This window comes from Oryx dammah, unplaced genomic scaffold, assembly GCF_014754425.2.
Source record: "Oryx dammah isolate SB20612 unplaced genomic scaffold, SCBI_Odam_1.1 HiC_scaffold_5, whole genome shotgun sequence".
NCBI lineage: Eukaryota > Metazoa > Chordata > Mammalia > Artiodactyla > Bovidae > Oryx > Oryx dammah.
This window is the reverse complement of record NW_024070189.1, coordinates 56,928,763-57,000,851: the sequence shown is the minus strand read 5'-3', so window position 1 is coordinate 57,000,851 and position 72,089 is coordinate 56,928,763. Positions and strand designations below refer to the sequence as shown.

At 39.4% G+C, this 72,089-nt stretch overlaps 1 protein-coding gene and 1 long non-coding RNA gene across 2 annotated transcripts; one reads left to right on the top strand and one right to left on the bottom strand.

Annotated features, from left to right (window-relative positions):
* The first annotated feature begins 16,345 nt into the window (after window positions 1-16,345).
* NDFIP1 (Nedd4 family interacting protein 1) lies at window positions 16,346-67,282 on the top strand. Its single transcript, XM_040239833.1, has 8 exons — window positions 16,346-16,646; window positions 44,102-44,189; window positions 49,727-49,857; window positions 53,629-53,716; window positions 54,669-54,793; window positions 57,007-57,073; window positions 60,200-60,305; window positions 66,241-67,282. The coding sequence occupies exons 1-7, from the start codon at window positions 16,584-16,586 to the stop codon at window positions 60,301-60,303; spliced, it is 666 nt and encodes a 221-aa protein (XP_040095767.1). The 5' UTR covers window positions 16,346-16,583; the 3' UTR covers window positions 60,304-60,305; window positions 66,241-67,282.
* LOC120863527 lies at window positions 34,341-41,416 on the bottom strand. Its single transcript, XR_005721019.1, has 3 exons — window positions 41,335-41,416; window positions 36,688-36,689; window positions 34,341-34,353 (listed from the first exon to the last, which is right to left on the bottom strand). It is a non-coding gene; the product is annotated as an uncharacterized LOC120863527 (long non-coding RNA).
* Window positions 67,283-72,089: the final 4,807 nt, after the last annotated feature.

The window sequence follows — 72,089 nt, the reverse complement described above, 5'->3', positions numbered from 1 at the left end:
CCACACTCCCAATGTAGGGTGCTGGGGTTTGATCCCTGGTCAGGGAACTAGATCCCACATGCTGCTACTAAAGATCCCACATGCCACAGCTAAAATCTGGTGCAACCAAATAAATAAATGTTAAAAAGAAAGAAAAAGAAATCTCAACCCCAGAAGAAACCAAGATTAGTATTTTGGTAAACATCTTCCCAGACATCCCTCTTCGCAGATTCACATATTAGATGCGTGTTTAAATACATGTGTGGGAACAGACCATGTTTTCCTATAGACATAAACTGTCCCAGTTGATCATTCCAACAACCTCTAGTCAAAGCTATGGTTTTTCCAGTAGTCATGTGTGGATGTGAGAGTTGGACCATAAAGAAAGCTGAGCACTGAAAAATTGATGCTTTTGAACTGTGGTGTTGGAGAAGACTCTTGAGAGTCCCTTGGACTTCAAGGAGATCCAACCAGTCCATCCTAAAGGAAAGTCCTGAATATTCATTGGAAGGACTAGAGCTGAAGCTCCAATACTTTGGCCACCTGATGTGAAGAACTAACTCATTGGAAAAGATCCTGATGCTGGAAAAGACTGAAGGCAGGAGGAGAAGGGGACGAGAGGGGATGGGATGGTTGGATGGCATCACTGACTCAATGGATATAACAACTCCTTGAGCAAGCTCCAGGAGTTGGTGATGGACAGGGAAGTCTGGTGTGCTGCAGTCCACGGAGTCGCAGAGTCAGACTGAACGGAACTGAATTGATGGGTTGGGTATTATTATCTCCATTTCATAGGCTTAGGATATTTAGGTGACATGCCCCAGGACACACAGTTAGCAAGTGGTAAAATAAGGCTAGTTTCAGTTTTACCTGAACCAACCACCCCAAATCCCTGGCAGATTTAGAATTGGACAAAGCAGAAGTCTCTTTGCCTGAAGAATTTTTAAAATATAGATAGATGGCTTCCCTGGTGGCTCAGAGGTTAAAACATCTGCCTGGAATGCTGGAGACCCGGGTTCGATCCCTGGGTCGGGAAGATCCCCTGAAGAGGGAAATGGCAACCCACTCCAGTACTCTTGCCTGGAGAATCCCATGGAAGGAGGAGCCTGGTAGGCTACAGTCCATGGGGTCGCAAAGAGTCGGGCACGACTGGGCGACTTCACACTTCACACTTCAGATAATAGATAGATTGCCAAACTATCAAGGCCCCTTGGTGATAGGAAAGCACAGCTGGCTCGGTAGACTCAGCTCTTGTCATGAATAACTCATTATGAATAAAATAGAGCACTTTCAGTGCCAGAGACTTAGGGCAGATTTCCCACGGCTGGCTGTCGCTGAGGGACAAGTTCTCCTGAAGTTAGTTCTAGTTATTATTGAGACATGATAATCAGAAGTCTGTGTGAAGCAGTGCTGCGTTGATGTCACCCAGAGTGACCCCACCTGGCCCCATCAGGTGACTGAGTCTTCTAGAATTGTCACCGTTTCCTGCTTATGATCTTTGCAAGTCATCTTCACTCTGGTGCATTACAGATGGCTTTTTTTCCTACCATTCCCCCACCCCCAGTTCTGCTGATGCTTTGCTTTGTAGTGGTACCTGCCAGACGTTTTGGACCAGGCTGAGATAATCTTTGGATCTATAGTCTGAGTGAATGAATGAAATAAGGGTCCCTCCTCTCTTCTTGCTGAATAGCTTTATCAACTTCCAAGAGGCCCACTGAAGTCATTAAAAGATGTTTTGCCATTAATAGGGTACTGATTAAATTATGACATGTCCATATGTTGGAAAACCATATGCAAAACGAATGAGGTGAATCAGGAAAGAATGCCAAGATGTATTATTTAGTAAGAAGGAAAAAAAAAAAACAAGGTGCAGAACATAAGATAGAGCATTATTTCTCTCCCTTTTTTTGGTAAATTTTTAAAAATGTGTGTATACATACAGATACTTTTTCTAAAAGGACTCATAAAAATTATTAATAGCTAATAGTTGTTACCATTAGAAAAGCTGAACAGAAGTTATCACTTGTTATTCTATACTTTATTTTATATGTTCATACTTCTATATTATTTTATACTTTAATATTTATAATCTTGAACCTATACATGTATTACTAGTCTAGTATTATAATAATTATCTAATATGAACAGGAGTAATCTAGACAGTGAGAATAAGGGTCATTAAATGTTTTCTTCTCTGCACTTCTCCATGCTTAAAAAATATTCAAACTTATTTTTAAAAAATCTCTTCAGATAGATTTCCTTCCTCCTTCCCTGTTTGCTCAGATGGTAAAGAATCTGTCTGCAATTTGGGAGACCTGGGTTTGATCCCTGGGTTGGAAAAATCCCCTGGAGGAGGGCATGGCAACCCACTCCAGTATTCTTGCCTGGAGAATCCCATGGACAGAGGAGCCTGATGGGCTACAGTCCATGGGGTCACAAAGAGTAGGACATGACTGAGGGACCAACACTTTCATTAAAAGAATGGGAAAATTCATAAAACAATCCAAATGAACACAGTCTGAGAAGCAGTGTAACTGAATGCAATTTGGGGAACAGATCTATTTATTTCTTTTCCAATTATTGTAATAAATCAAGCAGGACAGCCAAACAGTGCCAGTTAAGTTCAGTGATAGTGGCTTCCCTAACCTTATGGGGGAGAACTTAGAGGCTGTGTCCAGGCTTGGCTGTGATTGGTGAGCCATGGCTGCCCTGGGGGTGAGGGTGGGAATCAGGAGGGCAGATTTCCCACGGCTGGCTGTCGCTGAGGGACAAGTTCTCCTGAAGTTAGTTCTAGCCTCTTCCCACCACCCAGCATGCCAGCCCATCACAATGTGCTCACCACAATGTGCCAACATCCCAGGGGGAGAATCTAGGTTTAATGGAAACATTAGAGAACACAAAACCCGATGGTGCATGAAATTAGTAGTGAACACTGGGAAACATAAGTCACAGCTCTGTTTGTTTTAGGATAGGGTGAAAATCACCATTGTTTCATGCCAATAGGAGCTAAAGCCAGAGAAAACCTGAGTACCAACTAATCAAAAGGGCCAACACCCCCTTTCAGATAGTGGCCCTGCCACATCCCTCATCCTTAGTGAGCTTCTTTGATCAAGAAGGAGATAGAATTAGGGTGCTGTGTGGGCTGAGCCAGCGATTTCATCTCTAGGGTCCAGGTGTGTGTGAGGCACCAGAGTAGCGCCTCTGAAGAGGTGACATCTGAACTGATTGCCAGTGATACAAAGCAGCCAGCCACTGAGGCAGCGTGACAGCTGCTTCAACTTGAGGTACTGTGGGATTTCTCAGGCACGTCCAGATCAGCATGTCACCTCTGGCCTGGCAAGACTGCCAAGGTTTCACTAAGGGCAAAGAGGCATTTCCTGAAAGGGACTTTTGGACTTTGCTGCAGCTTTTCTTCAGTGTGTCTGGTGGAGTACATGGCTGTCTAGACCATGAAGGTGCTTCTTGCGCTGCCTGCTGCCAGCACTGACTAACTGGACTTAGTGCTGCTTAATATAGCAGCACTGAGTGGTCTGTTTATCCTGTTTCTCCCAGAGCTACAATTAGCTAGCACTGAGGGGTCAGGCAGCCCTGGGAGGAGGTTTGGGAGCTTACAAGGCTAGGTCTGTTCACCTCCAGAGGCACCTTTGGGATTTCATCAAGTTGATTTGATTTAGTATTTAAACTCTTTTGTTTGCTTTTATTTTTGTTTCTCAATACAAACAGCAAAGGATAACAACAACAACAACAAAATCCCTCTCCTTTCAAAATTGGCAGATGAAAGATATGAGTCAGCAGGGTTGCTTGATTTTCTACTATGGGTGTCCCATCCCTTCCTGAAAATGCTAGAGATAATCCTGCATCTCCCCTGCTTCAGAGAGACCATGATTTGTCCCTTAGAGTTGGGTGAAGCCAGGGTCTCCAGGGGAGCATAATGAATGAATTGAGCATTGAATGTTTAAGCTAGTTTAAAATTTGAACCTCTAGTACATAAATAAGTGAATGAAGGTACTTGGGTCCTGTTCCTGCAAAGAAAAGAACTTAAAAGCGGTAGTGTTAATAAATCTGTACACTGTACTTCAGCATCATCCCCATCTTTATCACCATATCCTTTTGAATCCACCTAGCCATGTCCTTCACCAGACTGCAATTTTCTTAATTAATTTCTTAAATCTCCTTTGCTCAGTGGTGGTTCAGATTAGCATAGACTGACAAGATCAAGGCCTCTGCTAATTAAATTATATTTGGCTTTAAAGAAATGAGGCTAGGGAATTCCCTGGCGGTTTAGTGGTTAGGCCTCTGCACCTCCATGCAGGGTGCCTGAGTTTGATCATTGGTCAGGGAACCTGAAAGCCAAAGCAAAGAAACAAGGATCAGAGGAAATAAACATTTTGATATCTTGAAAAGATGGCACATGGGATTAGTATGAGAAGAAAGTATAGGGCTTTATATGGCTTCCCTGATAGCTCAGTTGGTAAAGAATCTGCCTGTAATGCAGGAGACCCCAGTTTGATTCCTGGGTGGGGAAGATCTGCTGGAGAAGGGATAGGGTCCCCAATCCAGTATTCTTGGGTTTCCCTGGTGGCTCAGCTGGTAAAGAATTTGCCTGCAATGCAGGAGACCTGGGTTCGATCCCTGGGTTGGGAAGATCTCCTTGAGAAGGGAAAGGTTACCCACTCCAGTATTCTGGCCTGGAGGATTCCATGGATTGGATAGTCCATGGGGTCACAAAGAGTCAAACATGACTGAGTCACTTTCACTTTCACTTTAATAGGACTTTATATAGAAGATAATGCCCCTTTTAAAAGAAGTGCAGAGTTCACACAAAAAAGGTGAAAGTGAAGTCACTTAGTCGTATCCGACTCTTTGTGACCCCATGGACTGTCTGTAACCTGCCAGGCTCCTCCATCCATGGGATTTTCCAGACAAGAATACTGGAGTGGTTGCCATTTCCTTCTCCAGGGGATCTTCCTACCCCAGGGATCGAACCTGGGTCTTCCGCATTGCAGGCAGACTCTTTACCCTTTGAGCTACCAAGGAATCCCTTAGCAACAGTATTCCTAATAGTCAAAAGGTGAAGATGATCAAAATGTCTATCAACTGATGAATGGATAAGCCAACTGTGTTATGTCCATGCCATGGAATATTCACTAACAGTAAGAGATGAGGTAAGGATACACATGCTATAATATGAATGCACTTTGAAAACATTATGCTAAGTGAAAGAACCCAGTCACAAAAGGTCACATTTATGATCTAGTTATATGAAATGTCCAGACTAGGCAGATCCATAGAGATGGAAAGTTGATCAGTGTTTGCTGGAGGCTGTGAGGGGTGGGGGAGAAGTGAGGAGTGACTGCTTACTAAGTGCAGGGTTTCCTTTTGGGGTGGTGAAAATGTTTTGGAACTAGATAGATGTGATGGTTACAGAACATAGTGAGGGTACTAAATGTACATTTTAAAAAGTTAATTTCATGTTATATAAATATATCAATTTAAAAAACCTAAGTAGAAATATATGCTAAAATATGGATAAACTTTGAAAACGTGCTAAGTGAAAGATGCCAGACATAAAGGGCCATATACTGTATGATTCCATTTGTAATGAAATATCCAGAATAGGCAAATCCATAGAGACAGAAAATAGATAATGGTTGCACAGGACTAGAGATCTGAGAATGTTGTAAAATTGTTCCACGCTGCAAATATCCTTAGAACCATTGAATTGTACGTGTTAAATGGATGAAGTGTATGGTATGTGCGTTGGATGTCAATAAAGCAATTAAAAAGGGATGTATACATTTAAGCTTTTGAAAAATTGAATCATTTCAAGGATAATTAGGGTAGCTTGCTATCTATAGCTTGAAGAATCCTATCTCCTTAGTTTATCTAATTTGTGTGCTGAGTTTGTGAACTGAGTTTTCTAAAATGCAGGACTAACAATAAGCATTTGAACACATGACTGAAAAAAGAACCAGGGGTTCAGAAGTAAACATATGTATATATGGGGATTTTGTATATGATAAAGGAGATGTTTAAAAAAATCTTTTTCCAAATTTTATTTATTTATTTTTTTGGGCCACACCATAGAACACATGGGCTTCCCTGGTGGCTCAGAGGTTAAAGCATCTGCGTCTGCCCGCAGTGCCGGAGAGCTGGGTTTGATCCCTGAGAACATCCCTTGGAGAAGGAAATGGCACCCCACTCCAGTATTCTTGCCTGGAGAATCCCATGAACAGAGGAGGCTGGTGGGCTACAGTCCACGGGGTCGCAGAGTCGGACGCGACTGAGCGACTTCACTTCACTAGAACACATGGGATCTAGTTCCCTGACCAGGGATGGTACCTGTGCCCCCTGAGTTGGAAGTCTTAACCATTGAACTGCCAGGGAAGTCCCAAGGAGAATTTTTAAATGATTATTCAGAAAAAATGGTATGAGATCTAGCTTGCCATTTAAAAACCACCACCACCAACAATAACTGAATTTCTACCATATTCCTGTTCCCAAGTAAATTAAATTAGATCAAATAGGTCTATGTTAAAAAGAAAACCATGAAGGTACTGGAAGAAAATATAGGTGAATGTATTCGTGATCTTGGGGGTGAGAAAGATCTTCCCTAATTAAAGCAAGAATTTTTTTTTTTTTTAAGGAGACATAGATTTAACTACATTTTTAAAAAGGCAAAAACTTCAATACAGCAAATAGCCTTCCTCTCTCTTTTCTTTTACTCAGTCTGTTCAAATTGGATCAGTCCTTCAGGGTAGAGCTAAAATTTCCCTCCCCTGTGGTATCTTTCACAACCATTCTAGCACATACCATCATTTCTTCCTCTCCTGAACTCTTGTTGAACTTGATCAGAAATACAGGGGTGGAAAAAGAGGTGGAAGGGTTGTATTTTCAGAGCACTGTGTTGAGGATTCTGAGTTGTGTTGACCTTGGTGGGAGTGATGGCATTGATTGTCACTAACTGTCTGGGCCTGGGGTAGGTGGCATGAGTCACTGCATTCTGTCCACCTTTGAGTATCCCATTCTAAGTTCCTAAAGCTCACGGAGTCATATCTTAGACTTCTTGTTTGTTTGTTTGTTTTTTAAGTCTTGAATTTTGCTACTATACTGCTTCTGTTTTATCTTTCAGTTTTTGGTCGCAAGGCATGCGGGATCTTGGCTCCCTGACCAGGGATCAAACTCAAGCCCCTTGTGTTGGAAGGCGAACTCTTAACCACTAAACTGCCAGGGAAATCCCACACTTCTTGTTCTTGATGATATATCTTTGTGTTGCTGCTGTTGTTATTGCTTTTATATTCCCGCAGAATCTCTCATGGAGCTATGTACAAGAGTGCCCAACAAATACTGTAATGATGCTGTAAAAAAAAAAAAATACTATAAATAAGAGTATGATGGCATTCTGAAACCTGTGCTTTCCAGGAGCTGAGTGGTTCCCAAACACAGAAAATACCCGCAAGTGACCTCTAGTGTATGGTGTGGGGGCCAGGAAGGTGGCAGGGACTGAGTGTGCTGGTCAGGGCACATCTTTACTTTTTTATTTAAATAAAACCTGCTTACCTTCTACTATACCCACTGCATGCGGGCTCTGTATGTGGGCAGGAAATGAAAGGGTTTGTTGAAACAGAGAAAGCTGCCCATGAAGTAAGAATTAACAACCTATTTACTGAATGAATGAATATGTGAATAAAATAAAAGAACCAAAAACAGCTCTAACATGACAAGGTGTTCCATGGAGCTCAAGCATCACATGCTTCTGGCAAGAAGCTAGCAAACAGGTCTTTGTATTAAGACCAATTCCAGGTTAACACAGCGGCAGAGACTCAGTGGGGAGGTCTGCCCACAGCTGAGCAAGGCTCTCTCCCCGTCTCCTCAGTTCTGCTGGTTGGTTGAAATTCATTCCTACTCCTTCCGGCACCCTGCACCCTGTTTTAGCTGGCATCAGCCCAGCCTCAGGACTGCTTTTTTGCAATGATTGGTCTTAATCTCATCTCAGCACACAAAAAGTTAGCCAGGGAAAGCACAGGCCAGGAAAACTCCCTGGGTCTCTGTGGCCGGAAAATCTGTCTCACCAGAGGTATTGCTAGAGAAGTCATTTCTTCCACTCACTGCAGTTCTGAAAATGCGGGGAACACAGGCAGAGGCCCGTGATAGTCCCTGGTATTTGCAGATTACAAAGTACTTTTACATACATTGTCCCTCTTAGTTGATCTTCAGAAGGTAAAAGACTAAGCCAGAGACCCACACCTTTTTCCTTGAAATCTGTCTGTTTTAGAAGAGCAGTTTTTGCCAAAATTCATGTGAAAGGTTGTTTCCTCCTGCTTTCAAGACATTTTTGTCCCTTCCCCAATAAGGGAAATCTAGACTTCAGGTGGGAGGCAGGCTTCTGTTTAGGCAGCTGCTGGGTTAGTAAGGAAGGGCTATACCTGGGGTAGTGATGTCTGTGTTTGGAAGGGAAAAGGGAGTGACATTTTTAGGCTGCAAGCCTCTTCTGGGAGAGTTGAGGACAGATCTATTTTTAGAGGCGTTCTCTGCCACCCACAAAGAACTCAAAAGGTAACCAAGCACCTGGCAGGTTTCCTGTGGGGAAAGTTGTTAAGGGCTGGAGAGCTTCTGCGTATTCTGAGTCATGAAGTTTGACTTCATCATCAATCTGATGCACAGAGAGCACAAAACGCCCCCCACCCCCACCCGCCCCCAGCCTTGTTTTGAATCATATTTGGTTGCATGATGACAGCACACTTGCAGATGGCACACATTCTCAAATCACAAAAGACTGGGCCTCAGACTCACAGAGAGGCCAAGGTGATATGTGTTAACCCCCAATGGTGGATGGGATATAGTTCCAACATGGAAGGAATCTTGCGTCGGGTATCCGCTCTGCCACTTCCAGGCTATGTGATTATGGGCATGTGACTTAACCTCTCTGAACTCACTTTCCTCCTCTTTAAAGTGAAGCATCAAGTCAAATGATTTCTAAACTCCTTTTAGCCCCAGTCTTCTATGACACACACACAGGCAAGATACTTTTCAGGCAACTTGTTCCCTCATCCATAGAAAAGAGGGATATAGACTCTACCTCATGTATTTACTGTGAATGGAAAAAAAAAGATAATAAATGTAAGCTGCTTGACACACTCCCTAGCATACCTCATGTATTTACTGTGAATGGAAAAAAAAAGATAATAAATGTAAGCTGCTTGACACACTCCCTAGCATAAAGTCAGTGCTCAGTAAATGTTATTAAAGCAATGTTCATGTGAACAGTGACATCACAGGGAGTTTTGTTAGCCCAGTGGACAATAAAAAGTGTGCCTGAAGACTTTTTATGGTGACAAACAGCAGTGGGAATTTAAGCTGTTGGCCTACAGATGAGTATACTGACCATATTTGCCAGTGGAAGGACACTGGCTTAACAGGTAAAGGAAAGACTAGGTAAGAAATGTTTGGTGTTTCAAGAGTCAACAGCACAGCTTCCATTCCACCACCCCTAGATAGCCAGTTAGACCATTTAAAATCAAAATCTGAGGTTTTGTGACCTGTATTGTCATCATCAATTCTGGAAAGGCTGTATTCCTAGGGTACCATCCCGCCTAGTACCACCACCCTATTGGAGCACTGCTGACACAAGGCAAGGAATTTGGCATACAAGGTGGCTTGTCTTTGTTCTATCTACAGGCTTTTGTTACTGAAGATGTGGTGGTGTGGGCGAGACCCACACAGGAATAATGTTAGAGAGGAGTTCCTGAATAATTTGGCCAGGATGTCAACACTGCTTAAAAACCAAGGTATTATTCCCAGGTCTGTATGTAATCTAATTTAGAACTAGAGATTCTCTCTTGTACTTTGCCTGAGGCCTGCTCTAAGTCACCTGGGAAGTTTCCTCAAGACCTATAGGAACCAGCATGCAGGCCTACAAGCTGCTGCTGAGTTTAAACCAACATCAGTGTCTCCCAGAGGGGCCCCCACCACCACCCCCGCAGGTCGCTTCTCTTTTTTTTCATAATTAGCACACACTGTTTCTCCCCTGACACACCACAGGCATAAATATGAGCTTTAGTATTTCCCTTGTGTAATGGTGTTTCTTATGATACTCCCTAAACACAGTAAGGAAACTACCAGCCTGGGAAATGTGAGAAGCCCTTTTCTTACTCTTCCAATCACCCTGAGGGTTAGAGATTTAAGCATTTCCCTAATCACCTTGTTCTTTTTTTCAAGGAACTAGTTCATGCCATTGGTTGGTACATTGTGTCCAAAGATGAAGGTCAGTCACTTGATTTCCTTGTGGACGCTTTGCTGTTCCTCATTCCTTTGCCACCCTCAATGCCCCTAAATAAATTGTGAGCCATTTGTCAGGGGAGGGATCACTCAGAGATTTTGTGGGGTCACCTCCTATGGTTGCACAGATTGTATATTGCCCAAATGAAGGGTGGGGGTGTCAATTGCATATAATACAATGGGATGGCCATTCCTGAAGTAGGGCAGTGCACAATTTGCACAGTCAAGTATGACAGTAAATATATGGACCAGCTGTAGCATCATTCATAGCAGGGAGGATTCCCAAAATTTAAAGCATATATTCTGTTCAGGACAGAGGGGTAGATCAGTTTAGCATCTTTGTAATTAAATATTAGTGAAGGCTCTTGGGAGAATTTTTCCATTGGTTTCAGTATCTTTCTTTTGTTTAGCTCAAGTTTACTATCAATTGTATAACCAATGAAATCTTCACTATAATTGGATGCCAAATTAATGGTTCACCTGTAAAATGTGTATTACTTCATTTTGGGGTCATCCTCATTCTTGATGTTATTTCAATCCTACAAGGGCCTACTATGAGTAAGGCTCTGTTCACACAGAGACAACAGTGAACAAGAAGCCAACTCTATTTCATGTTGCTACTCTTGTCTTGCTTTTTCTTCTCATCTACTCTAATCTATGATTTCTTGCTATACCATAACCACTTAAATCCTTTTTAGATCAAGACAGTGTAAAAAATAAGTGAATACTGTAAATATTTATGTACCTAACAATAAGGCACTAAAATACATGAAGCAAAACTGACACAACTGAAAAGAGAGCTAGACAATTCAGCAATAATATTTGAAAACTTCAGTAATCCACTTCTAATAATAGCTAAAACAACTAGGCAAAAGATTAACATGAAAATAGAGGTGTCTAGACCTAATAGACACTGGTAGAACACTCCACCCACCACCAGCAGAATATACATTCAAATAAACATGGAACATTCTCCAGGATAGACCATATGCTACTGCTACTGCTGCTGCTAAGTCGCTTCAGTCGTGTCCGACTCTGTGCAACCCCATAGACGGCAGCCCACTAGGCTCCTCTCTCCCTGGGATTCTCCAGGCAAGAGTACTGGAGTGGGTTCAGCATTAAGCAAATCTCAATACATTTAAAAGGATTGAAATAAGGCAAAGTTTGTTCTTCAACTACAGTGGAGTGGAATTAGCAATCAGTAACAGAAAGAAATTTGGGAAATGCACAATTATAAGGAATTAAACCACACATTTCTAAGTAACCAATGAGTCCAAGAAATCACAAGAGAAATTAGAAAATCCTTAGAGATGAATGAAAATAAAGCCATAACATACCAAAACTCATTAGCTGTTAACTAAAATAAGTAAATAACCATTCTTAGCATTTCTTATGGAAAAGGAAATGGCAACCCACGCCAGTATTCTTGCCTGGAGAATCCCATGGATGGAGGAGCCTGGTAGGCTATGGTCGGTCCATGGGTCGCTAAGAGTCAGACACGACTGAGCAACTTCACTTTCACTTTTCACTTTCCACTTTCATGTATTGGAGAAGGAAATGGCAACCCACTTAGGTATTCTTGTCTGAAGAATCCCAGGGACAGAGGAGTCTGGTGGGCTGCTGTCTATGGGGTTGCGCAGTCAGACACGACTGAAGCGACTTAGCAGCAGCAGCAGCATTTCTTAATATCATTTTAGAGAATAAATGAAAAACTATTCTTTTATAGTTTCAAGTTCGAGGCAGAAAGCCTCAGTACTTGCCCATATTAGTGCTAAATTAATATTTGTTGAATGAATCAATCAGTTGCATTCCAGTGACCAGAAGGTAAACTAAGGAATCGGGAGTATATCTCATGTTAGATTCCTACTTGACTAACCCTTTTCCTCTGACTTACTTTTTTGCATATGCCATTTACTTTTTAAAAGCTTTTATAAATTCCCATCCTCTTCACTCTTTCCCTTTCTTCCCCATTAGGTCTTCTGCGTTACTTTGCGATTTAAACTTCCTACTCAAGTTCTTAGCACAGAAACTTTTTTTGTTCTACTGTGAAGCTAGGGATTGGACCATTGCCTGATTGTTAAATCCAGTCCACCACTTGCTTCTGTATGACCTGCATTAAGAATAGGTTTTACATTTTTAAACAGTTGAAAAAAATCAAAAGAAGAATATCTTGTATTTCACATGAAAATAATAAGAAATTCAAATTTCAATGTCCATCAACAAAGCTTTATTGGAAGGTAGCCACACCAATTTGTCCAGTATTGTCTATGACTGTGTTCATGATACAATGGCAAAGTGGAGTAGCTGTGACAGAAAGCTTGTCACAAAGCCCCAAATATTTATTAGCCCATATTACTATTATCTTGTGTCCTCCTGTTCTTAAGCTTTTGTATTTAGCATACTCATGACTTGCTATGCCTTTCCCTCTTTCCATCATGGCTAATCCTTATTCTCATTCAAAAACCTTTCTCCTCAATCCTTACCTTATTATCACACCCGATTACACACTTCTCTTCCTCAACTCTTGGCATTGTTTAATATAGGCCAACACAACTATAATTAAGATTTTTATATTTAAAACTATGTCTTGAATATGTGTTTCCTATCTTCTCTATCTCATTGTGAAAACTACAAGGTTCTTCAATGTCCTGTATTTCCCTCCACACACAGAGCAGTGCTCAAGTTTAGTTGTCAGACAGATCTGAGTTTGCATTTTGGTTCCACAACACCTTAGCTGAGCAAGTGATGTACATTTCTTGAATCTCTTCATTTGCTGAGGGTTTAGCTATGAAGGTTACAGAGATGATGTATGAAAAGGTCCAAGACCCAAGAGGTGCTCCACAAGCAGTAGTAATTATCAGTGGATAATTTCTGTATTTGCAATAGCAAGACAATACCTTTGCCCTTAAGGAAACTCATAGTGATGTAGTGAAAATTAAAAGAAATAGTAAGTCAGTAGAAATGGCAATACATTGTTCAGCTGGAGCCCTGAAAAGATTAACTGGAGATATTCAAGGCCTGAAATGAGATATTAGACCAGTGAGACTTTGTTTAAAATTTAACAAACCCTTCTTGGTTACTCATTGAGCTTAGTACTGCCTTGGACAGGCCTCAGGTGAAAGACAGAAGACTATATCGTGGAGATTTTTGTTCAAATTGGGGTTCAGTTCAGTCGCTCAGTCATGTCCGACTCTGCAACCCCATGAACCCCAGCACGCCAGGCCTCCCTGTCCAATTGGGGTAGGGGTGGGGAAACAGACATGAGCTGTGTTCTTACTTGTCCATAATCTTTCTCTTCTCTCTTAGGATGGATGATTCAGAACCAGCAGTTCACATAAAAAGTATTGCACATGGAAAGTATTACTGCTATTCTGTGGGGAAATAAGCTTCTAAGTGCAGCAATATGAAATTAATAACTTTCTGTGTGGAAACTCTCTTGACAACACCTCGAGATAAAGCCAAAGACTGCAATTTTTACAGCCTTGGATTATCTTTTCTGTCTGCTTGGCTGGCAGCAGGCATGGATCAGTGAGTCAGAAATTCAGAGTTTTCCCCTTCACTGTACAGTTTGCTTGCCAACTGCAGACCTTATACAGCGGTGACTCAATTCCTCAATTCCCCATCTCACCCCGCCATTGAATCAACACACATCACCTCAGTTTACTTACAAAAGTCTTCTCTATTTTTTGGCTACACCGTGCTCCTTTTATGGGAGTTTAGTTCCAAAGATCAAACCTGGGTCATCGGCAGTGAGAGCATGCAGTCCTAACCCCTGGATCTCCAGGGAGTTCCCAGTTTACTTACAAAGGGCTTTGGGGGAACTCAGAGGAAAAAAAAACATCTTAATGGTTAACACAAAACATCTTAGTTCAGGACATCAGAAAAAGAGTAGGAAAGGGAGATTGGAAGCTGAATATCAACTTTTTTTTTTCTTTTGAGAGAAAATATTCCTGTGAGAAAACCCAGTATTTATCTTATGATAAATATGTATGTCCACATGCAGGGAGTATATATTAATAGCTGTTGAAGGAGAAAGTAATTTAGGAAAGAAATAGATGGGAAGGACAGCAATTTCTTTTGCACAAAAGCCACAAAAGTGCTGCAGACACACATGAAGATGGCAGCTGTTGCTCCAATAGCCATATGTTTCAGCACAGACATCTTCTTTTTTTAATTCCTTCTCACATGTAAATTTAGAAAATCTGGGCAAAGAAGTCTGGATTTCTACTTTCCATTGATGAGATTTTTTTAAAAATTTCAATTTAGACTCCTTTTTTCCCCTTATATAAGACCACAAGGTAGGATTATGTTTGGATTGATTCACTGTACATCATTACATTTGAAAGTTGTTTTTCCAGATAAAAAAGAACACTTGTGGGACAGACTAAGGAGCAGACCACTTGGAAACACTCAGATTGGCATTTTGCTGGATCTGTTCACTCTCCCACAGTGAAAATTTGTGAGACCAGTGCTTGGAAACAGGGACTGACTTCTTGGAGCTTGGATACTGGCAAGAGGCACAAGAGACGCAGGTTCAATCCCTGGGTTGGGAAGATCCCCTGGAGAAGGGAATGGCAACCCACTCCAGTATTGTTGGCCTGGGAAATCCCATGGACAGAGGAGCCTGGTGGGCTACAGTCCATGGGAGTAGAAGAGTCAGACACGACTGAGCACATAAACAACACACACGTGCACACACACACACACACACACAGAATTGGAAGTGAGGAAGATAAATACACAGAATTTTTGTTGATTATGGACTGGCTCCTACATACAGAGACCTCAGAGTAGGCTCAAAACACACAGTTGTGGTTTAAAACATGTAGTTACCTAAATTTGAATATTAGAAGATAAAACAATAGTGACAGTAGTGCCAACTCTAGACTGCCAACTTGGAAAGGCAATCAAGAAGAAATAGGAATAACAACAAGCTTCAGAGATCAAGTATTTTTCCGTGTTGGCCATGTGGGTAGAAGCAATTCCAGATGGCTGGGTATGATAGAAACAGCAGACCTCAAATGCCTGTTCCAGGATCAATAACTATACTGTGCTAGGCGCTATGGGAGACACCAAAATGTTTCAAAGATAAATAGTGTCATCTTTACAAAGTTTATAATTTGATTGTATGATAATGGTTAAGAAAGCTAGCTTGATGAGTTTATAACCCAACTTTACCCCTTACCAGCTCCGTGTTCTTGAATAAAATATCTAATGTCTTCAAGCATAACTCCCTCCATCTGTGAAACATCAATAATTGTATTTCCTATATGGCCTTTCCACTGCCTCCTTTCCATTCTTCCACAAGGCAACCTCTCACTTTCCTCACCATCTTTGCATATATGTTCCTCTTCCCGGGAAAGCTCTTCACAAGTCTACATCTTTGAAGTTTTGCCTTTCATGACACCTCCTCAGAGAGCTTTGGTTCAGAAAACATCGTTGTCTATATCCACAGAGGCTGTTAAAACACTAAAGGACAACATAAAAATAGTGGATGCTATTATGATCACCCAGGGGTCAAGAATTTGGGATTTAGGATCAGCAAACTTATCAGATAGTAAGTAATTAGGATTTGCAGGCCATAGTAAACAAACGGGAGGGGCTGTGTTCCAAATAAAACAATTTATGGACACAGAAAGGTGAATTTCACATGCTTTCACAGTCATTGAACCGGATTTAGCCTCTGCCCTGTAGTGAACTGACCCCTAGTTTACGGAGGATGGCAGACATGAAGGAAGTGGATAAGAACTGAGATACTGCACCCAGATAGACACTAGGGGTCAGATGGCTGCTGTGGGAGACTGTCAATCTCCCTGGGCACCAACGACCTCTAAAATGAGGCTGTGGCCTCTGTCTGGGGTGTGTGAGGAAGGTTCAGAGTAGAACGCAGAGAAAGCTTGGTGCTTAGAACCAGGCACCCATCACCAACGTCGCCCTCTCTGCGGTGACCTGCAACCTGTTTTGGAAGGAACCGATTCCGACGCCTCAGCCTCGGGGAGCGGAACGACGGGCGGAGCCCACAGCGGGCAGCAGCACCGCCGGGCGAGGCCGGGCCTGACGGGCCGGGCTGAGCTGCGCGAGTCGGGGGCGGGGCGGCGGCGCAGCGTCGTCGTCGTTGTCCCCGCCTCCTCCCCAGGGGCCGCGTCTGAGCCTCGGCGGCGGCGGCGGCGCTCACTACCCGAGGAGAGCGGCTGGCCTGGTAGCGGCGGCGGCCATCGAGACCCACCCGAGGCGCGTCCCAGTCGGCCTCCCGACGCCCCCAGGCCGCAGCGCCCGCGCCCCTTCAGCTCGCTCGCTCGCCCTCCTTCCCTGCAGCCGGCTGCGCCATGGCGTTGGCGTTGGCGGCTCTGGCGGCGGTGGAGCCAGCCTGCGGCAACCGGTACCAGCAGGTGAGCAGCGCCCAAATGCCACCCCCCCGACCCCGGTCCGGCCCTGCCCTCTGGCCGCTTCAGGCCTGCTCTCCGGCCCCGCCTATAGCCAACTCGACGCCGCGGCTTGCCAGGCCGCGCTGGGCCTGGGCCGTCCGGGCGGGCCCCGGGCTCGGATTCGAGGCGGCCGTGGGCCGGGACCGTCCCTCCGCGACGCTGGGCGGGAGTCGGACGGTGGAAGAACCTCCGCCCTGCAGTGTTTTCCGCATTTCCCACGGCGGGCGGGTCGCCGGCTCAGAAGCCGAGACTCTCCGGAGGCTTTGACCTGAGGGCATTCAGTTTGCCTTTTTCCACCTTGAATTTGATGTCACTGGAAAAGGGGGAGGAAAAAAAAAAAAAAAAAACACCAAACCAAGAACGTGAAATGTAAAGGAAATTAGGTGGAGAGAAGATTAAAATCGCTGCTGCTGCTGCTGCTGCCGACAGCTCTCCGCAGTGAGATGCGATTATTCAGGGTTTCAGAGCCTAGTCTGCTCGTCAAAACCCATTCCCCTCGCCTGTGTTTAAAGACAGAAGTCAAAATGATACGAGGGACAAGTCCCAGTTAGCAGAAGATTTGGAAAACGCAATGTTTAGTGATGCCCCTAAAATGTCGAACTACGTAACATTGCAGGCTGCAGGGCGTGTGCCCGCTGTGTGTTTTCCAAGCTTGGAAATGACGTTTAAAGAAATTGAATAGCATAGCTGGGGAGAAAATGTATAGGAGATGGGTGGATTATTATCTCGGGTATAATTTCTTAATTGAAGCCCTAGGGAAAAAAGCTACTTGTTTTACTCGCCTGTCTGTAGCCTGATTTCCCTCGGAAATTCGAGGGAGACATTTTGCAGGGTTTTTAAAGGTATTTAACACATCGTAATTGTAGGAATTGATCCAGGTGGCTAACTGTTGTTGACTGGAACCGCAGGTATCTGCGTGCATTCTTTTCAGATGCTTTCAGTTTAATTTGCATATAAATGGAATTGTGCTTTTGTGAAATTAAATGTCCTATCATAGATGATCTACAGTTTTATGTTTTATAAGTGAGGAAAACCGATATGATTAAAACATGTAGATTAATCCTGGTGGGGCCAGTTGCTGGGTTTTTTTTGCTATCATCAGCTCTGTGTTGTAATTTCCTCCCTCCTACAGCCTGACTCCTCATATGACTAATTTTAAGAATTTAGCTTTTTGGTTTCATAAGCACGCTCAAATCGTGGCAATGCAGTCTAGTCCTTAGTTCTCTCACAGCCTGGGCTACGTGCTTTTTTGTATGACCTTGGGCAAGGGTCTGGGTTCCTCTCTGCTTTAGTAAAATACGAATGACAGGTATCACTTAACGGTCATCGAGGTGTTCACAGATCACATGTATCCCGTATTGTGATCTGCTTCATTCTTTCATCCTGCCTAGGATAAAGCAAACAAGCAAAAAGCTGAGGCTTTTCTTTGTACTGCCATCTTCTTGAGCTATTAGGTAATGTTGACATACTGCTAGAAACAAAAAAAAAAATGGTGAAGTATTAAAATTACGTATTTCTTGGTGTAGTGGTTAATAGCTTTAAATATGCAAAATTGAGGTATCTTAAGGACAGGCCATCTTTTTTACTTAAAAAAAATCATTGTTTTGAAGAAATCTTCAAAAAAAGAATGAAAAAAAGAACTGACATTCCTAGAAAATTTGCAAAATACGAACCAAAAAAAAAAACCCCCAAACAAAACCAAAACCCCACACCAAAAACCTATCACCTATAGATAACCAAAGTTAATATTTTGTGTGTATCTTTGTGTACTTACAGCTGTGTAAATATACACAAGGGTAGATCAGTGTATGTGTCCAGATAAGGAAAGTTAATACTGATTGAGCATTTACTCTGTGCCAGTCATGGTACTAAGTACTTTTACATCCATTATTTCACTTAATCCTCACAGAACCCCTTTGAGACAGTGTTTGATGTTGTATAGATGACGTTAAATGACGAAGTCAAGAGTCTCTAGAGGCTCGGTAACTTGCTCAAGGTCACCGCTTCTAAGTAGTGATTACAAGGGTAAATACCCACTCAACTACTTAAACACAGGTTTATGGCCCCAAATAGAAGCATGTACATTAGGAAATATATACATATACACTTGTATTGTCTTATGCACCCATACATACGTACACAGGCACGTCTTTGTACATACATGCAGTTTTATGGGCCCCTGATGATACTTTCACACACTTTGTGCATATGTATACATGTATGTTTACATACCCACATGTTCTGAAACCCATTTGCCTTCTCAAGTTTTCATGTGTGTGTATTGAGCACATATATGTAGAAAGGCAGACACTCTAGCTGTATAATGAGATGGGTTCATCTTTTAACATCTGCATAGCATGCAGTTACGGCTAGACCATAATTTAATCAGTTGCCTATTGTTGGTCTCTAAGGGTGTTTATAATATTTTTTCAGTCACATACATCTTCAACTATTTCCTTAGTATAAATTTCTAGTGGGTGGAAATGCTTGGTCAGAGAATATGCATATCTTTCGAATTATGGAATGTTGTTGAATTGTCTAGGCAGCCTGATAGCATGGTACTTTCTGGTTGTCACAAAGGGACCTCTGACTTCTATTTGATATGGTTAGTCAAATTGAGCTGGTCTTCTAATGAAGTAAATGTAGGAGAAAACTATGATTCATTTATAACTGCAAACAATGGTTTTGCCTTTATGGTCTTTTGATTGGAAGAGCAATATGTCCCTAATTGGAATTTAGCATCACCCCAGACTACACAGATAGTTTGGCCTCATAAATTTCCTGTGGCTTTATTTTTTTCTCTTTTTGTGATTTGAAACGTGAGCTTGTGTGTCCATACATTCTGAAGCGCTGTTTCAGAAAGCTCTAGGGAGGCCTAGTGTTGAAAACCTTGTTGTGTGCTGCCCTCTCTGAGGCCATTTATCCTGTTCATCCATTCCAAGCTACCTTTGCCTCACTGTAGTAGATCATGGGCTATATCATGCATTTTCCCAAATACTTACTTCCTGAAATGTTTTGAGATATTTGGATTTAAAACCAGTGAAAGTAGGCAATGATGACACTGCTGTATCTGCTTAAAAACAGGCTGCAGAATGTTTGTTTTAGATGACTCCCTGTCTGCTAAATAAGTGAGTTGTTTGTGGCATCACTAATAAGTTTATATTGTAGTCTCCTGGTGTAGATCAGCTTTGGGTAAGTTCTTTCAGGATTGTGAAGGAAGGTTTTGAGAAATGAGGGAAAGAATATCATCTCGGGCAGGCCAAACATTTTGCATGTTCAGGTGTTAGATGACGTCAGGATTCTAGAGGAAGGAGTGAATGGTGCCCCTGTGGCTCTTTTTTTAATTTTTATTTTGTTTAGTATATTCACGTTGTTGTGCAGCCTTCATTTCACCACCATCCATTTCCAGAAAATCCTTACCCCTTAAACAGTAACTGTCTTATTTCCCCCTCCCCAAGCCCCTAACAGCCACCATTCTGCTTTCCATCAGTGAATTTGATTACTCTGAAGTACCTCATATGGGTGGAGTAATATAGTATTTATCCTTTTGTGACTGGCTTTATTTCACTTAGCATAATGTCCTCAAGGTCCATCCACATTGTGTCATGTGTCGGAATTTCATTCCATTTTAAAGCTAAATAATATCCATTGTATGTGTATACTATATTTTATTTCATCTGTCAATACATTTTAGCCATTGTGAATAATGCTGCTGTGAATAATGGGTTAATAAGTTTCAAAAGAGTCCAAGCTTTGAATTCTTTTAGATATATACGCAGAAGTGGAATTGTTGGTTTATATGGTATTGCTTCCCTGGTAGCTCAGCTGGTAAAGAATCTACCTGCAATGCAGGAGACCCCAGTGTGTTCCCTGGTTCAGGAAGACCCCCTGGAGAAGGGATAGGCTACCCACTCCACTTTACTTGGACTTCCTTGGTGGCTCAGATGGTAAAGAATCCGCCTGCCACGCGGAAGACCTGGGTTCGATCCCTGGGTTGGGAAGATCCACTGGAGAAGGGAAAGGCTACCCTCTCCAGTATTCTGGCCCAGAGAATTCCATGGACTGTATAGTCCATGGGATCACAAAGAGCTGGACTTGACTGAGTGACTTTCACTTTCACTATGGTATTGCTGTTTTTAATTATTTGAGAAACTGCCATACTGTTTTCCACAGCAATGCACGGTTTTATATTCCCATCAGGAATGCATAAGAATTGCAGTTTTGTCCCATCCTCATCAGCATGTATGCCTTCTGTCTGTGTTTTGTTTTTGATAAAGCCTGGGTGTGGAGTGGCGTCTCATAATGATTCTGGTTTGCATTTCCCTAATGATTAGTGAACTGAACATCTTTTATGTGCATGTTGACCATTTGTGCATATTGGAGAGATGTGTACTCAGATCCTTTGCCAATTTTTGAATTGGGCAAATTCAAACATTCAAATTTTTTAATTGTTTGCTTTTTGTTATTGAGTTGTGGGCGTAATTTCTTTATTAAAATTGTAATTGGTTTACAATACTGTGTTAGTTTAAGGTGTATAGCATAGTGGTTTGGTATTTTCTTAGATTATAGTCCATTATAGGTTATTACAAGATAAAGAGTATAATTCCCTGTATATGTATATTCTTGTTGCTTATTTATTTTACATATAATAGTTTGTATCTATTAATCTAACACCCCTAGTTGATGCTTCCTTCACTTTCCCCTTTGGTAACTACAAGTTTGTTTTCTAAATCTGTGAGTCTGTTCGTTTTGCATATACATTCATTTGTATTATTTTTCAGATTCCACATGTTAGTGATATACAGTATTTGTCTTTATCTGACTTACTTCACTAAGCATATTATTCTCTAGGTTCACCTACTTGCTGCAGATGGCAGTATTTCATTCTTTTTTGTGGTGGAATAATATTCCATTGTGCGTATATATTAAGGTGTGGGGTGTGTGTGTTTGTATCTCATATCTTCTTAATCCAATTGTTGATGAGCACTTGGGTTGCTTCTAGGAGTAATTTGTTAGTATTTATTTATATTTTCAACTTTTTACTTTGAAAAATTTCAAGCATTTACAAAAATTTAGTGTAATGAAACTTATGCACCCATCACTCAGCTTCAACAATCAACAAATAGTTAACTTTTTCATATATACTCTTTATTTTGTAGCAAATTCTAGAAATCACGTCATTTCATCCATAAATATTTCTGTGTATAACTCTAAAAGGCAATGGTATGATATTTTAAGCAGATATTATCACATCAGGAAATATGTCATGAAAGCACTTTTGTGTAATTTGTCATGAATGCAGAACCAGGATTTGTGAGTGACAGGAGCTGCAGATCTTCAATTACCTGTTGTGTCTGACTCTCAGTGAAGTGCTCTAGGAAGATCTAGCGTTGTCTAGACTGATGCCACCCATTGGTTTCCCTGCATATAACTTCAAATTACTTTATCCTGAATACCACCAATATTACATTACTCTACATTGAATTAGATTATTAAATAACCCTACCATGAGAGTAATATTGTATTTTGCTAACTAAAAGAAGAAAGACTTAGAGAAATTCAAGTGACATTCTCTGATTTACTTGTTCTTAGGGCTTTAAAATGATTACTTTGATTTCTTAATAATTTATTCTTATATTTGAATAGTATAACTGTTTAGTGGAACCATATTCTTGTAGTAATGGATAATGCTCATTTAGATAAAACAACTTTTAACACTTTAAGAGATTAATGGAAAGAATCAACTTGGTGATCTCATCCTTATTTTCAAGTTACTTTTGCCAATATACCAGGCAGTTGGTGAATATCATGTATTGAATCTGTTGAATTTTACACAGTCCAGTTGTAATTAATTGCTTCTCATGGCTGTGTAGATAGATGTGTAGTGTATGTTGTTGCCTTCACCAGCGGAGTGTTAACAGACTTCACTTTGTATGTCCTGCTGTTACAATTAGACTGACTTTTTTTTCTGAATACCACAATTTAAAGTTTTAGATACCAGCTCTCAGTATTGATCAAATTTAAGAACATTTCTAGTGAAATATTTTCTTACTGTATTATATATTTCTCCCCTAGCAGTTTAGTATAATCTTTGACAGTTTTTCTTTTAAGTTTGTGTATTGCAGTATTATCAGTTGGTAGTTAATCAGTAGCTTGAATATGATTTGGAGGTCTTTCTGGAGATTGGATAGTTTATGAATAGAAACATAAAGGTTGATGGGACTTCCCTGGTGGTCCAGTGGTTGAGACTCTGCCTTTCAATGCAGGGGACGTGGGTTGGATCCCTGGTTGGGGAACTAAGATCCAACATGCTGTAGAGTAACTTAGCCTGCACACTGGAACTACTGAGCCTGCAGGCTACAACTAGAGCCCTTAGGCTACAACGAAAGATCTGTGATGCAGCGAGGATACCTCTTCCCACAACTAAGACATGATGCAGCCAAATAAATAAAGTACAAAGGTTTAAGGAGTGGTTTCTGTTTAATAACAGTTTCATTTTATTTGTTATTCAGTACTTAAATGTGGCAATAACGTTGAACATTTCTTGTTACAGAATAGCACACAGATACAGTCTTTATATTCTAGAGTCAAATAGTAACTTGTAAAGGAAAGCTTGACTTCCTTCCCATTCTTTTCCCCAGAGGTGTGACTGCTTTGCAAGTTTGGTGTGTGTTCTTTAGGATTTTTTCCTTTCCTTAAAAAAAAAATGTTAAAAATATTTTTAAAAAGTAAACTTTACTTTTTGTAACATTTTTAGATTTTCAGAAACATTGAAGGTAGTATAGTTTCTGTATACACCAGACCCAGTTTTCCCACTAACATATTAATAGTGTGCATTTGTTGACAATTAATGAACCAATATTGATATGTTATTATTAACTAAAGTCCATACTTTAGTAAGATTTTCAGTTTTTATCTGTGTCTTCTGTTTCAGGAGTCTATACAGATTCCACATCACATTAGGTCATCATATCTCTGTAGACTTCTCTTGGCTGTGACAGTTTCTCAAATTTTCCTTGTTTTTGATGACCTCGACATTTTTAAGGAGTATTAGTTATTTGTAGGATGTCCTTTCTTTGGGATTTGTTAGATGCTTTTCTCATTATTAGATTTGGGGAAGAAGCCACACAGAGATAAACTGCTGTTTTCATCACATCATATCAAGAATGCATACTGTCAACAGTATGTCAGCATACTATCAACAACTTATCATGGTTGATGTTGACTTGACCACCTGGCTAAAGTGAAGTGAAGTGAAGTGAAGTGAAGTGAAGTGAAGTGAAGTCACTCAGTCGTGTCTGACTCTTTGCGACCCTGTGGACTGTAGCCCACCAGGCTCCTCCATCCATGGGATTTTCCAGGCAAGAATACTGGAGTGGGTTGCCATTTCACCTGGCTAAAGTAGTGTTTGTCAAATCTCTCTATATAAAATGACTCTACCTTCCCCCTCCCCTTTTGTACTGTGCTTTTTTGAAGGAAGTCACTGTGTTCACTATGTACAGCTTATACTTAAGGATTGGGGAGTTAAGTTCCACCACCTTATTGAGGGTAATGTGTCTGCTGCTAAGTCACTTCAGTCGTGTCCGACTCTGTGCGACCCCATAGACGGCAGCCCACCAGGCTCCCCCGTCCCTGGGATTCTCCAGGCAAGAACACTGGAGTGGGTTGCCATTTCCTTCTCCAGTGCATGAAAGTGAAAAGTGAAAGTGAAGTCACTCAGTCGTGTCTGACTCTTAGCGACCCCATGGACTGCAGCCTACCAGTCTCCTCCATCCATGGGATTTTCCAGGCAAGAGTACTGGGGTGGGTTGCCATTGCCTTCTCTACATTAAGTTATTTGGAATTTTTCTGCATGGGACATTTGTCTCTTCTTCATTACTTTATTTATTCATTGATACTGGTATGGGCTCATTAATGTTATTATTTGAGTTATAAGCTAGCACTATTTTGTTAGGTTGTTCTAGCTTTTGCCATTGGGATCTCCTTCAGTTGGTACTTGTATCCCTTTGACAGAGCTCCATCTTTGTGGTTTTTAAAGCACTTAACTTTTTGGCACCAGACTTAGCATGTATAGTTCTTGAACCATCCTGGAATCAGCTGTTTCTCCAGAGAACCCTGGTTCCTTTTATTGGAGAATGATGTTAGAAACCACAGTCTGTGTTCATTGCACCTGAAGACTGCTGCTTTTTTTGTTCTTTTTCCTTCCTTTTCATCCTTCCCTTACTTACTCTTAGTAACCAGCACAGTTTTTTTGCATATAGTAAGTCCCTGAGAATGTATTATGCTATGTAATATTAATTACATTAATTAAGAGAATAAGATAGTGGATAAATGAGATCATTTTGAGATGGAAAAGATCATCTCTTCCAGAGACTTGCAGGAAGCTTCTGAGAAGATGGAGCTTGAGCTTGGCCTTGAAGGACGGGTAAGAGGTAGGTGGGGAGACCAGGACTTGGGAGAAGAGGGTAGAGGTGGACTCTCATGATTTGTTGTTTCCTTGGAGAACTTGTTTCACTTGTTAGAAAAATCACCTCTCACCTTTTCTGGCCAGGAACCCTCCTCTTCTCTGCCTGGAATGCTGCCTTCTTCCCAGTGACCCTCTCAGTTTAGGTAGTCTGTCCTAAGGGGAATTTGAGTTCCTTCCCTCTCCCTCAGTCTGGTTAGTTTCCCGTGAATACTAGATTCTCCTTTCATGACACATTTTATAACCACATTTTAAAGCTTTTTTCTGTTTATTAGGTTGATACAAAAGTAATCGTAATTTTGCATTGTTGGACTTTGCTGTTTGATATTGGAATACATTCTTAAATGTGATTGTTATAAATCATTTTAATGTACATTTTGCGCTTTATATTTTTTTGCTAATGATATTACTTGCTGTTTATTTTGTATTTTAGACTAGGAAAATGATGTTATACAAAATGCAGATTCGAGCTATTTTCTTATATGAGTTCAAAATGAGTCATAAAGTATTGGAGACAACTTGCAACATCAGCAGCATATTTGACCCACAAACTGATAATGAATGTGCAGTGCAGTGGTGGTTCAAGAAGTTTTGCAAAGGAGATGAGCGCCTTGAAGATGAGGAGCATAGTTTCTAGCCATTGGAAGTTGACAACGACCAACTGAGAGCAAACATTGAAGCTGGTCCTCTTTCAACTACACGAGAAGTTGCTGAACTCAGTGTTGACCATTCTATGGTTGTTCAACGTTTAAAGCCAATTGGGAAGGTGAAAAAGCTTGATAAGTGGGTGCCTCATGAGCTGATTGAAAATAAAAAAATCGTCCTTTTGAAGTATTGTCTTCTCTTACTGTACACAACAATAGCAAACCGTTTCTCTATCAGATTGTGACTTGTGACAGAAAGGGATTTTATGCAACCAGTGATAAGCAGCTCAGTGGTTGGACCTCGAAGAAGCTTCAAAGCAATTCCCAAAGCCAAACTTGCACCCCAAGAAGGTCATGGTCACTGTTTCATGGTCTGCTGCCGGTGGGATCCACTACAGCTTTCTGAATCCCAGCAAAACCATTACATCTGGGAAGTATGCTTAGCAAATCAGTGAAATGCACCAAAAAGTACAGTGCCTGCAACCAGCATTGGTCAACAGATGCTGGGCCCAGCAAGGGCCCAGTTTTATTGCATGACAACACCTGACTGCATGTTGCACAGCCAATGCTCCAAATGCATTGAATGAATTGGGCTACGAAATTTGGCTTCATCTGCCATATTCTCCTGACCTCTTGTCAGCTGACTACCAGTTCTTCAAGCATCTTGACAGTTTTTTTGCAGAGACGATGCTTCCACAAACAGCAGGAGGTAGAAAATGCTTTCTGAGAGTTTGTCAAATCCCAAAGCACAGATTTTTATGCTACATGAATAAACAAACTTATTTCTCGTTGACAAAAATGTGCTGATTATAATGGTTCCTATTTTGATTAATAAAGATGTGTTTGAACTTAGTTATCAGTTCTGTTCAGTCACTCAGTCATGTCCAACTCTTTATGACCCCACGGATTGTAGCATGCCGGGCTTCCCTGTCCATCACCAACTCCTGGAGCTTGCTCAAACTCATGTCCATTGAGTTGGTGATGCCATCCAACCTTCTAATCCTCTGTTGTCCCCTTATTCTCCTGCCTTCAATCTTTCCCAGCATCAGGGTCTTTTCCAGTGAGTCAGTTCTTCACATCAGGTGGCCAAAGTATTGGAGTTTTGGCTTCAGCATTAGTCCTTCCAATGAATATTCAGGACTGATTTCCTTTAGGATTGACTGGTTTGATCTCTTTGCAGTCCAAGGGACTCTCTAGAATCTTCTCCATCACCACAGTTCAAAAGCATCAATTGTTGAGCGCTCAGCTTTCTTTATAGTCCAACTGTCACATCCATATATGACTACTGGATAAACCATAGCTTTGACTAGATGGATCTTTGTTGGCAAAATAATATCTCAGGTATTTAATATGCTGTCTAGGTTTGTCATAGTTATAATGACATATAACTATATAGAACTTAGTTATAATAATTTAAAATTCACAGCCCCAAGCTGCAGTTACATTTGTGTGTGTGCCCAGCTGTGTCTGAGTCTTTGCGACCCCGTGGACTGTAGCACAACAAGCTCTCTTGTCCATAGGTTTTTCCAGGCAAGAAAATAGCCCTGCAGTTACATTTGCATCAACCTAAATATTTTGTTTTCATATCTTACATACAGTTATTCTTACAGATATTACAGGCTTGTTACCAAAAATAGCAGTCTCCTGCTTACTTTTGCCTGTTTCTTAGCTCTTTCTTTTGCTATTTTGTTATTATTTGTGAAGGTAAAAAACATAAGATATTACTTCTTGATTTCAGTTTTCAGCATTTTAAAAATTGATCACTAGGAAATTTAAGGGTTTACCTCTTGCTTACCACAACTGCATATGCTCCCATTTCCTGTCTCTATATCTTTCTAGTATGCTAAGTCACTTCAGTCATGTCCGACTCTGTGCGACCCCATAGACGGCAGCCCACCAGGCTCCCCCGTCCCTGGGATTCTCCAGGCAAGAACACTGGAGTGGGTTGCCATTTCCTTCTCCAGTGCATGAAAGTGAAAAGTGAAAGTGACGTCGCTCAGCCGTGTCTGACTCTTCGTGACCCCGTGGACTACAGCCCACCAGTCTCCTCCATCCATGGGATTTTCCAGGCAAGAGTACTGGAGTGGGGTGCCATTGCCTTCTCCACTTTCTAGTATATCCATATTGTAGTTAGATCAATATTCAATATTTACAGTAATTTAAAATAATAAAGAATGTTCACAGCTGAAATATATTGTATGCTGTGATTAGTTTTACTTGCTTAACAGTACCTTATTTTCTCTAAAGTTAACCACAATTTTTTTTTGTTTGCCTAGTTTTCTGGGTATATATCATAAGTTGCTTATAGCATGAATCATCCTCAGACTCTCACTTAATCTTAATTTTTTGATATGTTCAAACACATCAGGTATTTTATTGATTTCATTGTTGGGTGGGGGATGTGTGGCTCTTCTTTGGGTGGTTTTTGGCTGCATGCAGATATTAGTTCCCCAACTAGGGATCAGATCCAGGCCTGTGTGGTGGAAGCATGGAGTCTTAACTACTGGATTGCAAGGGAAGTCCCTCTTTCCTGTTTTTTTGACCTGTACTATAAGACTGCTTTCAAGGTCTACTGTTCAGTTGTCATCCTAAGATTTCCTTTTCCAATTTTTAAAATTGAAGCCCCTTGCCTTGATTCACACTTTTTTTTTCCTTGATTTATTTTCTCACTTCTATAGAACACACCCTCTAGTACTTTTCTGAGAAAGAATGCATGAAGTAAACTTTTTTGTTGTTGTTGTTGAGACTTTGAACATCTAAGAATTTTTTTGTTTTCAGTCTGTACCCTTATCCTGATTTCTAGGCTTTTAGGTTAAAAACAGTTTCCTTTAGAATTTTGAAGCCATTTGTTCCATTGCCTTCTGGGTTCCACTATTAGGAAGACTGAAGCCAGTTGTGACATCTGATTCTTTAAATGTGGCCTACTTTCTGTTTTTCTGGAAGCCTTTAGGAACTTCTTTTGTTCCCAGTGTTGTTAAATTTCACTGTGTTGTACCTTGGTATAGATCCGTGTATGTCCATCGTGCCAGGCACTCAGTGAGCCCTTTTGGTCTAAAAGCTGATGTCCTTCATTTCTGGGAAATTTTAAAAAGTATTTGGTTGACTTTTTTTTCCTCTGCTTTTTTCCCCCCTTTTCTCTCTTTGGATCTTGACTCTTTTATACTGATTCTTAAAATTTTTTTAATCTCGTATTTTTCACCTTTTTCTCAGCTTTCTATGAGATAGTCTCAGTTTTCTAACTCTTCGATAAAATTTTAATATTAAAAAAATTTTTCAAAACTCTTTAATTGCCCCCCCCCCCCTTTTTTTTTAGTAGCAGGAAATGGCAGCTCACTCCAGTATTCTTACCTGGAGAATCCCATGGACAGAGAAGCCTGCCAGGCCACAGCCCATGGGATCACAAAGAGTCGGACACGTCTGAGGACAGAGAATGGAGTTCAGCATATAGTAGATGCTCAGTAAATGTTAGAATCTTTCCTTTAGTAGCTCACTGTCCACGTTTTATGGTTTTAATTTTTTTCTCTTGTTTCTCTGAAATTATTGAAATTTTTTTCTTTTTAAAGTTTATGCTTTCCTACATAGTGCTTTCCTCTGTGTTGCATTTATTCTCCTTGCTTTGGTCTTTTATGATCTTTGAGTTAGAAGTAGGTGATCTTTGCCTGCTTGGTTAAAAGTACACAGTTGGTAGAGCAATTTGGAAGCTCATTATGGTTGATGGAGCTTTTTGACAGGCCTTATTACCTTTTAATCTAACTAGATTGTTTCTTTGAGTGACAGTGTTTTTCTGTCTCTCTTGGGCTGGTCAGTTTCCCCAGAGCTTAGGCCTGGCTGCTACTACTCTAAGACCTGATTGGCAGAGGTAGACTAGGAGATCTCAAGGTTTAGTATCTAAGTCTCTCACTTCACTCCTTTCCAACAATCCATTCTTTCTCCAAATCTCTGGTGTCTCCAGTTCAGACTTCTACTGCCTCACACTCTCCAGAGAGTAAACCTCTAGTCTCTTAATGGGGATTCTGGGGGCTGTGTGTGTTTAACTGGGTCCAACTTCTCTTTCTGCTTTTAAATCTCATTTTTACTTTTACTTTCTCTGGTACCTGCTACCACCAGTTCTTAAGCCTTGAGAGGGTACAGTGCAAGAGAGGTTGCTTTCCTGCTTTCTGGTTTAGGATTCAGGTTTCTTGGGTCTGCTGTGTAAGTTCTTACCTATCCTGCTTCTAACTTGCAGGATTTTATTGCTGCTTCCTCTCTTGTTAGTAAAGTTTTGTTAAATTTGAGGCAAAAAAGAAATTTAAAAATGACTATCATTTACATTTGAGAGGGTTTTGGAAGGGATAAAGGGGCTGCTTTGGTGGCTCAGATGCTAAAGAACCTGCCTGCAGTGCAGGAGATGCAGGTTTGATCCCTGGGTCGGGAACATCGCCTGGCGGAGGAAATGGCAACCCACTTCGGTATTCTTGCCTGGAGAATCCAATGGACAGAAGAGCCTGGTGAGCTACAATCCATGGGGTCTCAGAGTTGGACATGACTGAGCGACTAACACTTGCACTTTTTTTGAAGGGATAAGAGGCAGATCTGTGTGTTCAATTTTTAACTGGAACCTTATGATTGTAATTACTTCTTTTGATATCTTTTCTTTGATAAGTTTTTAATTTAATCAGGTCAAAAGTATCAGTCATGGCCTGATGAAGTCTTTGAGTGATGTTGATTATAAAATGCAAGCAGTTACACACTTGCATAGTAGAACATTCTGTGATGAGGTAAAAGGAAAGATGTGAAATGCTTAATGCTTTTCCCTCTTGGTTCTCATTGTTCTTCCAAGAGAAGGGAAACTCCAGATGAGGCCTAAATTACAGCAAACTTTTTCCCATCCGTAATTTCTGCCCCATTGTGCTCTACTCTAAGCATCATCATCTGATAATAAGCAAGCATAACTGAGAGAACTCTGGTAGCTCATGGGGCCAGCAGAGCCAGGAAGGCTGCAGTTAGCACGAGTCTCTGGATTCTGGACATGTCTGTCACTTTCAGTGTTTGTATATTTGACTATACTCTTTAATTTAGACTCCATTTTAATTTAATTCCATTTTTTGATATACCAATTGGTTGTTTTTAGAACGGAAGACTTTCTAGGAATTACAGTGTGATCAATTAAAATACCAATTTTCCTTCATATGTACCACAAACATTTAGTGAATACCTAGTTGTACCCAATACACTATGCCAAATATTTTATTTCCAAAGATTGGAGAGGTTATTTCTCCTTTGTTTCTTATTTTTGTTGCATGCATGCTAAGTCGCTTCAGTCATGCATGACTCTTTGCGACCCTATGGACCATAACCTGCCAGGCTCCTCTGTCCCTGGGATTCTCCAGGCAAGAACACTGGAGTGGGTTGCCATGCCCTCCTCCAGGGGATCGTCCCCACCCGGGGATCAAACCTGTGTCTCCTGCATTGCAGGTGGATTTTTTACTGCTGAGCCACCTGCGAAGCCCCATATGGCTTAATACCTAGCTTTGTATTTATTTGGTGATTTGTAAAGTAATATGAATACTTTAAAATAAATGCAAACTAGTAAGTTAAGATGGCATGAAGATTAGCTGCCATTTCTGTAGGTAGGTTTCTGTTAAAGCTACACGTCCATGCCTGATTTAGTCAGCATGTGCTAATAAAGTATCCACGCTATGCCACTCCCTGTTCAGTGCTGGGGTGAATACAGTAGTGAACCATGCAAAGGTCCCAGTCTGCAGAGGGCTCACAGTCTACTCTATTAACTGTTAATCAAGCAAGGGTGCATGTTCCTGTGGTGCAGAAAGTGAGGCTCTGACAGCCGGTGTTTACAGAAAAATAAAGATTTATTTGCAGGTTTCAAGCAAGAAGAACTGGGCAGCTCATGCTCAAAAGATCCAAACTCCCTGATGGCTTTCAGGAATGGCTTTTTAAAGATAGGTGTTAGGTAGGAGGGTGGTAGGATATGTATGTGATTAGATCCTGGACCTCCTTCTGATTGGTTGGTGGTGAGATAACAGTGATATTTTGGAAATCTCAACCTTCTTGTTCCAACTGGTTTAGGGTCTACTATCACAAACCCTAATGTCACAGTCACTAAACTCTACTAGTTTCTGCAGAACAGCTCAAAGGTATGCTTCAGATTGTTATCTATATTCCTTCAGGAGGAACTAGGAGTCTTGTGACTATTCTAATCATTAAATGCTTGAGTCTGGTCTTTGGAACTTTGGGAAGATCTGGGAGACTAAAACCTTTCTACAAACAAGAAACAGGACACAGAGAGGGGCTTTTGTATCTAGAAAGGCCCCACAGGGTCCTGCTTTGTTCCATTCCCCCCCTTTTTTTGATAGCCCTCAATTCTGAGAGGAATAGGGGCAGGACAACAAATGAAAGTTTAGGAGAGAGATTAATCATAAACCGAGCAGAGGCACTCAGTTTTAGGGGAACTCAGTTTCATAAATCCTCTGCTAGCCTCCTTTTCTCAACCTTTCTGGAATTGTTAGTGTGATTTATCTGAAGAAACATGCACAGATCATAAGTGTGTGTTGCAGCGCAGTGAATTTTCACAAGCTAAACATGCACATTAGCTAGTACCCAGTTCAAGCAGCAGCATTACCAGCACTCCAAAAGCTCATTTCAAGTGCCCTTCTAGTTGTGCCCCTACCCAGGATAATGACTTAACTGGCAGATTAGATTTGCCTGGTTTTGATCTTTATTATATAAAGTGTAGTCATACAGTAAAAGCTCTTGTGTCTGGTTTCTCTTGCTCAACATAATTATGTTTATGAGATTCATCTGTGATATTATATGTTGTTATAGTTTGTTCATTCATGTGACTGTGTGATATTCCATGGTGTGAAGTTAACATGATTTAGTAACCCATTATGATGTTAATGGGCATTTGAGTAGTCTCCAGTATTATGAATATTGTTTCTTTGAATACCCTGATACATCTTTTGGTGAATGTATGTGTTTCTGTTGGGATATATAACTAGAGTAGAATTGCTAGGCCATAGAGTATATATGAATTCATCTTTAGTGGATATTGCTAAACAGTTTTCTAAAGTGGTTCTACAAATTTACATTCCAGGTTTGAGAGTTCTGGTTATATATGTGTGTGTATAAAATCTTAATGGAGACCAGAAATGTTCTGTATGCCAAGTCCAGAATCCTTTCAGTTCTGTTGTGAGTTTATAAATAGGAACAAATAATTTTTAAAAATTGTTCTTGAAATCTAAATAGATGCCAGTTATAATCCGTATTCTGTTGGGACAAAATTTTTTTCATAAAGCATTGCTTAATATATTAAATGATGAATGATTAAGAATTCATTTTTTATTTCATGATGGTATTTTAGAGCTTTAACATATCTTAGAAGACAACATGAGGATTTAAAAAACACAAAAGAATGTTTACCATTCACAGACTAGATTTTATATAAATTATTTTAAAATGTGTGCTTAGTTGCTCAGTCGTCTCTGACTGTTTGCGATCCCATGGGCTGTAGCCCGCCAGGCTCCCCTGTCCATGGGGATTCTCCAGGCAGGAATACTGGAGTGGGTTGCCATGCCCTCCTCCAGGGGATCTTCCCAATCCGGGGATCCAACTCAGCTCTCCCACATTGCAGGTGTATTCTTTACTGTCTGAGCCACCAGGAAAGCCCATCTTAAAATGACTCTTGTCTAATTCCTATTTTTGTATTGTTTATTCTGTAAGCGAAAGATGAACTGTCCTGTCAAAGGCAAGGAGAACAGGCCAGGAGCTTAGTCTCCAATTCAACTTATCTTTGCTGGGACTTTTAATTCCTTCTCCAGATAGGTTCTGGAGCTCTGAACTAAGAACCGAGTTTTCATATGGAACTAAAAAGTGGAGAAAAGGTAAGACTCAAGACATAGATTGGATGCCACTTCTTAAAGGATATTATGTTCAGAGGTAGAGGGGCTTACCTAATTGAAAGCTGTGTGATTGTTCCTTATTTCCCCAATCTTTATGAAATCATGAAGAGTGATAAGGAGTGGGGGCACTTATTGCTAACCTGGAAGGCTCTTAGCTGTAGACTTTGCCTAAGCTAGGTGACTGGAAACATTGGGCACCATTTACTTGACAGGGTCTTGATGAAGCCATCAGTGGTGAAAATATTTCAGTTGGATGTAAGATGTGGATCCCAGGGGTTGGCAGGTTGATGGCAGTTTTCTGGTGCTACCCAAAAATCTCACCATGTACTTCCCAGGTGGTGCTGGTGGTAAAGAACCTGCCTGCCAGTGCAGGACACGTAAGATGTGAGTTTCATCCCTGGGTGAGGAAGATCCCCTGGAGTAGGAAATGGCAACCCATACTAGTATATTTGCTTGGAGAGCCCCACGGACAGAGGAACCTGGTGGGCTACAGTCCATGGGGTTGCAAAGAGTTGGAACATGACAGTGCACAGATCATGTGTGTTGCAGCTCAGTGAATTTTCACAAGCTAAACATGCACATTAGCATAATTATACATTATATAGGTTTGCAGTTTTAATATTAGAAAGCCATCGAGTTGATGATCATAGTTTGTAGCATTTGCTCTCATTTCTAAGGACTAACATAAATATTGACTTGGAATATTTTCTCTCCTTCCAAACCGAATTGTATTCGTCAGTTGTATTTATACATGTTAATGGTGATAACCACAAAAATCTTTAAATAGAAAGTTTAACAAACTGGTGGCCATTCTAAGGAAATTTACTGTGGTATTCTTCTCATGTTACTGCCATTGTCTTATTTAAAGCATCATCCTAATTACTTTGCTTTTCCTTTGCTTTGGTGAATTTTGATTTTTTAATTGTGTTTTTATTTTCCTAGTAAGAGGATTTGCATTTTGTCTTTTCCCTCTGCCATTAAATATGTTACGGATAGTCTAGATCTGGTGGTGGTTTGTTTTTTAAATTATCTTTAGGTAAACAACAGAAAAAAATAATGATGTTTATTCTTCACTCTTAAAAGAGATTGTTAGTCAAACTCTCTTTTAATTTCTTGATCCTAATATTTTTCTTTTCAGGGAAGGAAAATATTAAGGGATTTTTTAAAAGCGCGATTAGTTTGCAACTCTGTGTGTTATTTTCTTTTATTATTTTTATCCATTCACTTACAGGTGTACTGTGTTAAACTCTGAAGATATTGATGGGATCAGGACCCACCCCCTCCCATTAAGGGACACAGACATTGATTTAGCAAGGAAGTACTCATTTGGAACAGTTGATTTTCAGAGTCCTTTTAAATAAATTATACATTATATAGGTTTGCAGTTTTAATATTAGAAAATACTCTTCCTTTTTTTGAATTGTAATCCACATGCCATATAGTTCATCTCTTTATGGGAGAAGGAAATGGCAACCCACTCCTGTATTCTTGCCTGGAGAATCCTGTGGACAGGGGAGCCTGGTGGGCTGCTGTCCTTAGAGTTGCACAGAGTCAGACACAACTGAAGCGACTTAGCATGCATGCATGCATTGAAGAAGGAATGGCAACCCACTCCAGTATTCTTGCCTGGAGAATCCCAGGGACAGGGGAGCCTGGTGGGCTGCCATCTATGGGGTCGCACAGTCGGCCACGACTGAAGTGACTTAGCAGCAGGTCAGTGATTTTTACCACATTCACAGGTTTTGTCATTGTTGCTGCTGTCTAATTCCAGAACATTTGAACAACCCCCAAAAGAAACAGAGTACTAGCAGTCAGCAGCTCCACACTTTTCCATTCCCTAGCACTTGGCATCTGCCAACCTTTCTGACTATTATATTTGCCTTTTCTGGAGAAATTATGTAAATGGAGTCATACACTATGTGGTGTTTTGTGATTGGCTCCTTTTCCTTAGCATAATGTTTTCAAGGTTTCAGATTTTAGAATGTATCAGTGCTTCATCGTTTTTGTTTCTTGGAGTTTTTTTTTTTTTTTTGGTTAGGATTATTTATTTCGGTCCATCCTTTTGAAAGTGTGTGTGTTAGTCTCTCAGTCGTGTATGACTCGTTGCAACCCCATAGTCTGTAGCCCCGCACCCCGCAATCTACTCTGTCCATGGAATTTTCCAGGCAAGAATTTTGGAATGGGTTGCCATTTCCTTCTACAAGGATCTTCCCAACCCAGGGATTGAACCTGGGTGTCTTGCATTGCAGGCAGATTCTTTACCATCTGAGCTACCAGGTAAGCCCTTCGTTTTGAATGGATATACCAGATTTTATTTATCCATTCATCATTTGATGAATAATTTGACTATTATAAATAATGCTGCTATGAACATTTATATACAAGTTTTTCTGTGAAGATATATTTTCATTTCTCTTGAATATATGTCTTGGAGTGGAATTTGCTGGATCCTTTTTTAATTCTGTGTTTAACTGTATTTCGAGAAACAACCAATCCATCTTGTGTATGAGTGTTCTAATTTCTCTGCATATTCAGCACCACTTGATTTTGATTTTTTTTTTCCTTTTGTTTATGGCCATATGCTTGGGTGCAGTGTGATATCTTGTGGCTTTGATTTGCATTTCTTGATGACTAATAATGTTGAACGTCTCATGTATACTGGCTATATATCTTCTTTGGAGAAATGTCTGTTAAAATTAGATGGTCTTTTAATTATTGAATTTTGTTGTCAAAATTACCTTATATAAATATCATCCCCTAGTTAATAGTAAGTTAGTAGAAAACTATTCTTGAATGTATAGAATTTGGTGGGGTGGAATAATTTATAGTCAGTATATTATATACAGATATACGATCTACAAACTGGTGGTTGCCAGAGGAGAGGTGGATTGGGGGCCAGGTGGATTGGAAATAGATGAAGGCGATTAAGGGGTACAGAGTTCAAGTCATGGGGATGTAATGATATATAGCATAGGGAATACAGTCAGTAGTATTATAACAACTTTGAATGTGACAGATGGTAGCTAGATATCAGTGATCGTTTTGAAATGTATATGAATATTGAATTACTATAAAGTGTACCTGAAACTAATATATGATGTTGAATGTCAATTATACTTCAATTTTAAAAAAAGAACTATAGTCTATATACAATAGAAAATTTTTAGTTCTCATAAACTTTGGCTGTTTCTGAACAACAGAGTAAAATAGCACCCCCAGTGGTTTACCTAGAGAAATGTGTTTTTACTTTTTGGTAATTATACTGTCTCATTTATTGGGATTTAAAGAGTATGCAAAAATAGTGGGTTGATCATTAGAGGTTTAAAATATTGCATTTTAAGGTAAATGTTTTAGAAATTAACGCTAAAATTAGAAGTGTAAATAGCATTTAAAGCTAAAGTTTAGGATTTTCTGAGACTGTTACTACTTAAAGAAGGTATCTAAACTTACCAGAATTTTCTTGCTGTTTAAATAGGATTCACCCAAGAAAAAAAATGAGTCACGAAAATACTGTAACTTAACGAGTTTATTGGATAAGCTCAGTATTATTTTCCACATACTTGTTATGTTTGTGTGAATTATGAGGTATACTTTGATAGCTCTTCTCATGGATTTATGAGTTTTGGGGTTGATCTTCTCTTTGATGTTTAGTAGAATTTTTTTTTTTTAATTGTTCTTCCATTCTTAGTAGAGAGAATCCAAGAATGACTTTAGTGTGTCTTTAGGTACTGCCATCCTGTACAGTTGTAAATGTTGACCTTAGTTTGGCCTAATCTAAGTCCTTGCTCTTCTGTTGCTTAAAACAGCTCATTTCTAAATTGAAGCTCATCTTTAAAACTACTTGGATTTCCCTGATGGCTCAGATGATAAAGAATCTGCCTATAATGCAGGAGACCTGGGTTTGATCCCTGGGTTGAGAAGGTCCCCCAGAGAAGGAAATGGCAACCAACTCTAGTATTCTTGTCTGGAGAATTCCATGGACAGGCCATGGGGTTGTAAAGAGGTGGACACGAGTGAGCTACCAACACTTGCTTCAGAACTGCTTTTGGGAGGGTAGCGAGAAGCCTTTTTACCCTGGCGGGAGCTCAAATACTTTAAACTTGTAAGGTTTGTGTCTTTAAACTTGTTAATTGAAGTTTGCTTCTGTTAGAACTTGAGTTATGTATGATTTCTTTATGGGAGATTCTGTTCTTTAACTAAAACACTGTGTATTTATTTCTAATAGGAACAGTGTGGATAGGATACAGAGGAAGGTAGTAACAAGGAAAAACATCCTTTACTTTAGTTGTGCTGTATTTCACAGGCTTAACATACAGGACAAAACATTTCAGCTCCTGTTGGTAGGTGTGGTGTGTTTTTTTTGTTTTTTTTTTTTAAACTGAGGGATTGAAGGTAAAAGGAGAAGGGGGTTGCAGAGGATGGTTAGATAGAATCAACTCTGAAAGATAGTGGAGAACAGAGGAGCCTGGTGTGCTACAGCCCACGGGGTCTTGAAGGGTTGGACATGACTCAACAAGTGAACAACAATCAAGGCTAAGAAGTACCTAGAAGATTGTGCCATATATATAAACTGGGGACCTGGAAGAGTTTTAGGGATCTTCTGGGCAGCCATAACAAAATCTGCTCATGGCATAAGGAGGAATGCAGGTAATCAGGAAATAGGAGTGAGGGCACTGTCAGGAGTGTGGTGAAGAGAAGGACCGTCTGAAATTTCACATGATTCAATTATTCCTTGATCAGCAGTAAAGACGCAATTTTGTACTCAGTACTTTATATGGCACGTCTAGGTAATTGAATAACCAAGGGAAAACCACAGTTTAAATATCATTTGGAGATAAGCAAAATTGATGAGAATTGTTTAAAAAATATTATGTGACAGAAAATAATCCAGAGCCCAAAAGGTATTTATTAACTGTCACATTTATACACGTAACCACCCTCCCCTGCAGGAGCATAGTGCAGGGAGAGGGCAGAAGTCCCACCACTTTTCAAACTCGTCTCTCCATAACCCTACAAAGGAGTCTGTAACAGGTAGGTTGTAATCAGGCTTCCACTAACCCAGTTGCTAGAAGAGATTGGGCATCTTTCCAGTGGCAGCCTCAAATTGACAATGACACTTATTCTCTTAGAGAGCCCTGGGAGAGCCTGCGAATCCCCGAGCCCCAGGGATGTGTTAGGGAGGACTGCACAGGAAAGGTTTCCAAGGACAGAAAAGCAGAACCTTAAGAACACATTATGGAACCATGTAACCAGTCTCACAGCCTTATAGATAAGGCCCGCTTGAGTTCTAGTGCAGTATTTTCCAGTCCCCCCACAATCCCTGTTAGTGAGTGTGTGGCTTGTTTGGCTGGCAGAACCAAATTAATGGCAGTAGATGCCCCCAAAGTGTAAAAAGATGTACACCTAGGGATTCTGTTGTATAGCATGTTGTTATTAACATTCTGGTGGTCACTGAATACTTCTTGAAGGTGATTGCCTCTTTCCCTCCAACACTGTAGTGTTTTATTTTAAACACCTTTCTTGATGGAGCCTAAATTTATCACCAGCATTATAGAAAAGAAGTCAAGAGTTGCAAACTCTGTACAGTTAGGGCTTGAGATCTTCCTAATACGTCAAGCCTCCTTAATCATAGTAGGCGTCTTTTTGCTGGTTGTTGTTTCAGCTAGAAACAATATTAGTATGATTGGTTACTAATAATTACTTACTATTTATTAATTAATGATTCAAGAGTGTTGAATTTTAATGGAATGAAAAATTTTACCTGGAAATGTTTCTTTTTTCCTCACTAAAGAGAAAATGGGGGTTTCTGACTCAATTGGAATTTCTTTGCTCTGTTATCTGTTACCCTGCTGTGGGATGATCAAATTTCACATTTCCAAGTTGCTAGGAGACAAGCTACCTATCTTGCAGATACATGTGTTAAAACTCCTTTATGCTTTATTTCTTAGAATTCTGTATTTCTTAGAATTGTCATGCTTTCTTTCTAAAATCTTAATTATGCAGAGGTAACGGGATTATTTGACCAACCTCAAGAAATAGAAAAAAAATCAAATCAAAAATGAGAAACTAGGTTTAAATAAAGAACATGACTAGCTATAGTAAATTAAGGCAACATTCGTAAAACTCTTATTTGCCTTTGCTTTTGCTGCTGACTGCTGCTGCTTTTTGCAGCTTTGTTTTCACTGGGTTTTTTTGCACTTTCTGCAGTGCACAAGAGTAGTAAGTTGGGAGTAAACTGAGAATGCTTCGTCTGGAGGTATGCAGGTGAAAACGGTTCCAAGTGAACCTGGCCCCAGCAACTCTATTTGAATAATTTACTGATTTGGTCTCCCAGAAACATTCGGATTTACTGTAGCTATTTTGCCCAGAAGCTCCCAGGTGGCTCAGTGTTAAAGAATCTCCCTGTCAATGTAGGAGATGCGGGTTTGATCCCTGGGTTGGGAAGATCCCCTGGAGAAGGAAATGGCAACACACTCCAGTATTGTTGCCTGTAGAATCCCATGGACAGAGAAGCCTGGCAGTCTACAGTCCGTAGGGTCACAGAAAGTCAGATACGATTGAGCATACATGCATACACCACTTCTGAAAAGGAAATTCATCTTTCATTACAATACAGTTATTTTGGGAATGCCTTAAGTTTAATGTTAGATAACTAGTGTTCAAAAAAATGTGCCCAGATGGTAGATGTTGTTGAAAATTTGGCGGAATTCACTTGAAATTGAATGCTTTGCAATATTACCCTCCCAGGTAATGCTAGTGGTAAAGAACCTGCCTGCCAGCGGAGGAGACTTGGGTTTGATCCCTGAGTCAGGAAAATCCCCTGGAGGAGAAAATGACAACCCACTCCAGTATTCTTGCTTGAGAAATCATGTGGACAGAGGAGCGTGGTGGGCTACAGTCTGTGGGGTCGCAAAGAGTCAGACATGACTGAAGCAACTTAAAACGCACACATGCTTTGCAGTATTAATCAGAAAGGTTTTGTTTGATTCTAATTTTGAATAGCGTGGGAATTGGAGACTGAGATCTTTCAGATTTAATATCTGCTTCATGTGAGGATAGGTCAGCCTTTCTCTTCTTAGGTTTCAATTCAAGATATAGTTCTTTGCAGCAGTTGGTTTAGAAGGATTTGTATTTTACCATTGGCTCAGTTGGCTCTATATGTCTTTAAAAAAATTTTTTTTAAAGATATGGGCCGTTTTAAAATAATTTTATTTATTACTTTGTTTTTGGCTGCACTTTGTCTTTGTTGCTGCATGCTGGCTTTATTTGCAGCTTGTGGGGCTTCTCTTGTGGTGGTTTCTCCTGCTACAGACCACGGGCTCTAGGAGTGTAGGCTTCAGCAGTTGCAGCACACGGCCTCAGTTGTCTGCTGCATGTGGAATCTTCCCAGTCTAGGGATCGAACTCGTGTTCCCTGAATTGGCAGGCAGATTCCTAGCCATTGTACCACCAGGGAAGTCCAGCTCTATATAGCTTGATGGTATACATCTGGTACCCAGACCCCCAAGTCAGTTACACTGATAAATACTATGTTAGTACTTTACAGATTGACTCCCATTCTCAACCAGTTAATCTTTTATTTTTATGTTTTTAATTTTTTTAAAAATTCTTTTATAAAATATAGACACAGAAAACTGAATAAATCACATGTATTTATGTAGCATTTACTAAACATGAATGGAGTTGACATCCACAAAACCAACACCCAGATCAGGAAACAGTACTTCCATCACCTCTGAAGCATATTCTCATCTGCCCACCAGTAGTAGACTGACCCTCAGCCAGTTCATCTTTTAAATGAGTTGTATTCTGTTGTCACAGTGGAAAATTAAATCACTTGTCTTTGTTTATGAAGATGAGTTGGGTAGACTGTCTAGATTGGTAGTGGCAGAAAGACTCTTTCAGCATCAGTTATGTAAAGTAACTGGAGCTATAGATTTGACCAGTGAGAAAGTTACTGATACAGAAGAGGAAGATGTATCGTAGAATTTTATGTTTTTGTAAATATCTCAATTATTTAAGATACTGTCTTTGTGCAAACTGAGTAAACCTGGGTTATACTGTGATTTGTCTTTGTCTTAACAGATTTTTATTATTCTAACTGGAAAAATCATACAAGTAATAGATGTTCATTACAAAACATTAGAACATATGTATACACAAGGAAAAAAATCTCCTCTGTTGCATCTCCTGAGATAAACAGTGTAAACTGTAGATGTCTATCATACACCTGCTTTCCATCACATAACTGTCTTTCAAAACCAACTTATGTGATTCATATGGTTTGATAGGAGAAAGCAATGGCAACCCACTCCAGCACTCTTGCCTGGAGAACCCCAGGGACGGAGGAGCCTGGTGGGCTGCCGTCTATGGGGTCATACAGAGTCGTATACGACTGAAGCGCCATAGCAGCAGCAGCAGCATGATTTGATAACTTTAGCTTTTTTTATGTAACAGTACAACACAAATATTTCTGTGCAAGTCATCGAATTTTCTTCATTTTCATTTTTGTGATTACTTAGTAATCCTTTGTGAGGCGAACTGTAATTTATTTAATAAGTCCCCTATGATAAAGGACAGAAATGGTATGGACCTAACAGAAGCAGAAGATATTAAGAAGAGGTGGCAAGAATACACAGAAGAACTATGCAAAAAAGATCTTCATGACCCAGATAATCACGATGGTGTGATCACTCATCTAGAGCCAGACATCCTGGAATGTGAAGTCAAGTGGGCCTTAGAAAGCATCACTACGAACAAAGCTAGTGGAGGTGATGGAATTCCAGCTGAGCTATTTCAAATCCTGAAAGATGATGCTGTGAAAGTGCTGCACTCAATATGCCAGCAAATTTGGAAAACTCAGCAGTGGCCACATGACTGGAAAAGGTCAATTTTCATTCCAATTCCAAAGAAAGGCAATGCCAAAGAATGCTCAAACTACCGCACAGTTGCACTCATCTCACACGCTAGTAAAGTAATGCTCAAAATTCTCCAAGCCAGGCTTCAGCAATACGTGAACCGTGAACTTCCAGATGTTCAAGCTGGTTTTAGAAAAGGCAGAGGAACCAGAGATCAAATTGCTAACATCCGCTGGATCATGGAAAAAGCAAGAGAGTTCCAGAAAAACATCTATTTCTGCTTTATTGACTATGCGAAAGCCTTTGACTGTGTGGATCACAAGAAACTGTGGAAAATTCTGAAAGAGATGGGAATACCAGACCACCTGACCTGCCTCTTGAGAAATCTGTATGCAGGTCAGGAAGCAACAGTTCGAACTGGACATGGAACAACAGACTGGTTCCAAATAGGAAAAGGAGTACGTCAACGCTGTATATTGTCACCCTGCTTGTTTAACTTGTGTGCAGAATAGTACATCATGAGAAACGCTGCACTGGAAGAAGCACAAGCTGGAATCAAGATTGCCGGGAGAAATATCAATAACCTCAGATATGCAGATGACAGCACCCTTATGGCAGAAAGTGAAGAGGAACTAAACAGCCTCTTGATGAAAGTGAAAGAGAGAGTGAAAAAGTTGGCTTAAAGCTCAACATTCAGAAAACGAAGATCATGGCATCCGGTCCCATCACTTCATGGGAAATAGATGGGGAAGTAGTGGAAACAGTGTCAGGCTTTATTTTTGGGGGCTCCAAAATCACTGCAGATGATGACTGCAGGCATGAAATTAAAAGACGCTTACTCCTTGGAAGAAAAGTTATGACCAACCTAGATAGCATATTCAAAAGCAGAGATATTACTTTGCCAACTAAGGTCCGTCTAGTCAAGGCTATGGTTTTTCCAGTAGTCATGTATGGGTGTGAGAGTTGGACTGTGAAGAAGGCTGAGCACTGAAGAATTGATGCTTTTGAACTGTGGTGTTGGAGAAGACTCTTGAGAGTCCCTTGGACTGCAAGGAGATCCAACCAGTCCATTCTGAAGGAGATCAGCCCTGGGCTTTCTTTGGAAGGAATGATGCTAAAGCTGAAACTCCAGTACTTTGGCCACCTCATGCAAAGAGCTGACTCATTGGAAAAGACTCTGATGCTGGGAGGGATTGGGGGCAGGAGGAGAAGGGGACGACAGAGGATGAGACGGCTGGATGGCATCACTGACTCGATGGACGTGGGTCTGAGTGAACTCCGAGAGATGGTGATGGACAGGGAGGCCCAGCGTGCTGCTCTTGATGGGGTCGCAAAGAGTTGGACACGACTGAGCGACTGAATTGAACTATGTTATTTGCCTCTTTCTGATTATTTCCTTAAGATAAATCCTGGGAGTAGACTACTTCGTAAAGGATCTGCCCACTTAAACACTTTTGAAACCCACTGCCAAATAGCTTTCCAGAAAAGCTATCCAGTTTTCAGGTTTTCCCCTAATTGCCTTTATGCTTGCATTAAAATGTGAAATTTTTATTTAGTTGCAGAATGAAGAAGAGCCTGGAGAACCTGAACAAGCTGCTGGGGATGCTCCTCCACCTTACAGCAGCATCTCTGCGGAGAGTGCAGGTAGGTAACAGGGTGAGATGACTGCTGAGCTCTTGAAATGCATTAGCCAGAGACTTTTGGCTACTAAGTCTTTGTTGGTGTTTGTATTTGCTTCAGCTTTCTGTAAGAAGTCTAACATTATTTTTAGTTTGTAGCCTGAGGTGAAAAAAACTCATGTTACTGTTCTGAAAAACAGATAAAAGCCCCATTCCAATGTTGCTTTTTTATGGAACTTAATTTCATTCCAACTGACTCTTAATATAAGGATAGAATTCAGAAACCAAGTGATCACTTGTTTTTTTCTCTTGTTCTTTTTATAGTTTTCTTGTTAATTGTTCTGCTCTTTGATTCTAGTACCTATGACCTGGAATATAATGTGTTTGATTTCTTTTATAATAAAAAGCTGATAAATCCTTAATTTAAAAAAGCTAGAAGTTTCCCAACTTTTTCATTTTCTTCCTCATAGTTCAGACCCTCCTAATTAATTTTTTTCTTTCCATCTTATGCCAGATTATCTTTATATTCATACACATGTTTAAAAGAGATGGGGGAGAAGAAAGAAAATTGTGATAGTTTAGGACTTTTGGTAATTAGATCTTTGTGATACCAGTTCTGCTTTAATTGCTGAAAACTGACCAGTTTTGATGGAACCTCTTCCATATTCTCTGAAACAGAACTGTGGCAGAGTGGCAAGTACGTGACTCATGATTAGAAATAGAGTGGTGCACACATGTTGGTAGGGGGGAAAAAAGTCAAAAATCATTGTTCTGTATATTCAGTTTATCTGTTTTAATTTGTGGTATATAAATTGTGGTAAAAAAATACTGGATTTTTGTTTTGAATGTACTAAAGTAGAAAAAATTGTCATTGAACTTTTCATGGAAACTTAAAATTTTATGTGAGGTGTCTATATCGATGGATTCCATTTTTTAAAAATCCTTTGAAATGGGGAAATAAAAATATTCTTGATTTCCCTCAACTTAAGTTAGTAAGGAGAGTTCCCTGGTAGCCTATTGGTTAGGATTCCAGGCTTTCACTGCCATGGCCTGGGTTCAGTCCCTGATTGAAGAACTGAGGTCCTGCAGACTGTGTGGTGTGGCCAAAAAAAGCTTTCCTTAAAGTGGTAGGTATCAGTTTTGTTCATATATTCAGAATTACTATGGCTATGGGCAATTCAGATTGTACCCATCAATTTGTAATACGATTTTTAGTATGATTTAATTAAATGTAAAAAAATTTTAAGGAAATTATATATGCATGTATATGTGTGCATATGTTAAAGTAGTTATTTTGACTTAGAGAAAAACAAGTTTCTTGAATTGGATTAGGTGGCCGCTTTAGTTGCAATAATACATTTTCCTTATTTTATTCTAAAAGCTTTCATATTTTATTTTTCTCATTTAGATAGGTCTGCATTCCATCTGGAATTGTTTTTCTCTGTACAGTATGAGGTAGCGGTCGAGATTGTTTTTCCTTACGGATATCCATTTGGTCCCACACCATTTATTGAAAAGACCATTTTTCCTCTACTGTACTGCACTGTCACCTTTGTCATGAGTCAGGTGACCATATATGTGTATGAGTATCTGTTTTCTGGACTCAATACTTTCTTTGGTCTGTTTATTCACCTTTGTGCCTATACTCCAGTCTTAATTCCAGAGCTTTATAATCTTGATATCTGGTAATTAGGCCCTTTAATTTTTTTTGTTGTTCAAGATTGCTTTGGTACTTCTTGGCTTTTGTATTTTCATTTACAGTTCAAAATCAGCTTCCAGTTTCCATAAAATGGGAAGAAATAAACAAAAACTCTGCTGGAAGTTTAGTTGGGATTGCACTGAATCTGTTTATTAATTTGAAGATAATTAGCATCTTTATAATATTATGTCTTCCAGTCTGTGTTAAATCCCTCCCATTTATTAAGATTTTCTTTAATTTCTCTGATTAATATTTTGTGAGTTTCAATATAGAGAACTTGCATCTTGTTTCTTACATATTTTTTTCTTGAATCTTTTTAATTAGATTTATTCATAGGTATTTGGTTTGTTTTGGTGCTGTTGTAAATGGTCCATATATAATTTTATTTTCTGTTTGTTACTGATATATGAAAATATAATTGATGGTTTATATTAACTGTGTGTTCAGAGACTTTCCTAAATTCATATATTCTAATCATTTGTTTGTAGATACTCTTGGATTTCCTACATATGTAATTATGTCTTCCATGATTAAGGATAGACTTAACAGACTTAATCTTTTCCAATCCTTTTGTCTTGTATTCTCTTTCCTTGCCGTACTGCATCAACTAGTATTCAGTTCAGCTCAGTCGTGTCCGACTCTTTGCGACCCCATCAATAGCAGCACGCCAGGCCTCCCTGTCTATCACCAACTCCCAGAGTTCACTCAAACTCACGTCCATCGAGTCTGTGATGCCATCCAGCCATCTCATCCTCTGTCGTCCCCTTTTCCTCCTGCCCCCAATCCCTCCCAGCATCAGAGTCTTTTCCAATGAGTCAACTCTTCGCATGAGGTGGCTAAAGTACTGGAGTTTCAGCTTTAGCATCATTCCTTCCAAAGAAATCCCAGGGCTGATCTCCTTTAGAATGGACTGGTTGGATCTCCTTGCAGTCCAAGGGAGTCTTCTCCAACACCACAGTTCAAAAGCATCAATTCTTCGGTTGGTGCAAACGTAGTTGCAATTTCAGACCGTGAATTTTAAATCATTATAACTAGGCTCAAGCACATCTTTATTAATCCAAATAGGAACCATTACAATCAACACATTTTTGCCAAAGGGAAGTTTGTTTATTCCTGTAGCATAAAAATCCTTGCCTCTGTATTTGGTGAAATTTTGGAAAGCATTTTCTACCTCCTACTGATATGTGGAAGCATTTTCCCTGCAAAAAATTGTGAAGATGCTTGAAGAAGTTATAGTCGCTTGGCAAGAGGTCAGGTGAATATGGCGGATGAGGCAAAACTTCGTAGCCCAGCTCATTCAGCTTTTGAAGTGTTGGTTTTGTGATGTGCCATTGGGCATTGTTGTGAAGAATTGAGCCCTTTCTGTTGACCAATGCTGCCTGCAGGCCTTGCAATTTTCGGTGCATCTCATCCATTTGCTGAGCGTACTTCTCAGATGTATTGGTTTTTCTGGAATTCAGAAAGCTGTTATTGGATCAGACAGGCACCAAACAGTAACCATGAGCTTTTTTGGGTGCAGATTTGGCTTTCGGAAGTGCTTTGGAGCTTATTCTTGGTCCAGCCACTGAGCTGGTCATTGCTTGTTGTCACATAAAATCTACTTTTCATGGCACATCACAATCTGATTGAGAAATGATTTGTTGTTGTGTACAGTAAGAGAAGACGACACTTCAAAATGACAATTGTTTGATTTGCAGTCCACTCATGAGGCACTAACTGAGTTTTCTCACCTTTCTAATTTGCTTCAAATGCTGAACAACTGTAGAATGGTGGATGTTGAGTTCTTGTGCAACTTCTCTTGTAGTTTTAAGAATATCAGCTTTGATGATCCTCTCAGTTGGTCGTTGTCAACTTCCGACAGCCATCCACTGCTCTCATCTTCTAGGCTCTCGTCTCCATTGCAGAACTTCTTGAGCCACCACCATACTGTACGCTCATTGGCAGTTCCTGGGCTGAATGCATTGTTGATATCATGAATTGTCTCTGGTGCTTTACGACTTAAGTAAGAAAATCGCTCGAATTTGCCTTTTGTCTAAAATCATTTCCATAGTCTAAAGTGAATATAAAATACACAGCAAGTAATAAATCATTAGCAAAAAAAAAAAGTCGAGAAATGCATGTGAAAATGATGTATAACATGACTACATTTATTTAAGAATGTGTTCCAGTGTCAAGGGCTTCCCTTATGACTCAGCTGGTAAAGAATCCACCTGCATTGCGGGAGAGCTGGGTTCAGTCCCTGAGTTGGGAATATCTCCTGGAGAAGGGAAAGGCTACCCACTCTAGTATTCTGGCCTGGAGAATTCAGGCCATGGGTTTGCAAAGAATGGGACACAGCTGAATAACTTTGACTTTCCGATATCAAACGGCAAAGTCCAACCATGGAAAACTGCAATTACTTTTGCACCAACCTGATAGTACTTCTAAGATAATGTTTGAATTGAAGTGGTAATAGTGGGCCATTTTTGTCTGATTTTCTAATGTTAGGAGAGAAAGCTTTCAATAACTTACCATTCATTATGATATTTACTCTAGATTTTTCATAGAGATTTGTGAAAAGATTAAGGAATCAGTTTTAGGTATTTTATCAATCCTTTCTTCTGCCCATGTGAAGACAATAAAATTTTCTCCTTATTTTTGGTTAATGAGGTGAATTCTATTGATTGATAATTTCAGTAATATACTACAGTAAAATTGGAAGTTAATTATAGTTAAGCAAGGTGGAGAAAAAATGTTAATCTTGAAGCATAGGAATTTTTTCAAAGTTCTTAAGTTTTTTTTTAAAAATGTATAGAAAATTTAATCCGTTTGTAAATAGATCTGTTCTAATAATACATATTGAATCTATTATAATAGAAGTCAGTGAGAATGAAGATGTAAATTTAAAAAGAGGGGATGCAAGATTTCACTCAATGATTCTCTAACTGAACCTGTTATTGCCTTAGGCATGTCATAGGAAACAGTCCATGGTAAAAATAATGTGAAAGAATCAAAGTGCAAAAATCTATGAAATATTAATTTTAACCTTGTTTTCAAGTTTATTTTGATGTTCATAAGTAGGAGGAAACCATGGTACAGATTTCCAAACACACAGGTGAATTATTTTTAGCTTACACTTTACCTTATGCTGTTATTAATATTGTATGTTTTTGTGAACACACCACATGCGTGCTGAGTTGCTTCAGTCATATCCAACTCTTTGGGAACCCATGGACTGTAACCCAACAGGCTTCTCTGTCCATGGGATTCTCCAGGCAAGAATCCTGGAGTGGGTTGCTGTGCCTTCGTACAGGGGATCTTCCCCACCCAGGGATCAAACCTGTGTCTCTTATGTCTCCTGCAGTAGCAGGCAAGCTCTTTTACCACTAATGCCACCTGAGAAGCCACCACATAATGAGCCAGAAAAAGTGTTCAAAAGCACTTGGCAGGGAAAGTAAAGTGAATCTGGAATTTAAATAATTGAAAAGCCAGTAAATTTAAAAATTATTCCCAATGCCATGTTCATCTTTAAGCATCTTTTGATTCAGTTATTCCATATGTAATGTTTGAGGAGGGCTTCTCTGGTGGCTCAGTGGTAAAGAACCCACCTGCCAGTTCTGAAGATGTGGGTTTGATCCCTGGGTCAGGAAGATCTCCTGGAGAAGGAAATGGCAACCCACTCCAATATTCTTGCCTGGGAAATCCCATGGACAGAGGAGCCTAGTGGGCTACAGTCCATGGGGTCGCAGAGTTGGACTTAGCGACTAAAACAACAACAAAATTTTAGAGGAATGGTTGGTTTTTGTTTGCCAGAGTTAGCAGAAATCCTTTTTCCTCATTTCAGCTAATCATTGGATAATTGTGACTTCCTTTTTATTTTGTAGCATATTTTGACTACAAAGACGAGTCTGGGTTTCCAAAGCCCCCATCTTACAATGTGGCTACCACACTGCCCAGTTATGATGAAGCTGAGAGAACCAAAGCTGAAGCCACTATCCCTTTGGTTCCTGGAAGAGTAAGTCCAACTTATACCTTGTTATTTGGTACTAGTTTATGGGAATTAAGTTCTTTGCATTATCAACTTTGTGATATTACTTAGATTAAATTGATTAGTAAAAGTACAACTAGTCTTTAAAATCAGATACGTTTTTCTTTTAGGATAATAGATTCTTATCTTTTCCTGAAGATGATGGAGGTAAACAGTATAAAAGAGCAGAAAATCACTAGTCAAACCAGCTCATTTCCCCTATATCTCTACTACTGCCCTCACTTTCTCAAGTCTCCTTTCATGGCTGAAACATCTTGAAGCAGAGCTGGTATAGGAATATACCAATTTTGCCTTGATTCTATACACTTAGTATTTTGGTGTTAAGTAGATAGCTGCTTAGGAATTTGTGGAGAGAATAAATAAGTGCAGCTTCATAACATTAAACTCAGAGGGGCTCTAACAATCATCTGTTTGAATCCTATGCCACCAGCAGTCCAGATGATGCCATCTGTGGAGGCATAATGAATTCAGATTTCATCTGGCCTGATGTTACTTCTTGGGAGTGGAGGTGGGATGTAATGAAAACCAGTGGAGAATTTTGGGCACTCATGATTCATAATGTCAGACCTATAAGTGATACAGTTGTGGTTTCACATGTATTCACTCAGGTTGAAGCTGGTGGAAGTGGGACCTTGGGTCTGATACTGAGAGAAAGGAGAGCGGGATCCAGTCCCTGGAAATGGGGCAGTCAGGGCTCCAGACCCTAGGCCTGGCAGGAAGCTAGAGTAAAATATAGGAATAAGGTTATAAGTTCAGTCTGGGCAGTGCAATGACACAAGGCCCAGAAGTTCAGCCCTTAGGATAGTAGACTCTTTGCAGGTCACATCTTCCATGAGGGGTAACAGTCCTAAAACCACTGCTTGGCAGAAGTTACAGTTCATAAGCATAGTCTAGGCTGATTCTGCACGGTGACATGCATTCACTTCTTACAGGTGCAAGGAAGAACCCTCCTGGAGCTCATTGTCTAAAGAGAAAACAGTGTTTATATAGTTAATGTATATTGGAAGCAAACAACACGGTTGACATTGTGTTTTGTGCTTATATATATAGTATATATTATTTTCAGTCCCCAGAATAACCTTGCAAGGTAGAGATTATATTATCTCCATTTTACAGATGCAAAAATTGAGACCCAGAGAGATTAAAAATTGCCTAAAGTCATATAGCTAATAAGTAGCATAGGTGAGTCAAGCCCAGACATTTTAGACTCCAGAGTCCTTGTATCTATTCTCTAGATCTCTTGAATTATGGTAACTGTCCCATAGAAACAGACCAGGAGATTAGTGCGGCTTAATCACAGAACTCTGTTTTATTTGACAAATACACACATTTAAGAACTTCTTAAGGGGTTTTATTATTCAGCAAATATGTATGGAACACTTTTATATATAATTTGCTATGTATTTTGCAGTGGATAGATAGAAGGGTTTGTATAAGGCAATGCTCCTGCCATACAAGAGCTTAAAGTCCAACTGGGGAACAGGCCCACAAAGACCTGTATCTAAGGGGCAGCACAAGAACAGTGAGCATTAAGAATTGTGACTTTAACCTTGTGATCATGGGGAAGATGGGATTTGAAGTGGGCCCTGAGTTTTGATGGAGAAGAACATTCCAGAGGGGAAAGCTCGGAAAGCAGATGTGATTCAGCCAGGTACAGGGCAGTTTCTGTGGTTGTAGTGATTGGTGTTGCTTCAGCAAAGAGTTTGGCCAGAACTGTAGGTCGTAGAATCTTCTGAATGCTAGGCTGAGACATTTAGACTTTACATGTAGGTCACACTGAATCCTTCAAAGTTTTTAAGCGTGGGTATGATAAGACAAGTATGGTGTTTTAGAAACATTAACCTGGCAACAATTTTAGGAGGAATTCTGGGGCTAGAGATACCAAGATAGAAAGAATGGTTAGAAGACATTTATAGTATTACTAGGCATTACTTCCATGTATTTTGGTAGTTTATTTTGAATAGTTATGCACAAAACAGTTTCTCTTTTTTTATTTTATTTATCTTTATTTTTGGCTATGCTTGGTCCTCGTTGCTGTGCTGGCTTGTCTCTAGTTGTCATGAGCGGGGGCTGCTCTCTATAGCAGTGCACAGGCTCCTCATTGCAGTGGCTTCTCTTGTTGCAGAGCATGGGCTCTAGAACACACGGGCTTTGGTAGCTGGGGCACGTGAGCTCAGTAGTTGCAGCACCTGGGCTCTAGAGCATAGACTCAGTAGTTTGGGGGCATGGGCTTAGTTGCTCTGCAGTATGTGGGATCTTCCCAGATCAGCACCAGAACCCATGTCCCCTGGATTGGCAGGCAGATTCTTTACCACTGAGCCACCAGGGACGCCCACAAAATAGTACTTTCTATTTTGGCAAAGCCTGTTCTTCCTGCTAATATGAATTCAGAATACTAGGTATTTCTTATTTTAAAAAATATGAAAGAACCCATTCTTGTATAAATTTCAAACATTAGAGGAAAGATAGTAAATTAGATGAAGCTGCTACTTCCACTTCTTTGGATCCCATTCTTCAGGGGAATGAGTTAACAACTTATTAGAAACGTCCCAGTCCCTCTTCTGTGTAGGGCAAGTTTTGGTTCTCCCTAAAGTTTTCTTTATTTGTTTATTTTTCATTTGAGGAACCCTCATTGGACTATGTACAAGTCTACCACTTTAAGTGTGTATTCATTTTTTTTTCAATATTTCAGCACATACCTACAATTAGTTGAAAAGGTAGGGGACTTTCCTGGTGGTCCAGTGGCTAAAAATCCATGTCCCAGTGCAGAGTACACAGGTTCGGTCCCTGGTCTGGGAAGATCCATGTGGTGCTGGCAGACTAAGACTGTGCACCAGTTGCTGAAGCCACGCACACTGACGGTCGTGCTCAAGAGAAGCAGCAAGAGAAGCCACCACAGGGAGAAACACATGCATCTCAGTGACGGTAGCCCTTGCTTGCCACAACTAGAGAAAAGCACGTGTGTAACATCAAAGGCCAAGCACAGCCATAAATAAATACATTTTAAAAATTAAAAAAAAGAAAAAGGTAGGCTACATATGTTGGTGTCAGTGCTGGTCAAGATCATGTTCCTTCTAGACTTGCAACGCTATGTTTTCTGGTTAGGATGGAAAGGATTCTCTCTGCCAATAAAATTGGAAGTGAGGTTGTTTCAGACCTTATACCAGTATTAACAAATAGTTCTGGAGTTGAGCATGGGCAGCACTGTTAGACTCTTCATATATGATCACAGTATCTTCTTCCATCTGCCCCCACCAAGTCAGTTTTATAAAACTCTTGAGCTTATCAATGGTATCTTCTCAATAGGTCCAGGATTACTAATGTTCTGGGCTAAACAGGCCCTGGATTACTGATATTCTAGCATTTAAGCCAAATGTGTAAGAGAATTTTCTTTTTCTTTATATGTATATTTCTTTATGTTTATATATATATGTGTGTGTGTGTGTGTGTATAAGGAAGAGTGAGTAGTTCTTTGTGAACTTTATAATTTTTGAAATATATTGTTAAAGAACCTGGGTTAGAAAGTGAAAAATTCCTTTCATTTCAGAAAAAATTTTATCTTAGAAGACCAGTGAAAAAATTAACATAAACTAAAGCTTAATGCTCTTAGTTTTAAATTGAGCCAAAGTAGTACATTTTCCCCTTGGAAGTCACTTTTGTCCCTTTCTCAATTTTTTTTGATGTCTTTCCTTTGCCTTGAAATAATTTATCGTGAACTTACCTTTTCTTTTCATTTAGGATGAGGAGTTTGCAGGTCGGGAGGAGTTTGATGATCCCGACCAGATGAGGATAGGAAATGATGGGATTTTCATGTTAACTTTCTTCAGTAAGTATATACACACACAGCAGAGCCCCTTCCTGCAAACCAGAGTGCTTTAGATTATGAGTGAATATGACTGAATTAAAAGAACTAATTGAGCTAATATTTTAATAATTATATGTATTTGATGCCTTTTACTGACACGTTCAAAGCACAGTACACTTTCATCTTAATTTCCTGTCTCTGTCTTCAATTTCTGTCAATATCTGTAGAAAATATAATTAAAGCAGTTATGGGGGATGCTGCATTTTTCCTTGAGCTGAGCTTCATTTTTCTGATCTTCAGAACGCCTTAAGCATTCCTCCTACTCATTCTTGACCTGTAAAATAGGGAGTAAATGCCTTTGTCTGATGAATTTTGCTTTGCACACTTCTATTTTCCAACACATCAAAGTCAACCTCATTTTTCCCCCTTGATGTTATTTTGCATTTAACTTTCCATATGCCTGACTTGGGAGTGAGCAACCATTTCAGAAATTTTATTTGCTGTATTAAAAAGATATGAAGGAAATGCAGTGCTTTTAGAGGTAACGCATTATGTAACCTGTCAAAGTTTACAGAAGCAAGAGGATGAATGACTTGAATCAGATTATTTAGGGGCATTAATTTAATGTTCAAATAATGTTTAATTACTCAGGTATAACACATACAGTTAAGGGTGCAAGTCATAAGTATGAAGTTTGGTGATATTAAGTTATTTCTTAAATTGTACAGCAGTAGGTGTAATAATAAAACACCTGATATTTTGAGACTGTGCTTTCTTGTTTGCTTTTGGGAGGAAGACAGAGGGTGGCCATTTTGGGGAAGTGAGGTAAGAGTTGTGGAGGGTGGGCTCAGCTCGTTTATCCTTGAGAAAGCCATTTAAGCAGAAGTAAATCCAGAGTGCACCCTTAGAACTCTTGCTCCCTGGATAACAGGATGTGTCTGACCTGCCTCTTTTCTTCTCTTGGCTTTTACAGTGGCATTCCTCTTTAACTGGATTGGGTTCTTCCTGTCTTTTTGCCTGACCACTTCAGCTGCAGGAAGGTATGGGGCCATTTCAGGATTTGGTCTCTCTCTAATTAAGTGGATCCTGATTGTGAGGGTAAGTTAAGTTGTACACCAGCAGTGATAGTCTCTGGAGAAGAATGAGTGGAATAATTTTGAGTATTTGACTTTGGAATTATCTCAACATTTAAAATGATTTTTTGTTTGTCTTTGGTTTCAGGAAATTGAACCTAGATCAGTTGTAGTTGGTTCATACACACAAGTTTTGTAGTCAATCTACAAAATATTGGTGGCCCTAGGACATCTATCCTTGTTCAGCTGCTTTCTCTGTTTTTAATGTTTATAATGTGGTACTACATGTATTTGTTCTGAAATTAGTTGTTTTTATAATGAGTCTATTAACTTTCTGGTATCTCATCAAAAGCAGACATTCCTCTCGTTAATGCTGCTGAACTTTGAGTCCTTCTTCTCTCTTCCCCTCTATTCTTTTCTCCCTCCTTCCTCCCTCTCAACCTTCCTCTCATCCAAGATTGGTTGTAAGTAGCATCATTGGTTATGCCAGGATATTTGGAGAGCCAGAACTGTTCAACAAGCCCTACTCCATTAGGGGCCCTTATCTCTAAAGTAAATAAGAGAGAGATCTTAAGTGATGTAGGACTTATCAGTTAGTTAGAATTGCATGAAGTAATTTAAAGTTGTAAAAGATCTAGTTTCTTAAAGTCTCCTCTGATTTCAGATAAGTTTACTGCCATTGTTAACTTTATAATATAAAATCAAGGTATTTATCATAAACTGGCATTATTAACTTAATGGGTATTGACTGAGCCATGGAGTTTTTCAAAGTTATTTATTCTAAGGCAGTTAACATTTTTAGAATTCTGAGTTCCTTTGAGAATCTGATAAAAATTATGGGCTTTTCTCCTAGACAACTAACATATACTCTTCTAAAACATGGTCTTTAGGTTACAAACTCAAGCCATAAAGAAGTTTTTCATTCCTTCTCTAAATCTTATTAATCAAGAAATAAAACTGTTTGAATGCTCAAACTGTGCTAAACTCTAGACTGTGTTAAAGTCTTCAACAGAAAGCAAGATCAAAGTAGTTACCAATCTTTTTATTTTTACTAAATTTTTAAAAGAATTAATCAGCTTTTATCAATTAGGATGGTCTTTGGAGTAACAGAACATGTAGCTCAAAAATGGCTTAGAAAACATTGGGGAAATTTTATTTCCAGTAAAAATAAGTCCTGACATGGAGGTCAGTTATGTTTCACTGATAATCAAGGACAGCCGACAGGTGTCTCAACCTGTTGGTATAGCTGGCCATGGCAGTTTCAAGCATCACATCAGAAACACAACAGTGCTCAGCAGAAGAAAGGAAACTCTTTCCTCTCCCTTTCTTTTTAAGAGCTAAGAAGCTTTCCTAGCAGCCCTTAGTTCCCACTGGCCACAATAGTATCATGTGCTATATAGTCCCTGGCAAAGGAATGGGATTATCATCATGTACATGGTAAAGCTTCCAGGGTCAAGGCATGGCTGAAAGGGCAGGAACAAAATCAGGGGTCATTAGAAAGCAGGCCAAATATAGTTGAGTTTGGCACTGTGTAAGCAAAATAAAAGTATCATCAAGACATATTTCTGGGGCTTTCCTGGTGGCTTAGTGGTAAAGAATCGCGTGCCAATGCAGAAGACACGGGTTTGATCCCTGATCCAGGAAGATCCCACATGCCACAGAGCAGCTAAGCCCATGTGCCACAGCTAATGAGCCTGTGCTCTAGATCCAGGGGGGTTCAACTACTGAGCCCACAGGCCACCAGCTACTGAAGCCTGCGTGCTCTCGAGCCTATGCTTCGCAACGAGAGAAGCCACAACAGTGAGAAGCCCGTGCACTGAAACTGGAGAGCAGCCCCAGCTCTCACAACTAGAGCAAAGCCTGCACAGCAGCGAAGACCAGCAAGGCCAAAAATAAATAAAATTTATTTTAAAAAAAGACATATTTCTAAAAGAGGAAAAATAGTTTTTAAAAGACAAACAGGTTTGAGCACTTTCAAAACAAGGACTATGTAAAGCTGAAAGCTGCCATATTTCAAGGTTGCTTTTCCATGAAAGGAAGTATATTAGCAAATATTGTAATCATTTCAAATCTGTACTATATAAAATACTTTGACTAAAATTTTAGAAATTTTTGTAAGCACTAAATGAGTAACAGCATTTGTATACAAGGTAAGATCTTATGTTTTGTAAACTCTTAAGCTAAAATGTGAAATAATATCTGCAGAGGTTCTCTAAAGTATTTTGCTTTATTTTTCAGTTTTCCACTTACTTCCCTGGATATTTTGATGGTCAGTACTGGCTCTGGTGGGTGTTCCTGGTTCTAGGTAAGTGCTTTTAAAAAACAAAGGAGAGAAAAGATTATGTTAAATTTTAGGAGTAAAATTACTTTTATTAAACCTTCATCTCACTTACTATACAGTAATATATTAGTGATAATAAGGATAATTTTAAAAATATGTCAAAGGTTAGGTTGTTATCACCATCAGAGTAACATACATATTCATAGAATGTCTCTTAGTGGTGGTAAATTTTTCCTAACCCATCCATGCACACTTCTCCCATTTTCCATGTAGCCAGAGGGGCCTACCACCAATAAGATGACTTTTTATAGTCCTTAGATTTTTTTCCCCCTTGTGAGTTATTGCCACATAGGGTTCACAAGCTCAACCCCAAACTGCTTATAGGTATACTGTTACCTACTGAACTACTCATGGGTGTATGTGGCCTATCTTCAGTTGAATATATCAGTAGAATACAGAAAATATGTTGTCTTGCATAACTTCTGGAAGAACCACCATTGGCTGTCCAGAATTCTTTAGTTTGCTCTAGATGAGATTAAGATTTTTTTTTTTTTTTTAAACATACCGGCCATTTCAGGTAGTTGGTCTTAAGATTATACTTATTAGTGTAACTTTCTTCCAAGACATCTTAAAGAAATGAGCAGTGTGGTGAATACTGTTGGCTTCCTCATTCTTTGTAGAGAAAATTTGTATGATACAATAGCAGACCATCATCATTGGTGTCATTCTACAAGAAAATAGAAGGGGCATCTTGTGGCTGTGAGGGTATAATTGTCTCACTCTGCTTCTGTGGCATCATTTTCTCCTATCCTAACATTTCTTCTGTCTCAGGCCTTTTTGCTATCTCCTCAATTTGGATCTTTGGTTCCCAGGGTTGCTAATGGGTCTGGCTAGCACAGTGTAGAGCCCGTGACCAAAAGCTGCTTAATATATTCAAGGCCTACCTGCTTTGCCTTGGGTAACAGTCATGCACTGATGACTACATTTTACTTAGTGAATACAAGTCATTCATGATGCCATCCCCTACCTCTCCAGTAGCATCATTTTATTCTACTCTTAGTCACAGCATTCCAAGGAAAGAGACAGTGATTTTTACCTCTTCTCTTGATTGCTGAGAAACTTAATAATTTAGAAAAACAACCTACAGGAGAGTTACTTTAGAGAAGTAGTTCCTTGACTTGCTTATTCTCCAGACTGTATCTTTAAGAGAAAGTCTGACTCCTCATCTACTTCCAAGCCTAAAGTCCAGGCAAATCCTGAATAAGCCAAAGAAGAGCTATTAAGCATAATTTTAGGTTGATTGTTGACAACATAGATGATTTTTAAAAATCTAATAGGCTGATTTCCTTCCTATATTAAAGTTTCATGGGAGATGAGTTTATAATACTTTGTAATTGATCATTCTTGCTGTCTTACTGCTTAGTGGTAATGCTGAGACTTCAGATGTACTTCATACATTTGGATAAGATGTTGGAGTCATTTTTGGAACTCCTTGCAGAGAGAATCTTTTGTTATTGTTGTTACTGTTTTTGGTGGTTTTTTTTTTTTTTTTTTTTTTTTTCCTGTTAAGGGGGGATGGTTCCCTGCAAAGACCAGGTCTATACAGAGTTCTTGAGCTGGCAGCTCATAAGCTACATCTAGCCTGTAGTTGTGACTTGTATGTTCCATAGTTATTTTCAGAAGTTATTTTTTTAGTTGTCATCATAAATGGGCTTCCCTGGTGGCACAAGTGGTAAAAAACCTGCCTGTCAATGCAGAAGACATGAGAGATGTGGGTTCCATCCCTGGGTCAGGAAAATCTCCTGGAGGAGGGCATGGCAACCCGCTCTAGTATTCTTGCCTAGAGAATCCCATGGACAGAGGAGCCTGATGGGCTACAGTGCACAGGGTTGCAGAGTTAGGCGTGACTGAAGCGATTTCACACACACACTTAGCGCACACACGTCATATAAAAACCAAGAACTTTCACGTAAAATATCTGAATTTTTTTTTACCTTTTTAAAATTGAAATATCTAGCAAAACTGATCTATATTCCCACATCGCACCCATCCTTTGACTGGAGTTAGGTTGTATTGTCACTGATTTTGATGCCAAACAGGGTAGCTTTCACTGTGCTAAGTGCTGATGACTCTTGGTTGCTGCCAGAAATCACTTCTGACTGAGTGCAAAGCATCTTCCACTGCTTGCGTATATTTTAAAATATATCCAAAAGAAAGTTATTGCTCAGAGCCCGTGAGATGGGAGGAGGGTAGGAAATGGGGAATGGCTACTTAATGGGTACAGATAGTTTTAGGGACGATAAAGAATTCTGAAATTGGGTTATAGTTTTAACTACTAAAAGCCAGTGAATTGTACACATTAAATGGGTAAGCTTTGTGATATGTAAATTATATGTCCATAAATGTGTCTGGACCAGGGGCCATCTCTGGAGGAAGAGGGCCAGCAGTGTGTGAGCTACCACTGGAGGGAGCTCATCATCTTCCCTGCTGACTCCTAAATTAAGAATAGAGAAATAGAATTTAGAGTTGAAACAGAATTCTTGTAAAGGTAAGGACAGCCTGACATCTAGTGGACAGCATTGTGTACTGTTGACAGAAAAAAAAGAAGCCATAACAAGGATGACATTTTTTTATTTGAGAAAAACACTGTTTATAACCTCTCTGTTTTTAGTGTTAATTATCTTGGAATACTTTTTTGGAACTCAGAAAGTAGGTTTTGGAATCCCTGGTTGTCCATTGGTTAGGACTCCACACTTTCACTGCTTAGGGTACAGGTTTGGTCCCTGGTTGAGGAACTAAGATCCTGGGGTGGGTAAGGAGAGTAGATTTTGATGATGCTTCTCAGTGAGGCTTCCAAAAGTAAATGATGTAAATGTTTGGCCCCATCTTATCTTTTGTTTTCTTTTAGACCAATTAGATTCTGAATGTGCAAAAGAGACTTTTTTTGGCTCTTGAGATTATATGTTCTCATTGAGAAATAGAAAACTTGGTATAAAATCAAATCCTTTGAAATTTTTAGAGGAAATTATGTTTTGATAGCTTTTCTGATAACAGAAAAATGAAATATTTGGTATCAGGAGGGATATTTCTGGGGATTGGGCTTAATATGTGAATTATAAACTCATTCTTGACTTTTCTTTTTTAAATTAGGCTTTCTCCTGTTTCTCAGAGGATTTATCAATTATGCAAAAGTTCGGAAGATGCCAGAAAATTTCTCAAATCTCCCCAGGACCAGAGTTCTCTTTATTTATTAAAGGTATTAAAGAAAAAAAAACTTTATTCCAGTCCCAATGTAATCATGTGATGCATGGGTAGATTACTGTTCACATTTAGAGTAGAATATACAACCTGTGGTAGGGGATATAGAGACAGTAAGGAAGCCATAGTCTTTGCCTTTTAGTTTCTAGTTTAGTAAGGAGTGTTTCTATGAAAAAACTATCTTAAAAGGCAGGTGACAACATTATCTCATGTTTGGACAATGCAGAAGAGACTTGACTAGAACTTAGGGTCCTTAATCTTTGAATTATGAATCCTGAAGCCACTGTTTGGGTTGTACTAGTTCCAGAGGTAAGTAGTGAGAAGGAACCTTTCAGGCCTAATCACTAAGCTCTGTTTTGTGGGGCCTCTAAACCCAGAGCTGGGAGAGTCCACGGTACTTGAGGAACTCCTTTTGGCTACTGACAAGCCTACCAAGGCTTCCATCTCCTAAAATCAGTGAGGGACTTGCCTGGGCTTTTTCTTCAGGTTCACATCCTGATGTTACCATTCTGGTGGGAGGGTCAAACCCAAGGAGAGGAAGGGGAGAAAAGGGCCTTTTCCCTGCCTAGAACAGGAGGACTAAGCCTTGCCAAGGCTGTTTGGTTCCCCCATGGTTTTCCCCAGAGCCTGGCTCCATCTTGCATTACCAGCTGCAAAAAGGAGGCGACAGGGAATCTTGAGAAAGAGTACTCCAGAGAGAGGTCTCTAGTGACAAGATCTGATGGGCCTCCTTGGAACTGATTCTTTGTTCCTTAAGACTGTTGAGGACAGGTAGAGCCAGGCTGGTTGAAGACATCGGGCAAGGACTTGTGAAGGTTGCAACAGTTGAGATAAACCTTGAAATAAACCTAGAAAGTGTAATATGGAAAATGTTGGGTGGGGAAGCCTTTTAGAGTCACCTGAAGCAGTGTTGAATAGGAAGAGAGGTAGGGAAGTACGCAGCTGGCTCAAAGGAAGCAGTTTGTAACATAAAGGAGTGTTGAGGATTAAGGCTGGAAAGTCAAGCTGAGAGCATTCTCAAATATCTTGAGCACTAAGCCCATTTGCAGTGGAACCTTTGAACTCACAGAGCAGCCCTTTAAACCCAGTCACGTATTGGCTCAACACAAGGCTGATTCCATGTGAGCCTGTATTTGCTGTTGGGTTATTTCATAGTTTTTGTAAGTAATCATATGCTAAGAGTGGAGTTTTCAGTTTTGAAAATTTGTTGTGGTCTTAGGATGCAGAGTAGCATTCTCAGTTTTGAAGATTTCATGGTAGTCTCAGAATATATGCTTCTAGAAAAGAAAATATCTATCATATTTAATTTGCCAGGTTGTGAGAGGGTGTTGAAAGTCTTTAAGCAACAGAATAATACGATAACTTCTTAAGTGAAATAAAAATTTTTTCAAGCATGGTGTAATAGTAATAACTAATATTTGTCAACTTTTCAATATGTCAGATACTGAATTAAGCATTATACATGTACCTGTGCATATACATGTACAATGTGCTTGTATAAGCAACAAAAGGTTATTACTGACAGATAAGCTCAGATACATGCATGGTAGAGTATATTCATAAGGCATTCTTATAAAAGTTAAAGCATGTAAAGAACCTAGGTTCTTTGGGTTAAAGTCAGTTTCTTCAAGAGTGTGTACTTTTATTTGAGAGACAGTTTTAGTCTTCAAGATTACCACTTATATTTATGACTGTTTTGTTTTGTTTTTTCCCCAAGAAAAGGAATGTTTTATTACATGTTTAAAATGTCCTGAGAGGTGGTGTGTCCTGAATTTGAATTGGGTTATACAGTCTGGGTGCAGATGGACATTGACACACTAGCCTGGGCCCTAACCCCTGTGATGTTCTGTGTTACATCCTAACTTTAAGAGGCTTGTCAGATGTTTTATGTGGTTTTAGTAGTTTATGTAGTTACCATTGTCATCTTTTTTCTCCTTCTGTGTGTCTGATTATAATTTATAGTTACTTCTGATCCTTAGCTTTAACTCTTAGCTACCATAGGTTCAAAGTTAAGTCTTTGGGGTAGTCACAGTTCTCCTGATGATGAGCTTCTGAACCCACCTCCACATTTCCCCTCATCCACTGGTGCCCACAAATACCCTGAGAGGACAGATCCCTCCCTCCCTCTCTGCCTTCCTTCCCTCACAGATTCTGTAGGCCTGGTGTATTGGTGGCTTTGAATTTCTAAATGACCGAGGCCACACCTCTGTCTGGTCACTTCATTCTTCTGGGGAAGGCAACTCTGGCTTCATTAGGGGATGCATACCTTCTTTATCTTGCATCTAATACAGGACAGGTTGATGTGACAATGGAAGTTGAGAGAAAGCCTAAACTTTGCAGTTTTCCTGTATTGTTAGGGCCTTTGAGGATTTTTTTGTTTGTAAAATTTGTAGTTATTGTTTTGACTTGCTGAAATTTCTGCAGTGTTTTATGGGTATATTCTAAATGTAAAACAACGCATCTTTAGAGCTATGATTTGAAGTAGGCAGCCCTTAGTTAAGCAGTAATGCCGTTGGAGCTGTGAATGGGGTATTATAGACCTGGTACTCTCTTTGTTTTGGAGTCAGAATCATTACAATGCTTTAGGAGTTGTCGGAAACTTGCATAATGGAGTTTCGTTGCTTTCCTGTCTGACTTTGATATCCTAGTTGATTTGAAATCATCCCTGACATGCCTAGAGGACTCAGAGCTCTAAATTAGGGGTTTAGAGACTTAGAGCAGCATTTAGAATTTTAATGACTTCCTTACTAATTTTCAGTATCCCCAGAAGGAATCCACAAAGCTGTAATATCCCATGGGACTGAATTTCCTTTATTCATTGACACAGGTAGGAACTGTCCATCCAGAACCAAAATTAGAATGTTTTCTTTTTCTAGTTCAGAGGAAATTTAGTTTAGTTTGAAGATGTGGTAGAAAACCATCGTGTAAGATATGAAGATTTTCTTTCACTTAGACCTCTTACTTTTCTTTACTGGAGGTTTCACTGGTTAAAAGCTAGCTGTGGGGTTACTTTTGCTAGAAACCCACAGATAGGAAATTGCTAAAATAACTTTGCTGTAGATAAAAATAATTCAATTCCCATGCTAAGGTCTGGCATTGTACTAGAAAAATGTATAAGAATAGTGACTTTTCTATTTAGACTGCCCAAAATATAGTGTACACACACACAAGACTGCCCCAAAAATGGGATACAGACACACAAACCTTGAAATACCCTCAAAAGATCTTTCTTACCAGCCATAGTAGGTATTATAAGAGCTGAACACTAAAGTTCATACACTACTGTCACAGGGTAGCTCTCGGTTTCCCTTCTGCAGCTCATTTAAGCTTATAAAGGAAATCTGGTTTCCTGCCTCACAGCCAGAAAAGCCAAAAGACACTGCTAGAGCTAGGCACAGCTGCATCAAGAAGTGTGTGACTATGAGGAAGCAGGAAAAACAATATGCTCCTTCTATGTTGTATGAAAAAGAAACAGATACCTTTTAGAAACATCTTTATCTGAAATGGTCAAAAATATAAAGTGTCCATACTTACCAGTTAGCTGGAAAATAAATTTTCATCAAGTTCCACCTCCTCTGATGCTGCCAGATAATTGAGGAGTTAGCTATACATAGTAACTATAAGGTGGTAACACAGTTAACCTGTTACCTAATACTACTCCAAAAGTACTTATATATACAAAGTACAATGGATCTTAAATTTATTACCTTAACTACTTCTGAAATAGGAGGGAAAGAAAGTTTATAAGCCCTGACAGCATTAATGAGATGGGGCCCTTCATAATTAGATAGTGATTGCTGTGATCTGGTGAGTGATACATTCTAGGCATCAGGTATCTTACCTTTTTTGCATATGATGATAAACGTTTTCATTTTCTTTTTTTCTACAATCTTCCCCCTCCTCCTTAATATATCTTTATTTCCAATTCATCTCAAGTTAGTTTCACTTATTTAGGCTGTGTAAAGTAGCAAGACAGTAGAAAATATTGCCAGTGGAATTTTTGCTTTAAAAAAAAATCACATAGGGTCCAAGAAGAAATTGTGTAGGCTGTTGGATTCCCTTGTTTCTTAAATGATCTGATCTAAAGTTTAGTGGTGATATTCACAGTCCCTAAAACCTGTCTCTTTTCCAATTTACATTCCATCATTGTTTTTGTAACAACCTGTGAATCAAATTGATCCCAACAGGCCTCTGAGTCATAGAGAACAGTGAGTGCCTCTATAGCAATCTTTTTCGTTTGGAGTTTGTTTGGTGAATGAGATCACCCATTAGTAGACCTATCTAGGACCTTTTAATGGATTTTTTTTTAATACTGGAGAATAGTTGATTTACAGTGTTGTGTTATTTTCAGGTGTACTACAAAGCGATTCAGTTATACATACACATATATCTATTATTTTTCAGATTATTTTCCCATATAGGATATTACAGAATATTGAATAGTGTTCCTTTTGTTATACAGTAGGTAGGACCTCTTAATGGATTTTTTAGTGTCTTTTGGGTGGCTCTGACTTTGAGGGATATGCTAAAACTAACTTATCTCCATGCACATAGCATGAACTAAGTGGCCTGGTAGTTATCTGGAGTGTATCTCATATTCTTGAAAACTCTAGTGTTTTGATCTAATAGTAATTATTATATCAATTTTTATTTATTAATGGTAACTGATAAAACTGAATTTACTTAGACTTATAATCAGTCTAGCTAGCCTCATTGAAGAAATCTCTATTTGTCATATGCCTACCAGACAGATTTTATTTTTGGTTCTACTTGGCTTCAGGAATCCTTATATTCTTGTGTCTTTGTCCTTGCACATTCTGAAATCTCCCTAAAGAAGAGTTGCTCTTATGTGAGTATCATTGGTTTGCTTCAGATCAAAACACCAAGTGAATTTGGAGTTTGGGAAAATATTAATGTTCAAAAAGAATATGTTGATTTCTTCCAGAGTTGTAGCTTCTCTGCATCTTGGCAACTTTTTCAAGATGTATGCACCAGTCTAATCGGTCTATAAAAGGGCTGCTTGTGGCTTTTACAGTAATTTTGAAAGATGGAAGGGCCTACGTATGAGCCTGTCCAACTTTCACTTGGTGTAGGGTACCCCAACATAGTTTCTCAGTAAGCTTTTGTTAAGTGTTAACGTATCTCTTTAGAGTATTTTTTTTTTTTTGGCACTAATACAGGGAGTTATTTGTATTTTTTCCATGAGAACCAAACCAGTTTATATGCCAATATAAAAATTCATCAAAGTGTTATATGAAAATTGCATTTATAATAGATGGACATCATTTTGAGAGTATTTATTTCAGTCATGTAAATTGCTTTATAAAATTGGGGCTGCATACACTTTTTTTCGTCTACCAGAGATACCTCCTCCAAAATACAGTAACTTTTCCCCCGCTAGTTATTGGGAAGAAGTACCTGTGGTTCCTGTGAATTTACAGCTGTTTTCTAACTTTGCTGTGCTCCAAGGATAGCATGACATCACTGGCATCCTTATTGGAAATCTTTCGTGGGAGATCTGGCAGAACTGGCAGGATAAACAGCTTCAAGTGTGTTTGGAAAATTGCCTACGCATTTGGATTCTGCTGTCTCTCTGTCCCCAAGTTTTAGTCATTGCCATTGGTGTGAAGTGTGGGATGAAGTGCTCCTTGAATTCTTTTCTTGTGTTAGGTTTACAGAGAGAGATCCCTGACCTCATGGGATTTAGAGGAAGCATTTAAGTCTTTCCTAGTTCTGGAGACCTTGATAACTTGAAGAACCAAAAATGTAATGTTTTTTAATATTATGATGTCAGTGTATAGTAATCTTAAAGCTATGTTAGAATGTACTTCTCATGTCTCCAAACATCCTGCCTTCTTTTGTGACTACATCCTTCTCTTAGCCAAAATAACAACGTAACCAGAGTTCCAATATTCAATATCCTTCTCTGGCAGATGTTTTCTGGCGAAGGCCTTCCTGCATTTATGAATTCTCTCCCAAGAAGCAAGAGAACACCTGCAGGAAGTGAATCAAGATGCGGAACACAGAGGAATCATCACCTGCTTTAAAAAAATAAAGTACTGTTGACAAAGATCATTTCTCTCTATTTGTTCCTAGGTGTAAAATTTTAATAGTTAATGCAAAATTCTGTAATCATTGAATCATTAGTGGTTAATGTTTGAAAAAGCTCTCGCAGTCAAGTCTGTGATGTATTAATGATGCCTTATCTATTGTTTGTAGTCATTTTAAATAGCATGAGCCTTGTCCCTGTAGTCAGTAGGGGGCAATCTTGCTTTTATTCATCCTCCATCTCAAAGTGAATTTGGAATTAAATATTTTAGTGTAAGATATGTATAATGCTGGCCATTTAAAAAGGGGGTTTTCTCAAAAGTAAAAACTTTTGTTATGACTGCATTTCTGCTCATAATCCATTTTGCTGTTAAAATTAATCTAGAAATTTATTTAATTGTACTGTGAACACCTGGAAGCAAAATCATAGTGCAAAATACATTTAAAGTGTGGTCAAGAATATGTTCTTAATTGGTAAAAAATAAGCATTTCTTATAGTCTGTATTCTAATTTTGCAGTACCTTACTCTGTGTTGTGTACCTAAGGGATTGTAAAGGTGGTGTCACTATAAAATAGAAAGGACAAGGACAAATGCAGCATAATTACTAATAAATTGCAATTCTCGACACTTTCTATATGGTTGGGATCCCTGCCCCCTTTTTTCTTTTTCTTTTGTCTCCTGATGATTAGGCCAAGGGCTAGGAGTAGAGAGGGGATTAGGTACTAGGAGCAAAGAAAGAATTAGCTTGAAACTTTTGAGATGATCCCTAACATACTGTACTACTTGCTTTTACAATGTGTTAGCAGAGACCAATGTGTTATAAATGTAGAGTGATGTGCTTTCTGCCAAGTGGTAATTCACCCTGGTTTGCTATGTTAAAGCTGTAAATACAACAGAACATTAATAAACGTCTCTTGTGTAGCAACTTTTGCTGTGGATTACTGTTGAATTTCTTGGTTTGCACTTAGGCAGTTTTTTCTAATCTTCATTCATATAGATACATACAGTCATTCAATAAACACAAAAACAGGTCTTGGGCCAGTTTTTTTCTTTTTTAGCACAGGATGTAACTTTCATATCATATTCAGTATATTCCTAAAAATGTATTAGTTCTTCAAAAGACGATGGACTAAAATAAGGGAGGAGTTGTAGAGATTGTAAGTCATTCTGGAATTCCAGTTATGCTTCATTTTTAGACATAATCTTAGATAATTTATTTCCAGTGTTTTCTGCATGTTCCCTGCATTTGCCCTTTTTCTCAGTTGAACAGTCAACTGGTTTAAGTCCTGTGAGCAAGTGCCCAGGTGAAGCTAAAGCTTTCCCCTTCCTCCTGGTTTTCTATTCTTGTCTCAGTTGTGTTAAATTTAGACACCAGTAGTTTTCATGATACCAGTTGTTTGGGTTTTTTCCCCTCCACTTAATATATAAAGAAAAAATGTAACAAGATGGTTAAATTAACTACACAAACCAGCACTAGCATGGTATGATAGCTGCAAATGTTCATTTATTTGCTGCATGTGAACATGCAGGATCAGCTTAGGAAGTGAGTGTTCAGGGGTATCAGTAGGTAATGCATAGAAGTGTGCATTATTTGAAAGGCCAAACAGGAAAACTGAGTGCCTCCTAGAACAATGTTTCAAAGACTACTTATTCTAATTCATTTATTGATTACAGTAAGTATAACTCATTTATTGATTACAGTAAGTAATATAACATTATGTTCTTGTTTACAAGTTATATTTTACAATAGATACAGTCTTGAAAGTCTCTGAAGATTTTTTTAATATTTTGAATTAGATTGTACCAAACATAGACTTTGGAGGAGTTTATAGCCTATCATGTTCTAACAGTCTGAATAAATTTGGACATTGCAACAGAGCTATTTAAATTATCTTACAGGACAAAATAGAGGGGCCCTAGATCACATTAACTAAGACATTGTAGTTTTGCTTTGTGTTTACTCTTTAGGTCTTATGCCTCATTTGACTTTGTGTATTTGAGGGCTGAAATATTTGGAATTCTTATTTCTGCATATTTCTGCAAAGTCCTTAAAACTTTGTTATACATAAACCTAAGGTTGGTATGCTTTAAAATTAATTAGGATGGTGATTTCTCTCTTTTTTAAATGTTCTAAAAATTCAAGTCTTTGCAGATATATGAGTTACCTGGGGTCCTCACTGTTAGGGTGGAAATGTTTGTTTTGCAGTATCACTTTTTATTTTTTTCTCTCTTTTCTGTCTCCCTTTGGTGGGTTCATTATTAAGAATAACCCTTTCAGATAAAGGAGAAGTGTTTAAATTCTTTGAGAGAGAATACTGAGGAACCACTGTCATTTGCACAAGGTTAGGGAATAAATTGGCTTTGACCTTGGGCTGAGGGACAGCTGGGGCTCATCTATGACTTCAGAGGTCCCTCTTGTCTCTGACTTACTGTTGCCAATTGGAATGATGCAAAGTTATCTGACTTGAGCTGTGTCCTGCTGTGGGTTGTTAGTAACCCAGATGAAATTTCTTTTGGCCTTCATTATATGCTTACACTATATTTAAAGGTAGAAAGAACTCCTGAAAGGGAGTTTCAGGGCCAAATGATAGTAAGCGGTTGCCTGAGGTGTCAGGGTTCTAGGTGAGAATCAGGAAAAATGTACCCAATAAATGGAGTGCTGGCCTCAGCTTTGAGTCCAACTCTACCACCTCTTACCGATGTCTGACCTTTTTGAGGGGTTGGGTAGTCAATATTGAAAAATCACCTGTTCCTAATACTAGTAAACACCGATAATCAAATTTTAACTTAAAACATGCCAAGAATAGACACAGAACTGTACATTTATGTAAAATACGAGAGAATAATTTATGAAAAAGTAATGTGGGTCCTACCACCTACCTAAATCTGTTTTTTTGTGAAACCTTAATGATGAATACAGGAAAACCATGTATAAATATAAGATGTAGCTTAATTTTCAAGTTTGGCTGATATTTTTTAGCTAGTTAGATTTTCACCTTTTCAGGCTTTCTGAAGATAATTTGAGGGATGATGAGAGGTGTAGCAAAATGCAAATATGTTTCTGTAGATGGTTTGTACGTTTAAAAAAATTCTTGCTTTGCACATTATTAAGCCTAAATAGCAGTTACAGTCTCTAAGGCCGATAAGGTGAGATAAGTGAGAGCATTTGGTGCACCCAGTACTAAAGGTAAGTACTGGAGGTGTAACCTGTGTACAGTATGTGGTTGTCTCCATTTAGAGCACCCACAAAAAGTGCTGTTTGACAGGGAACTTCTGAGTATTGGCGCTCTGTATGTTCTGCTGAAATGCAGGACATCTCAAAGAAAGATGCCAAAATTCTTTAAGGGAAGGGTAAGTTCAGATCGAAAATAAAAGACTTTCAGGAGGAAAGGAGTTACAGAAAGTGATTTTGTGTTCTAAGAAGGGGCTCTTTGATAACCCAGTTCCTTTCTTAGGTACAGCTTTATGACCTATAGAAAGAAACTGCTCTTTGGACAACCTAAGTGGAGAGCTTTCCTCCTGAGGACAGTTTCTCTGTCTAGAAATTTGAAATAGTCCCATCTACTTCGTGGCATTTTGGTCCCCTCAACCCTCCAGTTAGTCTCAGATTTTGTCACTTGTAGTATAGATACATTACTTCAGTTTTGTTTTGATGCCTCTTTTTGCTTAAAAGTCTGTTTTATTTACCAAAAAGCATTGCATTCTGATTTTGAGAGTTTTAATTCAGTTGGCAGATTTGTAAGATGTAAACTTAAAGGCAAATCTATTTATTAAACCTGAATATAGAATATGGTAAGTAATGAGAGTCATCGTGTGTTTATGCAGGATTTCATCCAGGTCAGAAACTGGGATGTAGTTTTGTGAAATAGACATCTCCTAACCCTGCTTTGTATGTTGTTCATTCTGCTCTAAAAGTGATTCGTTTTTACCAGTTATGTGAGAAATGAAATATTTCACAGACTTTTCCCTATCCTGTGATTGCAGGTTTATAGACAACAAAACACAGAGAAAAGCGGTTTCCCTAAATCATACAAAGATTAGTGCGGAACTGCTGAGAAGTCCATATTCATTGTTATTCATTAGTTATCTGGAAGATTCACCGGTGGGTCAAAAACCTAAAAAAATAAAAAACTCAGATATAGGGAAGGTAATTTCTTGCCGCAAAGTATTATCAACTAAACTACAGAACTAAGGGAGTGCTGCCTTCTGACTCTGAAACGCAGCCTGACTCTCTTCTGAAATTCGTCCCGTGCTGCACTGATTTTTCACCTTGCTAGTTAGGTTAGGGTTTGCATTCACATCCCCTACTGAGAGCTGCTTCCTCCATTTAAGCCAGTTACTTCCTGAGCCAAGGAAAGAGGATTGGGGCAACCTATTATCATAACTCGGCTAGAGTTACACTTGATGAAACATTCTTCTTTTCATTTGCACAAGAGTCCGAAATGCCTAAAATGTCCCCTTAAGTGAGATTTTAGAATTTTGCCATCTGCTTCCTGATTCCACATTTTGACAGAACATTTCTTAGGCTATATGTGGCAGTCACTAGGTCTAGATGTCACTCTGGTCATTTTACAATGTTGGGTTTTTTCTCTGATTATCAACATTGAGGGGTTTTATACTCGTGGGTTTTTTTTTTTTTTTTTCAGTTTGCTTTTTAACTAGGATTGCAAATAAATTACTAAGTGAGCCACTGGATAGATCAATATTTCCACCAATCCTTTTATTACTAGCATCATTTGGTACTGTGTGTGTAGTTCTTTTAAAAAGTGATTACTGGTGGGCTACAGAAGCAAAAGTAGCTTTCTCTTTTTTGAGGGGGTGGGTTTGGCTCAGTGAGTGTCTAACCCTGGATCCCTGTAACCATGGTCATGTGTATAAGAAAAGCCCTTTTGGGGATAGTTGTATTTGTTTTCCCTGTGGCTATGTATGTGAGATGCATTTTAATCTGTATGTAGATCTCCCAATTATTTTTGTCCTTAAATGTTTCTGTGATTTAGCAGTTCTCTAGATTTAGGTATTAAAACTTAACTTGTTTTTCTAATCCTCATCCTGTGGAATTTACAAATGCTGAGGCTTGGTTCCTGCTGCAGTTCCACAGAGCTTCCGAATAAGGATAATGGGTAAGTACTCATCTCAAACCTTCACTTTTCAGGGACGAAACCTGAAAAGCATGTATTGTTGTTGTCTAGTCGCTCAGTCATGTCTGACTCTTCTGCAACCCCATGAACTGTAGCCCCCAGGCTCCTCTGTGCATGGGATTCTTCAGGCAAGAATACTGGAGTGGGTTGCCATTCCTTCTCCAGGAGATCTTCCCAACCCGGGGTTGGAACCCATGCCTCCTGCAATGGCAGGTGGATTCTTTACTTCTGAGCCACGAGGGAAGCCCAGAGCATGTATACCTACACTTAGAATTATGAGTTAATTTTTCATTAGGGTATTTTCATGGCATTGACTGTTCAGTAAAATTAAGAGTTATTTTGTCTTCATGTAGGTCTTCTCAAAGCTCATGGCTACCATATTTTCTTTTTATGGCAGCACTGTGGGAAGGAATGTGTCAGCAGAGCCAAGGGGAAAAGCCATAGGGAAAATAATTTTTGAATATTTGGCTGTCTAAGAGTGATCATAGACTCTTCCTTGGAGGTCTTAAAAAATTGGGTCAACCCTTCTCTGGAATGGCTTAAGGGTGAAGGAAAAGGAATGGATTAGCAGGCCCCTGAAAGTCTCCGAGAGCTC

Coding starts and splice junctions, on each gene's coding strand:
- NDFIP1 (XM_040239833.1), top strand. CDS start 16,584: ATGGCGTTGGCGTTGGCGGCTCTGGCGGCGGTGGAGCCAGCCTGCGGC. Junction 44,190..49,726: donor CATCTCTGCGGAGAGTGCAG/GTAGGTAACAGG, acceptor TTTATTTTGTAG/CATATTTTGACTACAAAGAC. Junction 53,717..54,668: donor TTTCATGTTAACTTTCTTCA/GTAAGTATATAC, acceptor TGGCTTTTACAG/TGGCATTCCTCTTTAACTGG.